The 50,997-nt window shown below is 46.6% G+C and overlaps 1 protein-coding gene across 1 annotated transcript; it reads left to right on the top strand.

Annotated features, from left to right (window-relative positions):
• Positions 1 to 10,031: 10,031 nt before the first annotated feature.
• Positions 10,032 to 23,989, top strand: LOC144153330 (scoloptoxin SSD976-like). Its single transcript, XM_077684981.1, has 6 exons — positions 10,032 to 10,305; positions 17,096 to 17,183; positions 19,033 to 19,178; positions 20,862 to 20,953; positions 22,783 to 22,892; positions 23,852 to 23,989. The coding sequence occupies exons 1-6, from the start codon at positions 10,108 to 10,110 to the stop codon at positions 23,938 to 23,940; spliced, it is 723 nt and encodes a 240-aa protein (XP_077541107.1). The 5' UTR covers positions 10,032 to 10,107; the 3' UTR covers positions 23,941 to 23,989.
• The last annotated feature ends 27,008 nt before the right edge of the window (positions 23,990 to 50,997 follow it).

Raw genomic sequence — 50,997 nt, 5'->3', positions numbered from 1 at the left:
ATGAACCTAGTGTGTCAGAGCTGACAACCCGGCCAAAAACTCCCGAAGAGGACGCTGAAAGATATCGAGCTTCTCGGAGTGAACATTATGCAGATGCTGCATCCTTTGAAGAGGAGAACGTGTGCTGAGAGCTCCAGCTGCTTTAAAAGGGTGGGCGAGCCTTGTAGCTTTTTGTGGAACGCGAAAACTGATTGATTCAAGTAGTTCCGGGCATAAAATAATACCATGAAGCAATTTGCACATGAAAAGAAGGTCTGAGTGGGTCCGCCGGGAACTTAGAGAAACAGTTATAGGGATAGGCTCCGAAGGAAAAAGATGCCTAAATATTGATGAAAATTTGGTTTGTACACGCTCTATACGTTGACAGTTGGAACTACAGGTTCCATTCCAAACGACAGAAGCATATTCTAGTTGCGGAATACAAAGCGTTCTGAATAGTTTTAGGAATGAAGCAGGAAACCGGAATTCTCGAGAAAACCTGCATACAGCCCCAAGAGAGCGTAGCGCCCGCCTAGTAAGTTGAGTGACATGAGGTGAGAACGTTAAGGCACTGTCGAAAAGCACGCCGAGGTCTCTGATCTCTTCAACTCTAGACAAGTAACCGCCGTTAATACTGTAGCAAAATAAAGTGCGGTTCGTTTTCCTGCTATAAGACATGACCTTTGTTTTTGTAGAGTTAAGATTTAATCTATTGTCTGAGCACCACTTGGAAAATGAGGATATATCTTGCTCCAGGGCAATGCAGTCCTTAATGGACTCAATCCGTCTGAATATTTTAATGTCGTCAGCGTAAAGAAGGAAAGAAGACATCTTGATTGCGGCTGACACATCATTAACAAAAATGGAGAACAAGAGAGGCCCCAACACGGAGCCTTGAGGCACACCGCTTGTTGATCTGTACAGAGCAGACGTCTGCCCGTTAACGCTAACGAAACTGAACCGGTTATCTAGATAACTACCCAACAATGCCACGAGTGGTGTATCAATTCCTACCTGTAAAAGCTTTTTAAGTAACAGCGTGTGGCAGACAACGTCAAATGCTTTGCTCAGATCACAGTAGACAACGTCGAGCTGGCCCCTCTCAGAAATGGCTGCCGAGGTCTGCTCCATAAAGCAGGAGAGATTAGTTGTTGTCGACCTTCCTGATATAAAGCCGTGCTGGTTGCTTACAAGAAAATTCTGTACAGAACTTGACAGTAATTTGTACAGCGCTGTCTCAAACAGCTTGGAACAAGCACAAAGGAGAGAAACTGCTCTGTAGTTTGTTGCATCCGATTTGGAGCCTGACTTGAAAATAGGACGGACTCGAGAAATTTTCCACGCGAGAGGGAACACGTTTGTTTTTAGACACTGGTTAAATATCACCGTCAAAACAGGTACAAAAATGCTGCCGTATGTTTTGAGAATAGCTGGAGGTATTCCGTCAGCTCCACACGACAATGACGGTTTCATGCGCTTTAGGCTCTCCAAAACCAACTGCTCGTCCAAAAGCACTAAGCTGGAGCCTTGTACGCGATTTAACAATATGTTCATGTCAGAGACGTCACGCTGGCCGCATGTAGCACTGAAGTGCTGAGCAAAGTGGTTGGCGACATTATGAACTTCTTCCCCAGAGGAATCTACAAGATTGATAAGATCATGTGAGTTGTTCTTACGGGACCGGATGTATCTCCAAAATGTTTCAGGCTGAGAATTCGCACTACTCTCTACAGAATCGAGATAGGAGCGCTGGTCCCGCTCATAAAGGTTTTTACATAATTTACGGTAAGAGCAGAAGTTCTGTTTCCATTCGTCACTCCCGGTTTTCTTATACTTTCTGTGACAGCGGTCTTTTAATTGAAGAGTCATACGAAGTTCTTTCGAAAACCAATGTGGGTGCTTGGAGTGGTTTGGTTTATACTTGGGAATAAATTGGTCCATACCGCTTTTGACAATTTCGGTGAACCGTTCGACCTGTGCATTGCAATCAGGAAGTTCTTGAATTTCCGACCAATCAAACGAAGAAAAAAAGCTATACAAGCCAATGTAATCCCCACGTGCATTACAGAAGGGAGAGAGTTCATTATACTTTAGTGAGGTACCACAATGCCGAATCGAAACGGGAGCCGAAACTGAAAATGGAGGATGAAGCTTGTCGGGTTTGACAAGAGAGATATCCACCATTGATACTCGCGCGTTCTGTATGTTTGAGAACCAGAGGTCTAAGATATTTTCGGAGCAGTTTTTGATGTTATTAAGTTGTGCCATGGATGTGAAATCTAGGAAGTCTAAAACAATGCGAGATTTTTGCTGTACGTAATAATTGTAATGCTGGTTAGTTAGACTGTCCCATTGTACACCAGGTGCATTGAAATCCCCTAGAATGATAAACTGGTGATTTTGGTGTGAAGCGCAAATTTCTTCTACAGAAGTAAGTAGCTCATTGAACGAAGAAATAGGAACATCGGGGGGAATATAAAACGCCCCTATTAAGAGCCTCTCGCCCCCAGTCAGTCGGATGTCCAGCAAGACACACTCATTGTCGCCCTCAAGGTCTTGACGCCTCTTACACTGAAGACCACAATCGACCGCAACTAATACGCCCCCTCCCTTTTGTTTAGCCCCAGTAAAATTCCTATCTTTGCGGAAAACTTGGTAATTTGGAGGGAAATAATCATTAGAGCTAATGTCGCTACAGAGCCAGGATTCAGAAATTACAATAATTGGAAAATTTGCGGAAAGTACATTAGCAAAAAATTCGGACGCTTTAGTGCGAAGGCCGCGCGCATTTTGATAGTAAATGTCCACCCTATTGTTAGTTTTTTTCATCGTGTGGGACATCAGTGGAACAGAACATTTCGGGATGCAGCTTTCCGCGGAAAGGTTTGAAAAGGCAGCCCTTCGGCCAGAACAAAGGATCGATCAAACGCTCGAAGGAGTCCTCATCGACCGTAACGCAGAAGGAAGAATATGAACTGTACTTGGTCTTCAGCCGCTGACAAGCCAGAGGTATGACATGTACCGTCGAACGATGCTCCGTCAGTTGGGTTGAAGTGGTGGACGGTGACAGTTTAGACACGAAGATGCGTCTCGGACGCTTAGATGGACGAACGACGGAGATGCTACACGCATCTGAAGCACCCACACACATTGCACTCCCTCTGCGTTTGTTTGACTGGGCCGAGTCGTTGGAAGGTGGCTTGCCGGATGCATCATTTAACAAAAGGCAAGCCTCGGAAGGGGCTGGGGTCAGCTGCTCGTTCGCTGAAAGCGTAGACGCTGCGTTTATCTTCGCCACAACAGTGGCAAAAGATGAAAGGTCCACTCGCTGCGTGGAAGGGGTCGCCATCGTCACGTTGAATAATAATAATAATAATAACAAATCAATCAACCAATCAATCATGTTTATTTACGAGCCCAGGAACAGCCGGAGGCCTGAGTGCTGGCGCACTGATAGTTACATGAAAACAAAATACAAGAAACATATTGCAAGAAAGAAACAAGCGACAAGACACACACAAATTGAAGTAGCGAAAATTACAGAAATAAAGCACAGGCGGAGCCTGGGTACAGGTAAAAAAGATAAAAGAAGATGCCTTTGTGGCTCAGCTTATTGTAATGAATACACAACAAGCCGAGAACAAAGTTTGACAGTAAGACGACAAAAACAATGACAAGAGTAAAGAGACAAATGATAAGACAAGCATGATAAGTAAACAGTTTCAATAATAATAATAATAATATTATTAATAATAATTTAAGCTCTTTTACATTGTAATATCAAACCCGTATAAGCCAGAGAGGCCTACCGCGGGGCTGGGCAGTCACGGCGAATACAAAGAGCCGAAATAGAAAAAACACGGTGAATGAAAACAATTATAAAAAAGAAGAAATAAAAAAGGCAAGCAATGAAAGAACATAAAAGCAAGGGATAAAACTAGCAAGAATAAAACACACTGCGTTGCAGGATGCCAGACCCCTATAAAAGCATAAATAATAAAATGTTTAGTAAATGTGGGGACGGCGGAAGGTCGCGGACGTTTCTGATAAGACATCATTTCATGATACTCTTTACTTAATGTGGCACCCCCACCATGCATTATGATGTGTATTGTTCAACGACGTTTAGATGTTTGGTTTCAATCGAAACTTTTCCAACACCCTGTCATCATCAACGTCAATACCAGCCGTATGGTGACGTTCAATACAGCCGACACACGTCGTAGTGGGACGAGCAATGGTGAAAATTAACAGGGAGCTCGCCCCTGCGTTTGGCGCCATTACCGAAATGTAACTTTGGATTGGAAAAGCTTTTATTCAAATTTAGGTTAAGTGCAGATCACCAAACACCACATCCATATCAGCTAGCCATGCTAATAATGTGATTAAAAGTTTAAACTTGCTCGTCATTGCCCGCACGCACGAAATCGCCTTCTTCTCTAGGTAACAAATATCGGTCATGCAACGCATTGGATTAGACATTGAAAACGAACTTGAATGAATGAATGATTGAATGAAAACGAGCTTGAATGAGAGAATGAATGAATGAATGAATGAATGAATGAATGAATGAATGAATGAATGAATGAATTTAGACGAGAGAGGTGCAATGCTTCTTTCGAGAGTTGGGAAACAAGGTAAAAAAATTGATGTGGCTTAGCTATTGTTAAGCCCAGTTGATAGCGGAAACTTTCCTGCGCTGGCTAGGCCCATTATCGATGTGTGGTCGAGGTGCGGTTTCGCCATAATATGCAGACATGTTTGCAACGAATACACTTTTTGTTCAAGATCGTTTTTCACCTCACGGCGTTATTTAGGCCTCGCCGCTGTACGAACGACCACATTTGGTAGTTCGTCTTCCTCCATCGCCCACGGTTCTGCGCCGCACGTGGCCTCCAGGCGTTCCTTCGTGGCACGCGCTAATCGCTGCGGTGGCGGCCTCCTCGGCCTCCTCTCGGGGCCCGCGCACGTCTCCATTCACTCCTCGCCTATCCCTGCCACCTATCTCGCCCCGCTATGGGGCTGCTGCTCCGTGCAGGGCGCTTGCGGCAGGGCGTGTTTTGACGACTAGCTCTCAAGGTCAAAACTGGTCACCTCGCGAAGACTGACCGAGGTAGCGTAGTGTAGCTTTCGCTACAAAAAAACAAAAAAAACGGTGGGCCGGCAGATCGGTTTGAATCTTTACGATTTTCAACCCAGCACAAGGACCACTTGGCTTCGGCCAACTTTCCTAGACCGGTGCCCACGGCGACTTTCCTCACAGTCAATAAATTTTTCCTGAACCACTCGTAGGGGACAGGGATGTGAATGTAGGGTTGTGGGTGGAGGGGACAGATTTATGTGAAACGGATGTAGGTGAAGGGATGTGATGTGATGAAGTAAACAGCTACGGGGTTCTTCGGAGAGTCCAGCGAAAACCCAGAGATGGCATGTAATGGCGGACACGCTGATGCACTGCCCTGTTTTCCCGTGTTATGTACAGCAGCGAATGGAGAACGCAGGACAGGGGAGCGGATCGTGCCTTCCGAAGTTTTCTTTTTAGAGTTTGTCGATGAGGGGCAATGGAAAGGATGAAGGCACTTAACCCGCTCATCGTTGAAAAGAGCGTGTCTTTATTCATTTTCCTGTCTTAACGAATGTCACATGCTTACGCGGGATCAATGCCTACATTGTAGAGCCCGTCCACTTTGTAGTAACCGTTCGAATGGGTAACGAGCTCCGTAGGGAACGTATTGCCAACACAATACATCACGCACTTGGACCACCTCATGTGCGTATGTAGTAATTTTGCTATCTAACGACAGATACTGTTCGACCCCATCCCTCCACACACGGACCCTCTACACCCTCCATTTCCCGACATTGATTTTCTGATAGCACTCGGCAAATATGACGTACGCGGTGGCCTTCCGGGGTGAGTGTCGTCCGGGTGCGACGACCCATCCGGAGAAGAGGATGTTGCAAGAAATGAGTTTTCACATCCAATCAATTCTCCGAGCACGTCACCATTCCTTCCCTTCTCATTCCCTAAAAGCTGTCTGAAAGCCTCCCTTTCCCTCCAATAAAGGCTTGCATCAATCAATAAATTAGGTGCCCGTGAAGAAAAAATCTGGAGCCAATACACTCTTTGAAGGTGGATGATCAGCGAACCTTAAGTCCTAACTGTACTTGGCGTACCAATTACGAAGGCCGATGAGGATGGCTATTCAAAATGGACAAAGTCAAGTTGTATGGACGACGAGACCGCCATTTCAAGCCGCCCTACCAAACTGGACACGCAAGCGCCTGGAACGCCGGCAGAGAGAGGGCGTTGCTAACGTAGCACAGCGGCAAACATCGGGGAACTTTTATTATCTACCTGAGGCTGTACGGATACAGAGGAGGCTGCGTGTTGACAACTCATCTGCTCAAAATGCATTAACATAGGCATGAGACGTATAGTCCCGAGCTATAATTGATTTTTGATGTTGAAAATGGTGAAAATTAATAATTATTCTACTTAAAATACACATCCAAGGTCCAAATCAATGTTTGAACGGCTTGCGAATTTGACGGGTGCCGTGCACAAACCGCAAACACACACACACACTCCGGAACGTTCGCTTTCCACCGCCTGACGCTTCAAAGAGGTGCTACTTTTTGTTTGCATGCATGAAAAATGCCTAATTCGCTACCCATATAAGCTTCGCATGAAACAGTGAAAATGAAAAAATAAACATTGGGACGATTTATACACCACGCCTGCTGTGTGCCGCACGTTGTGCTTTTTTATTTAGAGTTAGTTTCTTTTTTGTTTGTGTTTTTTGTTGCTTTGTTTTCACGGCATTGGCTTGCCTGCTTATGTTCTATTTTCTAGCACCCCCTACCCCCCCCCCCCCCCCTACCCCCACCATGGTAGTACTTTGAGCACACGCAGAGAATTTATTTAGTCATTTCTGAATGTAATCAGCCTTTTTTGTGTTCTCTCATCTGTTCCTGGTGTCTCCTCCTCAGGCTTCCACTGACTGCAGAATCCCTGAAAGCTGAATTAGCAAATATATCTCCAGTAATCGTGACACTAAAAGAGCTTGCCCGATAGTCAGTTGTATTACACCGTATTCAGCCCTTTATCAAGGTCACAATGACTTCGGCCTGTCGCTAATAAGCTATCCAGAAGCGGCTTTATCTGATGTGAATAAGGGACTTCTTTTCTACGTAGTACTTATTATCTCAAAAGAAGTTGGCGGCCACCTAATCTGGTTTACGATCCGTTTAAAAGGGCTTCCAGTTAGCCAGAATCTAATAATCTCTGCCTTGCAAAGCAGAACCAAGATAAAAACAAAGGATACGCCTTTGAGCTGAGACTGAATGATTTATCGTAACACATCCTTCCGAATTTCCAAACGATAATGAAGTTGAATGGTTAGACTGACGCATTTCCGTATCACTGGGAGTCCCGTCGAGAGATAAAACAACCTAGTAGTCACAGTAACTATCTGGAACATCGGTCTTTACACATCTAGGGCGTCGCCCGTTATTTAAACTCTGGGAACGAGCTCCATGGTCACATTCTCCCTTCACGACAAGTAAGCCGACAACATGTCCGCATCGTAAGTCAAATTTATTCGACGTAATAGATGGTTGTTCTCGCATTTTGAATATCGCGGTCTGGTTAGCCCGGGTTATTTATTTTTTCATTCCTTCGAGTGTTTTTGTGAAATACACCCAAATATAATGTTTCCCAGGTTTCAGAAAAATACCTCCTAGAAGCAGCACGTTTTTATCTTGCATGAGTAAAATTCTGCAGCGTTACAATCGTCCATTGCTGTCACAGGTACATACGTGCTTTTTGAGAACGGCGTCGTTGGCGCTATAGTGCGATTATTAAAACTGTACTGCTACCAAAAGGATAACATTCTCAAAATTAATGTGCCTATAGTACCCATCGCACGCAAGCACCAGCGGTTGTTCCTAAATAAGGTGTGAATGAAAGTCTTCAGACAAACTTTTATAGTTGGAGCATGTCACTGCATTAACAACAAATTTAACTCAGTCACTGGGTAGCAGAGGGTATTTTGCGAGTTCAGCTCTGCAACGGTGCTCTTTCAGTTTGGCGCCACCAGTGTGTTTGCTTAACATTGTACATTTAGTTGATAAGCAGCAGTTAAACATTCTCGAGAGGTTCAAAAAAGTACAGACCTTCACCCTGCCGCACCACATACCCCATGTGATGCTTGGGCCAGTTAAACAACCAAACATCCTTAAAAAGCAATCATTTATGAAAGACAGAATTCGCCGTCATTTAGGCCGCAACATAAAGCTACCTTTTTTTCCGAACCGCAGGTCAAGGGCGGTGAGTGCAGCGGTTATTGGGAAAAAATTACGAATGACATTCGTTGCGGTATAACTACGTTTGCTTCTTACACAAGGACTTCGTAAAGACACTTACTATGCAAACGCAGCTATGGAGCAAAACGAAAGCAAAATCACGATTCCGATCGCGGCCCCTAAACAAGCAATTCGCACATGGGGGCATTGGGTACAGAAAGGCGGGGTTTCCCTAATTGTTGTCATGGTAACTCGGGCTTACGCGAGTGCCCCATCAGGTTTCCGCTAACACAGTGTATTTCTTATTTACGGTCTTGGAGAGAGAAGAGTAGAAAATACTTCCGATGAAATACTTAAAGATGCATTTCCTAAACTTCCGATACCGCTAAACTTGTTCTACAACTCCCCTGGGAAATGTGTTCATATTTCAGTGTTTTCGTTATAAAGGGGCTTTAAAAACACAGTATAAGTTCGGTCCAATAAAACAAATTGGTTTATCCCGATGGCAACGTCACCAAATGTATCGCAATCTTCGAAAAAAATGAGTGAGCTATTAGGGAAAACATAGCAGTAGCGACTTCCCAGCCACTTATGGCGATTTGTCTATTACGTCACACGAACTTATTCATCTGTTTCGCGGCCACCGACCAAGGGCATCGCTAAGAAATATTTCTGGCGGATTTAGTGGGGCTTCCAGTTTAGTTTAGTGGTATTACTTGAACGGTAACGTGTTGTTAACACTCTGATGACTGTTTTAGTGCTAGCCCATATTTAATCACCCCTGGCCGCAATGAGTCGTTGCAGTGCGAAATTTGAGCATTAGCAATTGTTTCTTGCGATTTTTTTTTTTTGAAAAAGAGACGTCTTTCGTGGCGGAAATGGAGCTGCGTAGCGTACCAAGGGTTAGTTTTTTGGAATTAAAATTAAATTTTTCCGTTTGTTTCCCGCGAATATGCATGCCTAATCTGTCGGGTATGTAATAGGTTATACCCTGCTTCCGCGTTCTTCAAATGACAACGTTGAGGATTAGCAGTAAAATGTTTTGTCAAAAAAAATGTAGTGTTTGGCCCTTTTATCCAGAAGTAAGCCAAGGAGGTAAAATGAGGTGATCTGGTTACTAGGGGAGTGTCTGGAGAACGAAGCAAGTTGCTTGTTTTCTCCATGATTGCTCCCTTCCGTGTTTTTTTGTTTGATTGGTTTATAACGTATTGGCAAGCCACTCACTCACTCAATCACTCACTTACTGACTGACTGACTGACTGACGGACTCACTCACTCACTCACTTACTCACTCACTCACTCACTCACTTAGTCACTCACTCACTCACTCACTCACTCACTCACTCACTCACTCACTCACTCACTCACTCACTCACTCAGTCACTCACTCACTCACTCACTCACTCGCTCGCTCGCTCGCTCACTCGCTCACTCACTCACTCACTCACTCACTCACTCACTCACTCACTCACTCACTCACTCACTCACTCACTCACTCACTCACTCACTCACTCACTCACTCACTCACTCACTTGGACAAAACACTGAAGGAAACACAAAAGATGAAGATGGTCAACACAGCCATTGCGTTTGTACTATTTTCAGCCTGTTTAAAAACTGGGCCTCCATAATTTCTCTTCAGTGTTCAGGAACGCCTAAATATTGCTTCCTCCTCACCATCTGCGACCTTGCCGCAGCACCCGCGCGACGCCGTTCCTGGCCGCCGTCCTGCTTGCCGCATCCTACCTACAACTTGCCCGCGGCACGTTGTCGGAGCAGCCAAGCTCGCGGCAAGAGACGGCAACGAGCGCGGCAGCGACGATGCCTATCGTTTGGCCCAATCCACTCACCATAAACGTGGTACCGCCAGGTGACTACGGAAACTACAACGGCCCCGTTTGGCTTGGTGTCAGCCCGGCGGAAGCCAGGCACATCACCCTCATCCACAACCAGCTGCGACGCATCGTGGCCTCCGGCGCTTTGTCTAACTTGCCCCCGGCCGCCGATATGCTTCGACTGGTAAGTGCACTCACGTGTGCGAAAAGCGTGTTCTCGTAGTTGCCAGCAATGTAGAAAATATAGGTAACCGTATGGCTAATCTGGGCAAAAAATTCAACAGTATGCTATGTGTAAGTTTTTGGTAACTGAAGAGTAATTCAAGGATTGGACATCCACAGACACCCGCAGGGCCTCTTTTATTCATGATGCTTCTGGCGTACTCATGGTTTTTTTTTTTCATATTGTCACGAAGCCAAGGACGATGCAGTTGTGTTGAAGGAGAAACAAGTTTATTGGAGCGAACTTGTGCTCCCCTAACAACTCAAAAGAATACAGAGGCGGCGAAGCAGCGGTCAACAAAGTGACTTGCACAGGCGAGTGTCGTCGAATCGAATGCCCCGGCGTCCGCACTGCAGGCCTTTTATCTTTCGGCGCGCGTGGTTCTCGAAACGTCGATTCGCATCGAGAACATAGTAGATCCAAGAAGATCATTCTGGGCCGTTCACGTTAGATCGGAACGCTCTCCCCATCACAACAGATAACGCATGCGGCACAGAAAGAAAGAATGGAACACGCGCTTCCCTTGGCGCAGAGATAACGCAGACCGCCGCAGCCGGGCGGTAAAAGCAAAACACAAATAAGCAAACCCAATGTATGGTTCGCGGCATTACCCCCCCTCTAAGAGTGCATCGACCCGATGCTAACATAAGCGACAGTCCGAACAAATGAAAATAAAAGTTCGTCATTGTCCGTAGAAAGGTTTTAGGCGAACCACGTGGACGACTTCAGGCCGCCTGCGTTGTCGTGATGTGCCGGAGTCACCATCAGGGATCACTTCGTAGGTAAGTTGGCCAACACGTCGTAGAATCTGGTAGGGTCCGAAATACCGTCGCAGGAGCTTCTCACTGAGTCCGCGTCGTCGAATGGGAGTCCAAACCCACACACGATCCCCTGGTTGGTACTCGGCGTCTCGGCGTCGGAGGTTGTAGCGGCCCGCATCCACCAGCTGCTGGTCCGTTATACGAACTCGAGCGAGCTGGCGGGCCTCCTCCGCACGTTGAAGATATCCGTGGACGTCGGCGTTGAGGTCGTCGTCTTCTACGTGCGGAAGCATGGCGTCGAGCATCGTAGTCGGCCTTCTACCGTAGACAAGCTCGAACGGCGTCAGCTGCGTCGTCTCCTGGATAGCCGTGTTGTACGCAAACGTGACATACGGGAGTACTTCGTCCCAAGTCTTATGTTCAACGTCAACGTACATTGACAGCATATCTGCGATTGTCTTGTTCAGACGTTCTGTTAGTCCGTTCGTTTGGGGGTGGTACGCCGTCGTTCTTCGGTGATCCGTGTTGCTGTAGCGTAATACTCCTTGCATCAGCTCCGCAGTAAATGCCGTTCCGCGGTCTGTGATTAGGACTTCCGGGGCTCCATGTCGCAGCACAACTTGACTTATAAAGAACTTCGCCACTTCTTGTGCAGTCCCCCTCGGAAGAGCGGCGGTCTCTGCGTAGCGCGTCATGTAGTCTGTCGCTACGACAATCCACTTGTTCTGTGATCGTGACGTAGGGAACGGGCCTAAAAAGTCCATTCCAATCTGTTGAAATGGTCTCGATGGGACGGCGATCGGTTGCAGAAGTCCGGCGGGTCTTGTCGGCGGCGTTTTTCGTCGCTGGCAGTCACGGCAGCTCCGGACGTAGTGGGTGACGTCAGAGGTAAGGCCGGGCCAGTAGTACCTCGCCTTGATTTTTCCAATAGTGCGGGCTGTGCCGAGATGTCCGGAAGACGGGTCGTCGTGGCACGCTTCCAAAATTTCGTCACGAAGGTCCGCGGGGATGACGAGAAGGTAATTCGCTCTTGTTCCAGGGCTGAAATTCTTCTTCACGAGGACGGAGTTTCTCAGGCTGAATGCTGGTAAGCTGCGTTTGAAGGTCCTAGGAACGGCAACGTTGCATCCCTCGAGGTACTCGATTATGACACGTAAGTCGGGGTCGGCACGCTGCTGGGCGGCTAGGTCGCTCTCCGTCACGATCCCGAAGAACGCGCTGTCTTCATCAGAGTCTTCTGGTGGTGGGTCGACGGGGGCGCGGGACAGGCAGCCGGCGTCGGAGTGTTTCCTGCCGGATTTATAAACGACTGTAACGTCGAACTCCTGCAGGCGCAAGCTCCACCGCCCAAGACGGCCCGAGGGGTCCTTCAAATTGGCGAGCCAACACAGCGCATGGTGGTCTGTTACAACCTTGAATGGCCTTCCATACACGTATGGGCGAAATTTTGAAATCGCCCATATAATAGCCAGGCACTCTTTCTCAGAGGCAGAATAGTTTTTCTCCTCCTTCGACAGACCACGGCTGGCATAGGCGATTACCCTTTCGCAGCCGCTTTGCTTTTGGACAAGGACGGCACCCAAGCCTATATCACTGGCGTCCTTGTGCATTTCTGTTTCGGCATTTTCGTCGAAATGAGCGAGCACGGGCGGGCTTTGCAGGCGTTTTTGCAGCTCGGAGAATGCTTTTTCTTGGTCGTTTTCCCAGCTGAAAGGGGTGCTGTCTTTCGTCAAGCGCGTGAGTGGCTCTGCAATGCGTGCGAAGTTTGCGACGAAGCGCCGGTAGTATGCGCACAGCCCGAGAAATCTTCGCACGCCCTTCTTGTCTTTCGGCCTAGGGAAGTTCGCGATAGCTGAAGTTTTTGTCGGGTCAGGTAGGACTCCCGCGGCGTTGACGACGTGGCCCAAGAACTTGAGTTCCTCGTATGCGAAACGGCACTTTTCAGGCTTCAGCGTCAACCCCGACGTACGAATGGCCTCGAGTGCAGACTCCAACCTTGGAAGGTGTTCGTCGAAAGTCCGGGCGAATACCACTTCGTCGTCGAGGTATACGAGGCAGGTGTGCCACTTAAGGCCAGCTAGCACAGTGTCCATGACTCTTTGAAACGTCGCTGGTGCTGTGCACAGCCCAAACGGCATCACCTTGAACTCGTATAGCCCGTCTGGGGTTATAAATGCAGTCTTCTCTCGGTCTCTCTCGTCCACTTCAATTTGCCAGTAGCCGGTCTTCAGGTCCATCGATGAGAAGTACTTCGCGTGGCAGAGGTGGTCGAGGGCGTCGTCGATTCGGGGGAGGGGGTACACGTCCTTTTTCGTGATTTTGTTCAGTCGCCGGTAGTCAACACAAAACCTTAATGTGCCGTCTTTTTTCTTTACAAGTACGACGGGCGCAGCCCAGGGGCTTTTCGATGGCTGTATAATGTCATCGCTCAGCATGTCGTCGACTTGAGTCCGGATGGCTTCCCGTTCGTGTGAAGAGACGCGGTACGGTGACTGTCGGGTAGGTCGGGCTCCATCTTCGGTTATTATTCGGTGCTTCGCTAGAGGGGTCTGACGTAGTTTTGCGCTCGACGAAAAACATTCGCTATAGCGACGCAGCAAAGCCAATAATTTTTTCCGTTGTTCTTGCGGTAGCGCCGGATTCACGTCGAATGGCTGCGGGAGCTTGAATGTTTCTACGGGTGTGCGTTCAAAGTCGGCGACTGCGATCACATCACTTGCTTCTTGCGTTTCTTCGAGGAACGCAATTGCAGCTCCCTTGTTTAAATGCTGGTACTCTTCGGTGAAATTAGTGACCAAAACGTGAGATTGGCGTTGCTTAAAGTGCGCAATGCCTCTTGCGACGGAGACACCGCGGTCGAGAAGCAACCTTCGATCACTCTCTACGATAGCGTCGATGTCAGAAGCAGCATCCTCACAGTAGACGGCGATCATCAAGCTTGCGCGGGGTGGCAGGGTGATGTGATCGTCGGCGATCCTGACAGCAGCACGGTGATCGGGGTTCGGCTGCGGCGTCATGGAGTGATTGGAGGAAAATGTTATCGACTTGGTCTGCAGATCAATTATTGCGCCGTTGTCCGTCAAAAAGTCCATTCCGAGAATCACGTCGCGGGAGCAGTTAGCTAGAACGACGAACGCCGCAGGGTACGTTGTGCCGTCTATGGTGACGCGCGATGTGCACGTTCCACTTGGCGTCACGAGGTGGCCTCCTGCTGTGCGTATGTGCGGACCGTCCCATCTGGTCATAACTTTCTTCAGTTTAGACGCAAATGGTCCGCTCATTACCGAATAGTCAGCTCCCGTGTCTACGAGGGCGACTACGTCAAAGCCGTCCATGGACACCTTGACGTCAGATGCAGTCGTCCTCGAGTTCCGGGTTCGTCGGGGCGTCGTATCTCTGCTTGTACGTGTTGATGGTCGGGCACTGTGCATCGTCGTTGTCGTCGTCTTCTCAACGGACGTCTCGGTCAGGTCGGGTATGCGTCGCGCCGTGTAGCTGTCGTCGTGTTCGGGAGTCTCGTCAGGGTTAGGTCGGGTCGTCGGGATGAGGCCATGTCGTGAATCACTGTCTTCAGCGCGTCCTTGCGTCGTTGGAGGGTTTCTAGTTTTTCGCCGTAGAGCAACTTCACCTCCAGAAGTTGCCGCCTTTAGTTTCCCCCGCGTGGGCTGGGGGACCTTCCACGGGCGAAGTCAGCGTTGCTACGGCGGTTCGGCGATTGGTAGGGATAGGGCGACGGCGAACGGTTGAAACGCGCTGGGCCACGGCTGGTTTCAGATAGATACTCGTCGATCTCACGTGGTCGTTGGCCAGGGAGAGGGCGAGGTGCGTCGACGGAGAAACCACGCAGTCCGAGTCTCTTGTATGGGCAGCGACGGTAAATGTGGTCGGCCTCTCCGCAGTGGTAGCACAGAGGACGGTTATCGGGAGTTCGCCATACGTCCGTCTTCCTCGGCGTCTGGTTTCGGGCTACCGGGGGTCGGGCGGGTGACAGTGGGCGGCGGTACGGCGGGGCCTCTTGACGGCGTGTTGGAGCAGGGCGGGGTCGACGAACAGCCGCGGAGTATGTCATAGCTTGTGGCTCTCGGGGTACCTCGGATGGCGTAGAAGTTCCCAACGCTTGTTGCACTTCTTCTCTAATCACGTCGGTGAGGGAAGCGACTTGGGGCTGCGGCGGCGTTGGGAGAAGTTTCCGCAGCTCCTCTCTCACTATTGCGCGGATAGTCTCGCGTAGGCTGTCGGCCGGGATCCGCGTGCTGCCAAAGTCGTTCGCATTGGCCGCGCCAACAAAGTTGCGGTCATACTGCTTAGCACGCATTTCGAGGGCTTTCTCAATGGTGCTGGCTTCGGTCACGAATTCGGCGACGGTTTTGGGCGGATTTCGGACAAGTCCAGCAAACAGTTCCTCCTTCACTCCGCGCATTAAAAAGCGCAACTTCTTTTCTTCCGTCATTTCGGGGTCCGCGCGGCGAAATAGCTGCTTCATCTCCTCAACGAAGATCACGACACCTTCGTTGGGGTGTTGCGTGCGCGTTTCCAACAAAAGGGCGGCTCTTTCTTTCCGCACGACGGTAGTGAAGGTCTTAGTAAACTCGCTTTTGAACTGAGCCCAGTTTGTCAAGGAGCTCTCGTGGTTCTCGAACCAAGTGCGAGCCGAATCTTCCAAGTAAAAGAAAACGTGCCGGAACGTTTCTGCGTCGTCCCACCTGTTGAATTTCCGGACGCGCTCCAGTTTCTCCAACCATTCTTCTGGGTCTTCTGCGGGGGCTCCTCGGAACGATGGCGGTTCCCGGGGCTGCTGCAGGACGATTGGCGACGTTGTTTCTTGCACCATGGTGTTGGTTGCAGCGTTCCTTTTCTTGGGCCCTTCTGGCATCAAACCGAACTCGGGCGGTAAATCTTGCAGGCGGGGGCTGGCTCTTGTTGGACTGGCTTGGCGGCTTTTCGAGGTTGTAGTGGGCATGAAGGGTGCGTACCCAGCACCTCCACCAGATGTCACGAAGCCAAGGACGATGCAGTTGTGTTGAAGGAGAAACAAGTTTATTGGAGCGAACTTGTGCTCCCCTAACAACTCAAAAGAATACAGAGGCGGCGAAGCAGCGGTCAACAAAGTGACTTGCACAGGCGAGTGTCGTCGAATCGAATGCCCCGGCGTCCGCACTGCAGGCCTTTTATCTTTCGGCGCGCGTGGTTCTCGAAACGTCGATTCGCATCGAGAACATAGTAGATCCAAGAAGATCATTCTGGGCAGTTCACGTTAGATCGGAACGCTCTCCCCATCACAACAGATAACGCATGCGGCACAGAAAGAAAGAATGGAACACGCGCTTCCCTTGGCGCAGAGATAACGCAGACCGCCGCAGCCGGGCGGTAAAAGCAAAACACAAATAAGCAAACCCAATGTATGGTTCGCGGCAATATATATATTTTTCTCCCAATGACTTATATGCCCATCGTCCTGTCAGCCACTACTGTTGGTCATTAAACCGATCATCAAAAATTTCTGAACGCGTCGTAAAAGCACCATAAGCTTGTTCAATGTTGGGTTGGGGCATGTCAAATAAAAATTCAGTGCCCTTGCACTTTATGCAGAAGGATGTCCAGTGAAGCTGAGCGCAGTGCAAGGAGTGCTTGAAACAAAACACGTTTGCTTGTAATTTACGATGGAGCATACCTCCCTGCAGATTAGCTGAGCGAAACTTGGAACACCCGAACTTTTGTTCTATGGGACAAACATCGGAACGTCCGTGTCCCTCCCGCGTATTCGATATCTTATTGCCCGTGTAACCCACCAGCCGAAACTGCACCGTCGCGGAAGACGGCAGTCGGATCGCGCCGGGACGTAAGACGTCCACGTTGAAATTTTCCATCACCACAACGTGCGTACCATTGGTGAACACGTGAAGCCTGGCTTTTCTACGTTGTGTGATTATCATGTGTATCGTTTTGAGTTGTGCGATTACTTACCGAACTGAACCACATTTATTTTTCAGAATTACGATATCGGATTGGCGTGGCGTGCACAGGTCCACTCTCAAAACTGCCAATTTGAACACGGCTGCATCGGATGCGGCAACGTCGGTAAGTTGTTTGTTCACCTCTTTTTAAAAAAAATTCGGGTGCATTGAAGAGTTTGGAAAAGGACGCCTACGGTTGATCGACAGTCTAAGATTTCAGCCTCAAGCCAAGGGGTATATAGTAGAAATATGCGTAACACCAATTTCTTAACGGTTAGCCTGTTTGCCCCGTGCGCTTCTATTTCCGAGGGACACACTACACGGGTAAAGTTTAGGAAGTAGAAAAAATGCCGTACCGTGCTGTTGGTGTGTTTGTTATCTGTGTAGCCGGGTATATCTCTCACCTCTAAAATAGCTGCTCTTGCTCTTGAGCTAAACTGAAAAGATAATGAGTAAACTGCCATCGTATAGAGAAGAAGCAGACATGATTATATTTTGTTTTCTTCGGCAAACCAATACAAGGATGCGTTTTTAGGCAACACTAAAGCAGTATTCTTTTCCAAAGCTTAATCACGTTTTTTTTTCTACAGGATTCTGGTTGCAAAACTCTACCGCACTCGCTAAAAAAAGAAATCTGTTCGGTTACCGGTTGTGCAAAGCTCCAAAAGCCGGCAAAATCAGTAATGTAGTGGGTTGAGCCGTAAGTTAGAAAAACAATAGGCATTCATATTTTCGCAGTAATGATTATCTCAAATACATATTTACACACAACCTAAAATGTTTGGTGTCGCTGAAATTCTTCAACTCTCCCTTCTGCTGTTTGGAAGAACTAAGATATAAAATTTTCGGTAAGTGCAGGATGTCATCGCTATTGCTTTCCACTTACATTCTCAAATTTTTGATAAATGTAATACACTTTTAAAGTACTTGCAACGACGTTATGAATAAAAACTCCGTTTAGGCTGCAGATTAGGAATTGAGAGCCAAACCCAAGGCATTTAAATTTTCCCGATGAAGCTATATTTACGTTGCGGACTGAGAGCATGCGAATGACAAATGGACCACGATGTTTCAGCTCTAACAAACACAAAACAAGTTCTATGTTTTGTACGGTGTCCTCATGGACGTTAGCAATGCACAGGCGTATCACCACGGCTGCTACTAATGCATAAGGAGGCCGTAAGTGGTCGTTTTCTTGTTTACACTATTGACTAGATCAACCCAGCGGCTTTTCGTAGCCAATTCAATTTGGAATTCAGTCGAGCAAAGCATTTGAAGCCTGCTGTATTTGTATCAAAAGAGTAATAAGCTTCTAAGCCTACTATAGTCGCCACTGTTGCGCCATAAATTTTTCCATGTAACAAAATATTCTAGGTGTATACATTCTGCCAGGACCATTGTAGGTATGCACGTTAAGTACAAAAGTAACTCAGTGGAATTTGTTACTGCTGAAGGCAGCAAAAAATAACATTTGGCAATGCTCACGACGTTTGCTATAACACAATGATACGAACTATGCTACCAAAGTGTTTGGCTGCAATAAACCTTACTGGGTTATGACAACTGCACGACCAGTGAATGTCCAAGAGGCAATAATATACTTTTGTAAAACAAAACACCAAACTAACACCAAGAAAACAGGTAGCAAAGAAATTCCCACCAGGAGCCTTACAAAATCAACTGCTAATAAACTACCAACACTAGCTGTATCCCTAGACCCGTAGATCAATCTAGGTGCAGCCAGTGGGCGGCGTGTTCCCCGTTCTGCTGAAATGCCGGTTACATTTTGCTAATGCTTTTCTGACCTTCTAAATCTATCCACTCGTACCGTATGTCGACTAGGACGCCAGTGGGTTTAAGTAGGAAGCCCGAGAAAAGCAAATGGGCGATGTTCTGCCAAGAGTGCATACTCTTGACATCCGCGACATCTACAGTACGCTGTTTTCTCGATGCAATTTTTCTGCATCCCACAGAAAACTTCATGGGCCAGAATCTTTTCTTGGAGCCTGGAGCCGAATGGGATAACACCATGATGACCTGGTTTAACGAATTTGAGCAGGCTGGTGGCGATATTGTGAGCAACTACAACTTTTCACCGGACAACGGACACTTCACCCAGGTAAGTCATGTGGCGCGCGTAGGGGTTCTTGTTAGTCTTTATAAAAACTATTGGTGCGGACTCCCCAATTATGTTGCCTCACGCTATGCTGGTAAATTTATACCTGTTGAGCGGTTTCCAAGGGATCCCGATCTTAAGTAAATTGAATCCTACCAGATAAAGAGTTTTAAGTCAGTTTAAGATATCCATTAATTTATTCATAGATTATGCAATCTGACACAAGAATGCATTCTTTATTGTCCTAAGCGATGCGCCTGTCAGCAACTCGGCTTCGCTGAAATATTTACTGAATTTTCACAGCACGAGAGCCTGTATTACAGTTAACAAGACTTAGGTGACACTCTTCAGTTTCTTTACTGGATTTGCGAGCTTTGCGGCCGCTTTTCTTACGCAGTATGAAAATTAACACAACCACACCGGCAGATCGATTTCTAGGGCATTCTGTTGCTGAGCACTACGACGAATGTCGGATTGAAGATAGGGCGTCTGTCTTTCTGCTGGAGGCGAGAACTGTCGGTGTTTTGCTGTCTCCGTGAAAGTTAAAGGTGCCAGGTGGTCGAAATTAAACTGTGCGCATCCGCTACAACGAGTTTCGTAGTCAAGTTGTATCTTCGGCATGCAAAGCTGAAATTTCAACATCGTTGACAGGCCCACATTGTACAAACCGTGTGCGGCACATTGCGGATTAACCTGTTCCAGTTCATACCGATGCTGTTTACACAAGTGCACATGATAACTCCAGTGCTTCCTTGGCGTGTAAAAAGAACGTTTTTTTGGAAAAGGGTTGCGAAATGCGGATCGGTACGATGCTGGGATATGCTTGGGATTGACGTCATACACGCGCTACTCTGTCAGGTGTAGTGAACCTCATAACACAGCATATTGCGTGACCCGAAAGTTGCAGCAAACGTTGAGCGGATTTACAGTTTGGAGACAGCAATAGCTTTTCCTGGCAGGTGGTAACCAATCCGTTTATACTGTGAGCTCGTCATTACACCATCAGTTTTTTTTTTCATCAAAGCTTTTTTCTGAAATTTATCGCATAATACTGAACATCACATTTATCGTGCTCTTCGTACACCTCTGATAAGTGGTGAAACGTACCATGCTGTAAGCACGACCAAGTTTACTTTAAAGTTGGTCGTGGCTGTAAATAGGTTTTTCAAGAGGTGAATTCGGGATGTTATCCTTATTTTACCGCTGAAATGTGCAAGGGGCGCAGGTAAATTACTTTTTTTACGCAGCTATGAATATTTAATGCGTTTCCTGCACCGCCTCAACCTTCTCTTCGTTGCCTCGTCCAGGCCTTTCAAATTTACTTCGACATAATTATTTTATTATTTCAATGTTCTAGGGCTTTTAGAAAGGAAGAAATTTTCTCCTACGTGTATGGGAAACCACTATCACAATCCACAAGTACATGCCGAATAGGCTTTGTTTGTTTTCTACCGATTCAGAATGTTCTCTAATTTACGTTTTACTTTTTGATGAGAGGTTTCTGTACAAAAAAAAACTTTTGGTTCCTGAATTACTGCAACCTTGCTGTCAAAGTTACCTGTATCCTTTCCGTTATCACACTTTGCTGCCAACTTCATTGGCTCTACTACCCCGTGTAATCTATTTCTTTGTATGAGCTCCAATTTTCTGCACCCATAATAACACATCACTTCGCTATATGTGCAGATGGTGTGGTCCCGTAACGCCAAGATAGGCTGCGGTGTCACGGAGTGCCCGAACCTTGGCGGACGGTACATGGTCTGCAACTACGCTCCCGGGTAAGGTCACGGTCTTACTCTTTGCCCGGTGTTTACAAAGCTACAGTGAAAGAACGATCAATAGACGGAAACCATTTGTTGATATTTACGGTAAATTCTTAATGTGCTCCATCAGTTTGAGCTGAAGAGTTTCAGGAAACTACGTGTTTCTAAGAAGGGGAGTGTGAACTTTAATTGGCAGCTCTTTCTTCCTGAAGTAAATCGTCTGCGGATTAATCATTTATTTACCACGAAAACCAGCTAGAGAAGGCAAGCTTTATTGAAAGCAGAAGTAGTCCTTTTGGGATGCTAATCTTTGCCCTCCCACTGGGTCAAGGGTACAAGAGACACGAATAGAAAAACAGGGATGATTACAGAAGACGTGAGAGACTACAGGGAAAACATTCCTCACAAACCAAGTGGTGAGAAGAGTCTGGGTTTATCGGAGCATTAAAATACATATAAGTTTTAAAACTACCTGTCAAGCGACTCGTGTCCACGCGTGAGTGTGGAGGCGGAGAGGATCTCTAGTAGTTCATGGTATAGCTACAGCACAAAAGACAAGGTACAAAGGAAGGGAACGCAGGACGAATGCTGTATTTTGAATCTTGTCTTTCTTGTGGTAGCCATACCATGAACCCGTACCAACCTCCGCAACTAGCCACTTTACTGCCATTGTTTAACAAGAGCGTCGAGGTCCGGCCTCCATAGCTGTTGGCTTGGTTCTTCAGAAGGTTGGAGAAAATGGAATAAGGGTAAAGGGGTAAAAAGTAAAAAAAAAAAAAATTACGCCCACCTCTCCTAGCGGGAACCCTGGTGTGATGCGACACTGAAGGGGGTTCCGTTGGGTGTTTCCGCTGGGTCGATTAGTCGAATTGCGTGAAACACGTAGTCAACGTGAATTGCGTTTCAATCACATCGTTGGGTTCCCCGCGAGGGGATGCGGCGCAAGCGCAAGCGCGGGCGACTGAGAGACCGTCCGGAGGGCGGCACTCCGCTTATATGTGCAGCGCTCCCGAAGGAGAGGAGACCGCGGAGAGAGAGAGTACTGTACATGCGCACAGCGCGCAGCGCCGCCTACCGGCGGAGTGAGACTGCTCCGCGCCACGCGCCCGCAGATGTTGGGCGAGAGTGTTCGCTATCGGAGAGAGGAGAGGGGGTGAACGGAGGAGAGATGCAGCTGTGCGGACGCGGACAACGACGACGCAAGAAGGACAGGGCCGCCGGCAAGAGATGCTCCTCTCAGCGTCGCATCTAAAACTCCTCGTCGGGCATGCACACCTACACGTACACACGCGCACGTACACAAAACGTAAAAAAAATATAGCCTGTAGCCTGGAGTTTTTTAAATCATCCACAACAGCTTTGAAACTTTCCGCCACTCTTTATGCAGTTCAAAGGTTTGAAACGTCTTTTATGCTAATTTTAGTAAAGGAAAATCCGATCTTCAAGGTTTATTGGCACCGGTCAAGAGCGACGATAAGTGAGCACGATGGTACAAGTGTAACGTTCTGAACTCGTGCGCTTGCCTGCCACAATCCCCATGTGTACCAACGCGCCACTTCATGGTCGGACACTGTATCATCATCACTAGTATTCATGTAGGCGGCAATATCGTTTGGTTACTTTATCAATGACGAATGCGTTAGCAGGTCTGATGGCATATAGTGGACTCCTCAGTCTTCGTTATACGCCGTTATGGAAAGTAGGTATTGCATTTTCAAACCAAAGATTACGTGCATGCCACTTACATCATCGCCATGCAGTGCGTAAGTTTGCTGTTGGTAGTGAACAAAACGGCCTGCCTTTTAACGTGCTTCTCAATCTTTCTGCTCCCCTTCCGTCGCTAGAGGCAACATGGTCGGTCAGCCGGTGTACCTGCAAGGAGACTCCTGCTCGCAGTGCCCAGAAGGTATTCCATGCGAACCGCAGGATGGCGAAACTACACCGCGCCTGTGTGGTAAGTGTACACGGTTAATGGTTGGGAATTGTCCCTGCTTCCAGGCGTTTGCATTTATTCGTACTCGTGCATCAAACTGTGGCTAAATTTGCCTAATTTTTAGCGTTCGTCTATATTGCCGTGAACAATACGTTGTGATATGTTTGTCTGTGTTTGGCTGCCGTTGCCTCGCTACGCACAGGCTATCTAATTATATTTAGGCTCAAAGTGGAACATTGTCTTGTTATTTCTGGCGTTAGATCAAGCCCCATTATCTTATTTATTACAAAATGTTCGGAAACCTTTTGGCTTCTCGGTAGGTTGTTCTGGTTTCATACATAATCTTTTCGACTTTATCGGATGTTTAAACAACTATACCTGCTCCACGACCAAGACGCGCCGAACAAACGCCGCGGCAGAATATTCCTCTGGCATCTGCTCTGCAGGTCCTTCCATGCGACGGGTTATTTTACGTTAATTGAAGGTCGCTCTAGTAAACGTATTCCGTACGAGAACCATGAAAAATTTCTGCCTTCATCGCTATATGCACAGGTCCGGGCCTACAATTCATAAAACCGGCGAACGGGGACGCGAAATTCGCCTAATAAACCCAAAAACAAGTCTCTAAACGGCGATATATTTACAGCTATTTGAGTGGGGCAATTTTGTAAGCATCATTGCCCGTGGACAAAAGGACAAGATAATAAGTTGTTACAGCTGTCAGAAGAGTAAGGTTGCACGAATTCACCAAGTCTACTTTCAAACAGAGGACGCGTTAATGTTTTAGAAAAAGGTTTCACAAAAGAAAAGCAGCAAAAAGGTTCCTTTTTCCTTGATTATTTTCCTTATATCACCGCAGTCAACGACGTTCTGTCTCGAGTCGTAACGCTTACTGGAAAATAACTACTTTGCAATTTCGGCTGTAGTGACTTCTGTATATTGTTGATACCTTTTCTCACGGCTTTCCCAAACCTTCCCAGGCACGGGGCAGGGCTTCTTTCCTTGGGGCGACGGCAAGCCGAATCGCCTGGTGCAGAAGTCCAATGAAACAACGGCGAAACCGGAGTGAATACATTCAGAAGAACATTTTGTAAATACGTCACACCACATAATAAAAGCATCGTATGGACTGGATGAGTTCGTTGTCTTTGGCTCTTTACTCCTGCCGGTCGGGTTTTACTGCCATTACTGCAACTGTCACGGAGCAGGTGAGTTATTGCATGCTGTTTTTTTTTGGTGCGAAAATTGTAATTGAACTGCCGTGTAAACATCAGTCGAATTAGAATTGCACCTGGAAAGTTTGGTTTTTATAGCGTCAGTTGTAAATAGACCATACATAAGGAAACGTTGGCATAAGGGGCGTCAAAATGCGCCATGTGTGGGTAATTTCGTGACGCCGGCATTTGGAGCCGGACCGGTGTCAAGCCGAGTTGGCATCGATGGTTATTGTTCAGGACTAGTTTTCAAACACCTATTCTTTCTTAGGATCATCAGCACCCGCATATCTACGCCCACTACAGGGCAAAGGCATCTCCCATTAATCTCTAACTATCCCGGTCCTGTGCTAACTGCGACCAATTTATCCCTGCAAACTTCTTGATCTCAGCTGCCCATGACCCTTAATATCCCTTAAACACATATATATGGTCTGTCTATCTGTCTGTCTGTCTGTCTGTCTGTCTGTCTGTTTGTCTGTCTGTCTGTCTGTCTGTCTGTCCGTCTGTCTGTCTGTCTGTCTGTCTGTCCGTCTGTCTGTCTGTCTGTCTGTCTGTCCGTCTGTCTGTCTGTCTGTCTGTAGATTCAGCTTTCCGGCCAAAGGTTAACAGCATACTTGAATTAGAGGTTTATAAACGCATAAGATTTTCAAACCACTAAATCTGGATACACACTTCACACTTGCCCATATTGCTGAGGAAAAATAAAACATTAGGCATATTTGAGGAATAACATCAGCACACGAATGGTATTCGCAGTATTCTCCTAACTGAAAATAAATGTGTCAAGAGAGAGGCAAAAGATTCTATTGTTAACAGAATGTTTATCACATGGTTAGGATATACAGAAGGAGGTCCCAAAGTCACAGAGTGTAATGGAACCTCTTATAAAATAGATACACGTTTTCACAAAAATGCAGCGAGAAGGAAATTCGAATAAACCGCATTTTTTAGCATAAATACTCATACAATTACGTTTTTAGTTGCAAAATTGTAGATGCTCTGTTCCATAAAATGCGAGTGAACATAAATATAAATGTCATAAAAACACTCAGATCCAAAAATCTAGAAAAGTGAACAACAAAACAACGAGTATCAATTAATACTGCTATATGTAAAACCTAGACAGAGTACAAATATAAATTTCGATTTGTAAATAAGCAGAAAGCGGAAGCTGTAATTGCAATTACTTTTCGTACTGTCACTCCTGTTTGTAGCCCTGTCAATGCAATCAATGCTACGAAAAGTTTGAAATTCCTTTTGATAAGATGCGATTTTATAACAATTATGAAAGAATGAAGTGTTTTCAGGTTCCTAATTTTCTTCGGAAGTGTATTCCAAATAGGAAATGCACAGAAATTGGCCATTTACTCACCTGTCGTTGCAGAACCCGCGATATTTGCATTCATTTTTTTCCTAAGCAGGATTGGATTTGGGCTTTTGACTTAGACTTTGGACTTAGGCTGTTTTGTGGGATTTGGGACAGTGGACTTTTTATTTTAACTTTGACTCAAGCTTCATCCGGAAAAGCTTCGCGTTTTACCCGTTTTTCTCTAAAGAAACTTAAGTGTCTTATTTTTTACATTCTCAGCCCAGTCATGGCGTGGACGGAAACCTTTCGCTACCATCGAGTTTACGCGCGTGCTAAAGAACACCACGCGGTATGACACGCTTTAAAGAGAAGAGGAATATTAGTCGTTTTGCTACTACAGACACCAAGGCCGACGTCACCGTCGTAAGGCGAAAGCCTCAAGTGCCCCATTCTGCGACCAACCGGCGTTGTTGTCCGGTGCTGAAAATGGGAGTGGAGTAAAGACGAATAAAAAAAGTGTGGCAGCTTTGCAGTTCTGCCGCGAAGACTAGGCACACAGGGAAGCTGGGGGCCTCGAATGCACGCTTTTTTTCGGTAACGCGAGCTCGTAACTCCGCATCTTCTGCAACTAGCTGACGTTTCGCCGCCGCTTCAACGGCGCGACATCCGGGATTGGACCGAAGTGTTCGCATCCTCGTTTGGCGACTGGAAGACCATCCGAACTTACGGTATTAAAAGAGTACAGCGGTACGATAGTTACACGCTTCAACGCACTTAACGCGATCCAAGTGGGATTTCCCTTTGCGCCGTTGCTCTTTCTCATGGGAGTGACGCTCTTCTTCTGTCCCAACCTCTCTCTCTCTTCGCTGGCGGCCTGGCTGTTCTGTTATTTTGTGGAGGGGGGGCTGGTGGGGTGCGATCTTAAGGTGGGGTGGACGGAGGTAGTGGGGTGGTAGGTGGTGTTGAGTTGGAGGAGTTCAGAGAGACCGGAGGCTTCGCCGCAGCGACGAAGCGGGGCTGCTTTTATGTTAATATCCCGCGGTGATATCCTCTTATATCCCGTGGTGACGTCACGGCTTCGCTCCGCATCTGCGCAGGCGCGGCCTCCCTACGGCGTGGGGAGGCAAAGCTCGCTGAAGCGGTGCCGGTAGAGTGTACTAGAAGTATCCCAGGGGGACGAACGGAGCGCTCCACATGAAGCGGCGCTTGTAGATTCAATAGAGGAAGCAGCGGGCGGAGCGGTCTCTTGCCGACTACGCTCGGCAAAGTGCGCGGCATCGTGGGGCCCGCGCTTTTTCGCGTTTCGCCAAATATTTATGCCAACTGGAACGCCAAAGCGACAGCGGGGTAGAAAACAACATGTCAGAATAAATTAAGGGGACTTTTAAAGGCTTTGCGGTAAAAGCGTGCCCTGTTTTTTTCTTTCTGCTTTTTTCAACAAAGTGCTTACAACGCAAACAACAACAAAACAAGAACGACAACCGAATGGAGATAACAGGGACAAGTGTTGGAATACCAGCTTTGACTTTTTTTTAGTGCTCCCTCTCTTATATCCAGGAGTAAAATGCAGTGAATAGAAGGAAAATGGACAGTGCTGCTTTAACTTTTGCGGCGTCTGTTTTGACACCGGGCCATATCAGTGCCGCGCCCATGAAGCCAATCGAGGAATCTGGCTACATTTTCATTTGACACTAACTTTCCGGCACGTTCTCTTGGAAACAATGACTTTTAAAATGTTGTATTCGTAACCGTTAGATCGAAGTCTATATAGTGCTCAATTGTGTATGCTAGCTATAGTTATTCAGAAGTAAATGCCGCATCAGTTTGTCACTTTTTATTAAACCTATCCCCAGTTGCAGCCTCTACTTTAAGTGTACGACCCCATGAACGATGCGCAGCTGTTCGCATACTCGCCGAAACTTTAATCAAATTTTTGATTGATTGATTTATTGATCGATTGATTGTGTGGTTTAGCGCGCCGAACTGCATAGGTTATGTGGCGCGCCATAGAGGAAGTCTCCGGATTAATTTTGACCACCTGAGGATCCTTAACATGTGCCGAAATCTCGATTACACGGGCGTTTTTACTTTCCGCCTAGATCAGAAAAGTGGCCGCCGCGCCGGGAATCGAACCGGTGTCCTTGCGCTCAGCAGCAGAACGCCTTATTGGCCACTGAGCCCCCGCGGCAGGTTAGTCACAATTTTTATCCTATTTGACTATGCATATGCTCCTCCCAGAACACCGCGAATAGATGCGCTTAAATACAGATATACTGAGAATATGCCGTACTGACAAGTCCTGATATGTTATTACTGCAGTTAACGCAATTATTCGGGCTTTGAATGAACATGAAGCTTCTGTCTAGCGTACATAATTATAATTGGGAGTAGAGATGCAACGAATGATTCGGAAGACGGCTTTGGCGGAATTCTGCTTCAGCGAGATGGCTAACAAATGTACCCGTCCAGATTCGAGAAACGCAAGCCCTTTACTTAAACATTGGCACTAGACCGAGCTTACCAGCTTTTTGATCAGTAACAGCAGGATACCGTGATACACAAGAACAGCCGCGTCAGCAGAACAAGCAGCAGCTGGTCAAAATATTTCTTTATGGCAATTTAATGCCATGCCACTTGGAAAGCATTGCGATCTGTCATGACTCCTGCGAGTGGTTCATCCTCGCTCAAATACTTCTACGTCCGGCAAACCACCGGGCACACCACGGGTGAATCCCGCTTCTTTGCCATGAGTAACGTGAGTGCAGTCACGCTGTATGTAGCGGTACTCGAAGTGCAGCTTGCACACCACGCAGATTTGTTACTTACATTAATCTTCAAGCTTCATCTCTGGGAACTCTTTAACGCTTTGACACCTGCGTCGTCGGCGCGGCATCTCGGCGCGTAAAATGGCGGAGGAGGCATGTCGAGGACGTTGAAATTAAACACTGAAGGCTCATCACATCACGGCACTGAATAATAAGAGATAAACAGCAGCAGCGGTCCCTCACTGTTAAAAAAAAAATTAGAAGCCGTTCCACTCAATGTGAAAGCTGTCGGAAATGCAGAGCAGTGATTCGCCATAGTGGCCTGTACCGCCGTTATCCGCTTACTGCTACCACCCCATGCAATTCAAATTTCACGCCTTCGCAGTGCTCGCGCGCCCCCTGCCTGAAACTGCGCCAGCGGGAGTTCTGTTCTCTTTGTTCTTTTCTTCCCGCACGTGCCGGCGTTGCACTGCCATCGTAATTGGGCCCATGTCCCCGTGGGGGGACTCGAGTAAATGCGTCGCATAGGGGGTGGGTGTATTGCGTTAACGTTTAGTGTTTGGGGAGTTGGTGGCAGTGAATGCGTTGTATCAGCAGCTTCTTGACGTAGTTTGAATGAGTCAAGGATATAAGGCGCGTTCGTAGGCTCCCATTCTGTGTCGGCTTTGTGGCGGAGTGGGTAGAGCGCCATGTACATTGCGTTCCGCCCGCAGGGTCGAGGGATCGAAACCAGGCGCCGGATAGTATTTTTGAAGTGCGAATGCACTTTATAAGCGACCCCAAACCATCCACCGCCGGCGGCGGCGGCGGCGTCGGCGTCCGCAGTGCTCCTCTATATTTAAAAAAGAAACAGCATCCGGCGCCAGGTTTCGATCCGAGGACTTTGCGGCCGCAGCGCGACGCTCTACCGACCAAGCCACGGACACGACGCTGATCTAAGTGTTAGTGACGCGCCTTATATCTTTAACGCATTCAAACTACGTCGTCAGCGGCGTGCGTTGGCGACTCAGCGGCGTTATAGCGGCTTGATAACTGCGTGGTGTACACGTGATACTACAAACCCGATGGAAGAGATGGAAGAGAAGGCGGCGAGGCGGTGGGCTGCGGGGGCCGAGCGCAAGCGCCGCAAGCGGGCCGACAACCGTGCATTCGCACTTTCACATTCTCCCCCTCGGGGAAATGCGGGGGAATTTTTCATATATAGTGTAGGGGGAGGGGTGCGAGCTACGACTACGGACGTCAACGCGGGTGACATCGTGAGTTACTGAAATGCTCTGCATTTGAAAAAGGACTGAATGCGACCTCGGGACGCCCGATTTGTTGCCAACCTATGCCGGCGCTTGCAGTTCTCGCTGGCGCAACCCAATCTAGTGCGACAGCAACGCCGCCACGCCCACTTTCCACAAACTGATCTTCGCGACGAAGCCGGCGCGGAGCTGCCGGCTCGTACCACTCAAATTCTTCTAGTACACTCTAGTACACGACATCATCGCTCGGCGAGGTTTTGCGCCAGTTCCCCGACCTAACAACCTGCCTAAACATCAGCGCTGTTAAAAAAAAATGGCTGCGGCTTATTGGATATGCAAAGCAAAAGCTTGGCTTAGCCTGGTTGAGTCTTGCTTTCGCTTGGTTGATCTTCGATTTAGCTGCATTGCCGACCACGTCCCAAAGCCGTTCTGTTCCCTTCAACGCTCACAGGAGGAGGCCGGGTGAACACGGCGTTCATGTATGGCGAACGCACCGTTCCTCTTCGCCCAGCGCGATACGAGTCACGTTGCCGGAAACGACCCGGCGCCGCATACATGGGAGGCTGCGGGGGTGGTGACCGCTGTCTGCGCCCGGAGGCGCCTACAGCGGGCCTGGGGAATCACGCGATGCGCATCGAGGGGTGTGTCGCCGTGGGTGTGTCTCCGGTCAAATGGTCATTTGCTCATCCTCCACGAAATGGCTGGACGAAAGTAGTAAACCGTTGCTTGAAAAATCAATTCAGTTCGTATGAAGTGTAACAACCTCGGGTATCCCGGTAAGGAGCCGAGTGCATTACCAACACGTGAAGCCCGCAGGTAGGCAGCGGTTGGGCAAAGGCTAGACTGTCTGTGCTTCGTGGGACGTGAACGTGATGGCACGTGGCTGGAACAAGGGCACTCCAGCCTCGCATAACACTGCTTCTGGGGAAGCTGCGGCCCGTGTTACAAGACTGCTCCGTGAATAATTTCGTGCCAAAATACGGAGAAACGAAGCGATTTAAGTAGCGCAAATCCGACGTAGCAGCAGAGGAGCCTGGCGAAGTAATTCGCGCCAAAAGAAGACGAAGCGAAAGAGAAGAAAGAGGCAGGTATACACTGTAGGAGTAAAACCAACCAACCAAATCAATTTTTGGTAAGGTTCAACAGGGCTTTGCCGTCTGAACAGGTGAGCATAATTAGGTGCCCTGACATTGGATTGGATTGGAGAAATGTTTATTGTGCCTGCAGTGAAGCGCGGACGCGCGCTTCGGACGTGGCCTACGTCGTCGTCTTGGCGGGTGCTGTGCGAGGATCCTCGCTCGACGTAGCCGGTTCTCTAGGTCGCTGCCTAGCCAGCGCCTCGATGACCGGCTGGACGGCCTCGATTTGCGTATCTTGGTGGTCACTCCGCGATCTATCCTCAAGCTGCGGCGGTATACGTCCTGAGTTAGCTTCGCTTGGATGTTGGGAGCAGTCCCATAGCATGTTCTCGAATGTGGCCGTCTCCCTGTTGCACACTCTGCACTTGTCGTCGGGGTGGGATTCCGGGTACATCCGGTGCAGTAGCGCCGGGCTCGGAAGCGTCCTCGTTTGTAACTGCCTGAACAGCACGGCCTGTGCCCTGTTCAGCCCTTTGCAGGGCGGCGGGAGAAGTCTGCGGGCCAGCCGAAGGGCCTTGGTCAATTCGTTGTAGCTGGTCATTCTGTCTTTGGCGCTGAACCTCAGCGGGCGGCCGTTACCTTGGGCGTGGTCGGTTAGTCCTCGCACTCAGGCGGGTGCAGTTTTCGCTGATTGGACCATATATTACTTTCACACTTAAACAAGGGTCTCGAACAGAGAACCGTGACCGAACGTAATATCGGAAACGAACCTGAATTTGCACCCGGAAACGGATCCGAACCGAATTAGTATTTCTTCTGTCGTTTTGAAATTGAACCCGAGCGCTGCTGAGCACGAGGTCGCGGGTTCGATTCCCGGCCGCGGCGGCCGCTTTTCTGATGGAGGCGGAAAGCAAAAAACGCCCGTGTGTACGAGATTTCGGCGCACGTTAAAGATCCCCAGGTGGTCAAAATTAATCCGGAGCCCTCCACTACGGCGCGCCTCATCGCCTGCGTTGCGTCGGCGCGTTAAACCCCCACAATCAATAGAAATTGAACCCGAACCGGAACAAGTCGAAGGAACCATTCCGAACCGGTTCCGGGGATGATAACTTCAACGGCTCTTGGAACAGTTAAAGTAAACCAAAAAAACATCCGTTCGGTCGGACCAACCGCGATATTTTTGGAGTCCTTGGCATTTGCAAATTTTGCGGCGCTCTCCCTCTCAATCAATCAGTAAATGTAGTTGCGCACAAAAACATCCGGAAAGTTGTTGGGCGACAACGACCGAAATGCTTAAATTGTCCTTCTTTATGCACGTAATGCGTAGTTGTGCTGTTTATAGCATGAGATTAGAGAGTTTTAGCACTCCGTATGCTCCGTCAGTTCCGTGGCGACCGGACCCCACTGCGCCTGCGCGCGCAGTGAAGGCGAGGAGTGCTTACCCTGTTGTGCCTGAGCGCCTGGCTTAAATGCGTTGCACGAGGCGACGCGCCGACAGCGAGGCTGAGTCACGCCTCGTCCAGACCGGATCAAACCGCCAAGGCGAATCTCCCTTTGGTCGCGGCGGCGCGCCCGAATCTGAGAACGACCAAATAAGGGCATGTCGCTACGCCTGGAGGCGAGGTCACGGAGACGGCGGGGGCATCGTCCAGTCGCCAGTCGCAACAGTCGCAACAGTGGCAGTCGCAACAGTGGCCAGTCGCAGCAGTGGCAACAGTGGAGGCGGCGGTGAGAGGGCCCAGTCCCCATAGCGGAGCAGCGGTGGGATGGTCAATCCCAACCCCCCCCTTCCCCTCGGCATTGAATGCGCGGGCATTGCTAGGAGAGGCCGGGGAACTAATCCCCCCTATCGAAACGAGTGCGCAAGTGCCAAGACGGGTCCCGGTCTACACGGTAACCACGGAACAGACTGAGGATACGGAGTGCTACAACTCTGCATTGATGTCTCGTAGTTAAGTTAGCAAATAGCTGCTAAAGCATATTTTGTATTCATCTAAGGGTTTCCGAAACAAGTATTTATTTTAGGTAAGACTTTAGGAAGCAGCTAAACTAAAAAAAAAAGCGCGATAAACTGGTTCCATGAGAAGGAAATCTCATAGCGTCCTTTAATACCTTCTTCCGCTTTGCGTTTCCGTTCTGCGGCCTTGGAGAGCAAGCGACCACTACCGCTGCTTGTGAATTCCCTAGGCTGCCATCTTTACTAGAACTCAATCGCTGTCTCCTGTAGCTGAACTGTCATTAGCAAGTCTGTAAGTGTTGCAGGGGCCAGCGACGCTGCAAAGTCGAACACGTGGGAAGCGGCGGTTCCCTGAAGGCGCATGAAGGACTTTATGGCAGTGAGCCTGTCAACAGCAGGCGGCCTTTGGATCATGCCGCCTGCGTGGAGACGAATTGTATTGAGACTCGGCTGGGCTGTGCGTTGTTTTTTTATAGCAGGTTGCAAAGCACAGTACGAGCGTGGGAAAGCGTGCGTCGGATGCTCGATGCGCTTTCCGTGGACGTGGCGGCGGTTGCTTCGGGGGTGGCCTGCGCGCGCGCTTAGAAAGAGGGACGGTTATAAAACCAAGTGGACCTTCTGATAACGGGGTAGTACGGGGCTGTCAACTGTGCTTGGACAGTGGCCGATTTAGGGTGGTGGTTCTGCCTTTGTTGGCCCGAGCGCACAGTAAGCAAGTGCGAAGATGTTTCGTTGCGAATGCGACGCCACGGAGTCCACGCGTCCCATAAGGTTTCTGCCGAGGATCGCCTGTCAATGTCGCGGAACCTCGAGGGCGCGCTGTGTTCATTAAGACGAACGGATACGGGTGACCCCGGGTTCGTGGTGGCGAGCCAACTTTGGACAAGGTGTTGTACGTGTTAAGTGCGGGCGTGGGAACGGGCGACGCAGGCCGCGTGCGAAAAGCTTGCCCCGGGCGCTTGCACGTGTTTTTGCGGGGTTCTCAATGTGTCAGGGTGGCGAGTTGGGCGAGTTGGTGTACTTGCATCTTGGGGAACAGCGCGAACTAACAGGGACACAAAAAGAAAGAAGTGGACAGGACTAGCGCTGGTCCTGTCCACTTCTTTCTTTTTGTGTCCCTGTTAGTTCGCGCTGTTCCCCAAGATTCTCAATGTGTGTTGTATTCACTTTGATCACCTTTGATCTCCTTTTCTTTTGTCTTTAGGGAGAGAGTGGCTAGCGGTTCAGTGTTACAGGGGGGGGGGGGGGGGGCGTTGCCAGCCGCAGTTGATGCCCGGATTTGGCAATACGACCAAGCAGACCGCCTGGAGATGCTGATTGGCCTGTGTATCGGGGGTGGAGACTAAGCTACCAATTACAACCCGGAGACACGAGGTCTCGGAATTCGAATCCTCAAGGTTTAATGTTCTATGCACGGCCGGCGTATTGCCGGGCTAGCCAGGTTCGGTTAGGGAGGTAGTAGATGACTAAGTTGTAGCTCTAGCTGACTACGTTTTAGCTGACTGAGACTCTCACTTTAATTCTTACTTCATTAATTCTACCTTCAGAGTGTGTAAATAGTCTGTATATTTCTTTCGCTTAAACATACAGTTGTAAAAACCCTCCCCAACCATCGTCGTCGTGTCATTAGTGCCGCAACCATCAGGCACCAATACAGATCATCATCAACAAGAACAACGAACCAACATTCACTAAGTTGTTATCGCCTGTGTTTTCCTTATAGTTTGTGAGTAATTATAGCCGTTCCTTCCGTCTGGCCCGTCTGCTCGCAGGTGGAAGGTGGGTAAAATGAAATCCCTCTAAATGCCCCGTACCCGCTAGACAGGTGGAATTTGACGCCGACGACGCACAGTTTTCTACTTCTAGCACTGGTAATGCTCCAGCGTTAACGAAAAATAGTCGTTGAAACTGTGGCACATAAAAATCGTAGCATTCCAACCAATTTTCTTTTCACTGCGAAAGCATTACTTTTTTCATTGAGCGAAATACGGTGCGTGCGCGTCTGCTCTCTCTCTCTCTCTCTCTCTCTCTCTCTCTCTCTCTCTCTCTCTCTGTGTCTGGGTGTGTCTGCGTGTATGCATACGCGGGCGTGCGTGCGTATGTGCGCGTGTGCGTGGCGATAATGCATGGTACCTGAAAAGATGGCGGACCGGCAGGCTCTGTGTAGTCCAGAAACGTTGCCTGCCCGCCAAGGAAGCTGCCATGGATGCATTATTTGGAGGAGAAGCGCGGACCGTCCCTGGTCGGCGATGGGAGTGGAGCACAAGGCGGCATCATGGCAGCTACGTGAAACTATTGTCGTTGTTCCGCTTAAAAAAAGCAGCTGCCGTCTATGATACTGCGGGTTTGTGAGCCAAGAATAAAATTTAACTTAGTTGTATGAATGAAATTAAATAAATTTATGGATACAATCTTGCGGACATTAATATAAACTTGCGGCCATTACACTCACACACGTAAGCAGTCCTAAATGTTCCAACAAACCTTTTATTTCAAATCAGTTAGTGTTGCAATCGTTGGCCCCCCATGGAAAATATTTTGTAGTGGATTGTGTAGTCAAGTTGGCCAAGTCAATATTTACAAAAAAACTTACATTATGAATCTGTTTTCAAACCGAGTTGACAGAGAAAGGAAGACGCGAAAACGTAGCACTAAAAAAGTAAGAAAAAAACACTCCTCCTTTTTTTTCCGAACCAGTTTGAACTCGTTTGAACTAGTTCGACCCGCTTCGCACCAGAACGAAATGGTTTTCGGTAAACGAACACCGAACCGAACACGAAAGGTTTGAACCCGAATCGAAACCAACAAAAAATTCCGGTTCGGCACCCTGATTAAAACTGCAACCGCCGGAAACAACATGTTTGACGCAACACAAGTCTATCGCATATTACGCCCGGTCCGCAAAATCGGGGTTGCTAAATTTAAACACTAAGAAAACAAAGACCGAAAACAAAGTCACTACGTAAATTTTCAATCTCTCACAGAAGCAGCCTGCAGGGTATATCGAACAAATTTCGTATCTTAAAATAGAATTTAGGGTTCCTCTGCGTTCCATACAACTGCGAAAATATCTCACATGCGCAGCTGCTAAACCGTTGAAATTGTTGAGTTCACTTTGAGATAATATTCAGTCTCAAATACAGGTGAATTTATTCGGTTGTTACATTTGCTGATTAGCACTGAAGAAAAAGCAGCTAATTATTTAGTAGTCATACAATTAAAAAAAAAATGGGCCCATCTCCCCGCGAGGGGGACTCGAGTAAATGCGTCGCATAGGGGGTTGGTGTATTGCGTTAACGTTTAGTGTTTGGGGGGTTGGTGCTATCACGTGTACACCACGCAGCTATCACGCCGCTAGCACGCCGCTGAGTCGCCAACGCACGCCGCTGACGACGTAGTTTGAATGAGTCAAAGATATAAGGCGCGTTCGTAGCCTTTGATTCTGTGTCGGTTTTGTGGCGCAGAGGGAAGAGCACCATGTACCTCGCGTTCCGCCCACAGGTAGTGAATGCGTTGTATCAGCAGCTTCTTGACGTAGTTTGAATGAGTCAAGGATATAAGGCGCGTTCGTAGCCTTTCATTCTGTGTCGGCTTTATGGCGCAGTGGGTAGAGCACCATGTACCTTGCGTGCCGCCCGCAGGGTAGTGGGATCGAAACCAGGCGCCGGTAACTGTTATTTCTTTTTATAGCGTAGGGGGGCGGGGGTGGGGGGCTGGCTGCTGCGGACGCCGACGCACGGGTGACATCGTGAGTTATACAAATGCTCGACATTTAAAACAACCGCAGACACGAGGCGAATGGAAATTGATGCACAGCATCTTATTTATGTTATTAGAGAAAGTTACCGGAGAGTTTTTCACCTCTACGTCCCTGTGTATTATAGGCGGTAAGACCTTGTACCGCTTTAACCGCACGAATGGGACGACCTATAAATTTCAAAATAGTCCAGAACTGGGCCAGTTGTTGAAACAGCGCGGATAAAGCCGGACAAAGAGGGAAGACAAAAACACGAGCTCTGGTCGTGTTGCTGTCTTCTTCGTTACACCTGGTTTATTAGCACCGTGTCGCAACAATGGAGCTATAGAATATCCTCCCCCAGCGCTTGAGAGAAATTTCCGCGGTGAGTGGGGTGGGGGGCTGCGTGGGAGCTTCTCGAACAGATAGCTATGAGACTGCAAGCCCCACGCGGCTGTGTAAAGTGCACTGGCAGGGTTATGCCTGCTAAATATCTTGCTTGTCACTCCTTCACGCATTTACATTTTGTGTGTTTTACCATTCGCAAAGTGAGTGCAGAATCTGGTGTTTTTTCTTGTATATCCTGCTCAGAGTATCGTAAATGCAAATTTAATTCATTGGCGCGGGTAACGGGTATATGGTACAAAGCCGTGCCGTCGTTGCAACTGGTGTAAGTTGGGCACCGGTATTGTCATCGCTGTGGTACGTATTAGCAGCCGATGAGCGAATTCTCAAAAGCATTTCAAATGAAATGGTTGTTCAAAGCCCTGTATTACGCTACGGTGCTAGGTGCACCGGGACTCCGGACGGTTACCAATCGGTCTACACCTCCTGGAACGTCGAATGTAAGAAATTTTAATATAGCTGCGCTTTTTTGTTGCTTTACCCTTAACAAAAAAAAAATTAGCAGTGGCTTAACTCGGCTATGCCAGGGTATACGTAGCGTAAGCTAAGGTTCAGAGGGTTATTATTATTTTCCTTGGTTGTCTAGGAGAACCTTGATTATCATGCTTACAGCTGCTTCAATACCACACTCAGGTATACGCATTATGTGACATATGTATATTTATTAAGCGGCTCCGGCGGAGCGTCACCAATCGCCCCAAAGCTTAAGCCGTTCAACAGGCGTACGCCGGTGCTGCTGCGACGCATGAGCCATCGGTTCCACATCGGGTAACCCATCGCATGATCATCAAGTGAACCGGGCCGCCACGTGCGGAACGGAGGTCGGCGAGGACGCTCGGCGCATCGGGTGTATGAGAGACGCCGGGCAGCGAGCGACGTTCTGTGGGCCGCGTGACGTCCCTGCTCCTCTCGCAAGCGCAGTACTTCTCTCCAGGAGCCACGCGAAACTGCTCAACCTCGGCGAGTGTAGCTCACACTAAAAAAAGAGAAACAGAGGGCCCTTATGAAAATGAACTTTTCCTTTCTGTTTACTTTGTGTCTCCTGCATGTTGACTGTGTGGCCTTTCTTTTGACTTTTCCTTTGTGTTACCTTTAGGACATAAGCAGGCTGTGTACTTTTTATAGACTGCCGGATAAACAGCCATGATGTTTTACCTTTATATGTACTATGGTAAAGACAAAGTTTAAATTTGTATACGAGATTTTATTTCGGATGAGAAGTATAAAACTTTAAAACTGACTTGCTTTCTTCTCTTTCTGAGTTCCGCAATGCTATTGCCCATGTGTGTACTCAAGGCAAAATGAAGTCAAAAGACTTTGGCCTGTTTCCCCTGTGTTGCCTCTAGGACAAAGGGTGGAAGATATATTTGCTGTCTTAATTCTTTTTCTGTGTGCCGTAATGCTGTTGCTTATGTATGTACTGAAGGCAAAATGAAGTCAAAAGACTGACTTATGTCTTTTGTGTTGCCTCTAGGACATTGGGTAGAAGTATAACTATTTGTTGCCTTACATTCTTTTTCTGAAGAGCCGCAAACTAAACAATCGTGCTGTGCTTCCTCAAGTAAACATAAAGTCGAGCATGTAAGCCTTAATTAAACTCGAAAGGTTAAGTTTTTTGGCTTGGCTAGAGATGGTAAGAAACAACGCCGATGGTTTAAAATTCTGCAGCACTGTATACGTTATTTCGTGCTAGTGATGTCTGAATAATTCGCAGAATTAATATTACGAACTGGTACGTTTGTATGAAACAGTGGCGTAAGAAGGATACATATTGAACGAGGCTGTTCGAAGTGCCTCGTCCCTCCCATTACGAAAAAAAAGTGGGAGGGAGAAGAATATACAGACCAGAAAAAGTAAAAAGAAAACAAAAGGCCGAATAGAAAACAAAGCAATGAAAACAAAAACAACCTAAAAAGTGGCTTCCGATTGTCCTAGTCTGTGTTTTCCTTCAGGGTCGTTGTAAAATGGCTTATCCTTGCAACTAAATGCTGAAGCGGTATACTGTTTATTGGGGTAGAGCTTGCGGTAGAAATATATTGCGACAGAAAAAAAGGGGGACACCGCCAGACGAGAGCAACAAGAGCAACAACAATGTCAAAATATAACCTAAGGCAGAAAAACTTCAATTAAGACACGGTAAAAAAAAAAAAGATTACTGTGCTGGTTTCGAACCACCGACGTTTGAGTCAGTTGGTGAGTACTTAACCTCCAAGCCACCGATACAGAATGCGGTGGGTTGTTAAACGTAGGTCTAAATATTTGAGCATACATAGTCTTGCTAAGCCTTTATTTGAGTGAATTGTTTGCCTGCGTGGATTTGACGCACGGTGCTTTTGTGAGCGTGCGTGCGTGTGCGTGCGTGCGTGTGCGCGCGCGCACGTGTGTGTGTGTGCCTGTGTGTGTGTGTGTGTGTGTGTGTGTGTGTGTGTGTGTGTGTGTGTGTGTGTGTGTGTGTGTGTGTGTGTGTGTGTGTGTGTGTGTGTGTGTGTGTGTGTGTGTGTGTGTGTGTGTGTGTGTGTGTGTGTGTGTGTGTGTGTGTGTGTGTGTGTGTGTGTGTGTGTGTATGCGTATGCGTGTGCGCGTGTGTTTGCGTATGTCTGCGAGAATAATTTTTTATCCGGCCGTTCTGTTTGTGAAAAGCCCACAAACAGTGAATGCTTGGACGCTGAACAAAACACAAAACAGTCAATCTAGATGTAGATGACGATGATAATAACTTCGTTTGTTAATCCATTTTTATTTGCTTTTGAGTTGCAACAACTTACGACAACAAAAGACGTTGCTCGCATCAAGAAAATATACTGCCATTATACATATGTTTGCTATTATCAACTTTAACAAAATACTATAATGGCGTCTGCCTAGTTTGCTTCAGGGGTAATCATGAAGTAACCAAGTACCTGCTAAAACTCTATGACTGCTAGATAGCCAACTGTAGTAATAAGTCTAGTCTAGGCTAGCATATATGCAGTCATTGTTATAGGTGGGCAAGAAAAGACGTGTATGGTTCGTTGTGCAAGGTTTTGGTGGTTTGTTTTCGATTTGCTGCTGTTACGTGAATTACTACGTGCTCCTCCTGCCGTAATATTACGTGTTAGTGCTCTTGTGCCACCTGAAACATCGTGTGTGCTGGCAAAGCGCCTGTGTCGTCGCTGTACTGCGCTGCTGTGGCAAACGCACATCGAGGTCGCCATTTGACAAAACACCTGACAAGTTGTGCGTGCCTACGTGAATCAAGAGTCTCTACTGCAAGTTCCAGTCTGTCGACGCGAAGTGTGAAAAATGCTGCGTGTTCTGCCGTAAGTGATTGTTTATCGTGGTGCATGTTAAAATTTTCTTACGCGTTGCCGCAGCGCCGTTTCGTTAAACGTGTTGAGTATTTTCCTTGGTGTTCGGCTCCCCGCGCTTCTTTTATTGTAAATTACCGGCTGCGTCGGCGCGGTCACATGAATGGGCTTCCAGGAGCGGCGGCCAGTATGCTGTGTGAGTGATCCTTGCCATTGCCGGCAACGAAAGTGTTATCATGCTGACGGGCCAGCGGCCGCCGCTTGGCTTGGGTGGATTCGACCGCTAAAGCTTGTTGCATGAAAAAAAAAGAAAAAGAAAACTGCGTTAATGGTTGTAAAACAAAACGCGCACTCCCCGATTTTTTTTTTAGGAGGCAGCTTTTTTAGGAGAAGCTGTTTAAATAATCTGCCCCTGTATCATCACCCCTGTGACACATAGGCGAACTACAACTGTGAATGCCTCTTAAATGATATGTACCGGCATGTTTGTCATGTAGGTTACTTGTTCGTTTCTGTTGACCGTTTTCTTAAGATTGCCTGCAAATAATAATTCTGCTGTGTTCTTGCTTTTCATTTTTTTGCAGCTTTTACGTGCTCGGAGTTTGGTGTCAGCGAGAAAGAAATTGCCGGATCGCTTTCTTCAATGCTTTCTCGCGGCCAGGTGGCCAAATAATGATGGCCATAATTTTCAGTACACTGCATTTAATTATTCACAATGTTACTCAAATAAACATTGTAAAGGCAGAAAAATGCGTCGCTGTTTTACTGCGTGGTTGGCAGCAATTCTAAGCGCCACAAAGTATTATATAAACACGCTTGCCATTCGAAGGATGTTCAGTGCATGAGGAATAGAGAACTTGATTATTTGCAGCCATTCATCAACCGCAGGAAAACTGAAAGGAGAAAGGTGGACGGATACTTCCAGGCCGCACAGAGGAAACGTGAAATGCAAAGGACGCATAGAGGACACAGAAAGTCTGTGGCCAATTTTAGGGCACTCAAAGGACGCACACAGTCTATTGCCTTCTGGAAACATACTAGACAAATGGAGGACGCATGCTGTCTATTGCCTTTGGGAAATATACTGTACACATGGAGGACGGAAACACAAAGGACACTTGGAGGACACAAAAAGTAAGTGGCCAAATTCCAATACAGGGGACACACAGAGGACATACATGGTCTATTGCCTCCGGGAAATAGACTGTCTTTTGACTGGACGTAAAAATTTTTATAAGGGGGCGCTAGAGGTAGAGTAGTCCCCGTGCCATGGTATCACCGTAACAATACCGAAGCCATTGAAAAATAAAGGCGACGTATTTGGATCATCCACTTTCCAGTAAGACACCGTGTGCAAAGAAGCAATTGTAACTTATAACCGGAGTAGCCTCTATTGTTATATAAACGCCGGAAAAAGGCAGCTATATTTTTCAGTTCTCCGGCTGTCATACCAAACAACGAAAACATAAAAAAGTATTCGTCTTACGCGTGCGTGTTCACAATAAATTATCAATGAAAAGATAAAGAAATACTGAGAGCCTGTTTCGAAAGTATTGGACTAAGTATGGAAGTAAGTTTCGATAGAATACTTTTCTTAATGATTCGATAAGATGCACGCTGCTTTCGCATTCTCTCTCTTTGCCAGGACGCACCACGTGGGTATTTTTTCTTGGTATTTTCTTCTTCATGTGCAAAATTGCAGCAGCTTCCAATTCGGATGTTCATCAAAATTCCTTTAGGATTGCGTAAAAAGATTTCTTTAATGTTTCACAGTTGGGTCTAATTCTTTTTGGCCTGTCTAATACATCTAAAATATTGCAAGGGAATAACGGCGATACCTTATTAGTGCATAGAAATGAAACCAGCCATTGCTCAGAACCAGAATTTCGACATTTCATTGTTTTGAATGTGTAACCAGAAACGACTAAGCGAAATTAATGTATTTCCAGAAAAAAAAAAAAACAGGCGTCGCATTACATAAAGGTTACGCAAGAAAATCTAGAAAACCATTAATTTGGTGGAGAGCAGTTACGAAATAACACCATACGAACGTGCTCGCATTGACGACACTGGCGGTACATTTAATAATAATAATAATAATCAATCAATCAATCCATCATTTATTTAACGTGCCCAGGAACAACCGAGAGGTCTTGATGCTGGCGCACGCAAAAAAGAAACAAAAAAAAACTAAGAATAACACAATAAAACAAGATGACTGTTCAGAAGAAAACTATGAGACACAATGCGTACAGAAATATTAGGACGACAGGACAAAAGTAGATTAACACAGTATGAGAAATAGCTAACGATAATGACGAAAATTCAGATAATATACATACATGCATACATACATACATACATACATACATACATACATACATACATACATACATACATACATACATACATACATACATACATACATACATGCATACATACAGTGAGCAGTTGAACTTTTGAAGATGGTAGAGAACACAAGAAAAGAAAACTTTAAACAAGGTAAAAGCACGATTGTTGCACGATTGTGGCAACAATCGTGCTTTTACCTTGTTCAAAGTTTTCTTACATACATACACACACACATACATACATAAATACATACATACATACATATATACATACATACATATACATACATACAACAATGTGCCGGATAAACTAAAAGAGAAAGATAGAACAAATTGCACATGTAGTGTTATCTTATAACGGTACAAACCTTGGAGGAACCCGATAACTGTGACCCATCAAAAACATCGAGGTCAAGAAAATAAAACAATATAAAGACTTTGTATCCTGTTGAGGGTTGAGTGCTGAGAGAGGCGGGCAGTTACAAGAAACGGCCTGCTCTCTCTTGTTTGCTTCCGCGGAATCCGAAAATTAATACTTTTGAGCAGTATAGGACAGGATATAGTACCGTGAACGAGCTTGAAAAGAAAGAAGAGATCAGCGCGATTTCGCCGGCAGCGAAGTGAAGGCAGTGAGAATAGTTCAACGGTGTTAGAACACGAGCCAGAGTCATTTTGAGCGAAGCGATGGTTGTAAACGCTTAGAAATTTATCTGGACACGCTCAATTACGTTACCTAAGGAATTAGAAATGCCATTCCAGATCACAGATGCATACTCAAATTGAGGAAGACATATTGCGGTGTACAATTTGCGGAGTGGCATAGGAGAATTGAATTCTCTCGATATTCTACAAACACAGCCGAGAGAATGAAGACCCCGCATAGCAACACGCTTAGTATGTGCTGAAAAATGCAAGGTGCTATCAAAGAGAACGCCGAGATGATTGATCTCACAAACCCTACATAAAGACACAGAATTGACAGAGTATAAAAAAGATACGCTAGATGATTTGCGAGTGAAACTCATGACTTTTGTATTTGAAATATTGAGAGAAAGGTTATTGTTATTACACCAATCTGAAAAAGAACACAAATCAGACTGCAACAAGCGACAGTCGTTAAACGAATGAATTTCCCTAAATATCTTTATATCATCTGCATACAAAAGGAAAGAAGAATTGCGAATGGCAGAAGAAACGTCGTTAACATACATTAACAAGAGGCGTGGGCCTAATACCGAACCCAGAGGTACACCACTGGTCACTTTGTAAAAGGAGGACGTTTGGCCATTGGCGGCAACATAACATGATCTGTCACGAAGGTAGATATGCAATAGATTCACAACAGCGGTGTCAACATCAAAATGAGCAAGTTTAACCATAAGCGTTGAGTGACTGACTACATCAAACGCTTTGCTGAGGTCAGAGTAAATGGTGTCGACGTGTCCTCTCTGGAATACAGGTGTAGATATTTGCGTCATGAAACTGGCAAGATTAGTGACGGCTGAGCGGCCAGGTACAAATCCATGTTGATTATTATGCAATGAGTTTTTCACATTAAAAGACAGTATGTGGTGAATGACCAGCTCAAAAATCTTTGACATGGCACCGAGAAGAGCAATCGGTCGATAATTGGAGACATAAGTTTTAGAGCCAGAATTATATAATAAAAAAACACGAGCAATTTTCCACATGCTAGGAAATGTGGAAGTAATCAGACAGTAATTAAATATGCTAGTCAGTACTGGGACCAATATACTGCTATAAGCTTTTAGTATGGCTGAGGGGATACCATCTGGACCACATGATAAGGATGGTTTCAAGCGCCTAGTGCATTCGCTGATGAGATTTTCATAATCAATCAATCAATCAATCAATCAATCAATCAATCAATCAATCAATCAATCAATCAATCAATCAATCAATCAATCAACCTTTATTTTTGGCCCATGAATAACCCTAGGGTCTTGGTACTGGTACACCATATACAAGCATTCATAAAAACAAACTAAAATCAAGACAACACAACACATAAAACCATATATATGAAAGAAACAATGAAGTAAAAATAGTTACAGAGATCCCAGAAAGCAAAACAGCAAAAAAAAAGGAAGCCTAGTGTAAGAAGCCACGACACCCGGCCAGCAAAACGTTGAGGGCACGTGAAAAATTGAAAATACACAAGCAAATACTCAATGAACATGACGGAGATAGATTATACACATAAAACAAAGGTTTCGTAACAAGATCTTAGGAAGTTTCAAAATGGAAAAACTAAGTTCAGCGTTACAAGCACTGACACTTAAACCGACAGAAATTCAAGCAAGACAAAATCAGGAAAAGTGAAAAACAAACAAGCAAGATGATGATTTGCATAGAATAAATACGGAACAGAAATACGCCACATAAATGACATAAAGGCACTTAAGCTACAACAGTTTTCAATTCATTAGAGAACAAAGACAAAGAGCTCTGGAATATATCAAGACGATCGGAATATTCATTATATGCACATTGTATTCTGCAGATGCACGAGCGTCGCCTACTTGAAGCATCTGTTCTGAACGTTCGATATCTTCGGAAAAGTTTGTTCGGCAAGTTGACATTGATAAGTGCAACCAAGTCATCACACAAAATATCACCATGAAGAAGTTTATAAAGAAAGATAATGTCAGCTCTCATTCGTCGACACCAAAGGGAAGGAATACTTTTGAGACAAGACATGCTGCCATTTGCGTCTTCTTGTACATGACGGAAACGGTGCCTAAAGATAGAAAGGAACTTATTTTGGACCCTTTCGATGCGGTCACTATTGGACTTGCAAGTTCCATTCCAAACAACAGAACCGTATTCGAGAAGAGGTAAGCAGAGAGCTGAATACAACTTTAAGAAAGGAAGAGGACTTTTAAACTCTCTAGAATACCTGCAAACAGCACCCAGACATCGAAGAGAGCGTCCGGTAATTTGTGTAACGTGGGAAGGGAAAGTCAGAGAAGAATCAAATAGTACTCCCAAGTCCCGAATTTCGGTCACCCTCGGCAGTGCAGTGCTTGCTATTTTATAGGAGTATTGCAGTTGTTGAGTTTTCCTACTATAGGAAACAACTTTAGTTTTTGAGGGGTTCAAAATTAAGTCATTTTTGGTGCACCAACGATGGAATGACACGATATCAGCCTGAAGAGAATTACAGTCCTGAACATTACACACTTCTCTGAAGATTTTCATATCATCAGCATACAACAAAAAAGATGAATTTTGAATGGCAGAAGCAACATCGTTAATGAAAATGGAATAAAGAAGGGGGCCCAGAACGGAGCCCTGGGGTACGTCACTTGTTGCTTTGTATCTAAATGATGTTTGACCGTTAACACTTACATAGCAATATCGCTCCTGGAGATAGCAACGTATAAGACCCACTAAAGAAGCGTGAACATCTAACAGAATGAGCTTGGCAAGCAATAACGAGTGGTTGACTAAATCAAAGGCCTTGCGCATGTCACAGTAGACCGCATCAAGCTGGCTTCTACCAACGACTGCTGGGACAGCCTGCTCCATGAAGCATGCGAGGTTTGTGGAAGTTGAGCGACCACGCATGAAGCCATGTTGATTAGGAATGAGGACGTGTTTAAGTGAGAACGACAAGACCGCATGAAGAGATAACTCGAATATTTTAGAGGCAGAACAAAGGAGCGACACTGGCCTATAGTTCATGGGGTCAGTTTTTGGGCCTGACTTGAAAACAGGGAATACACGAGAAATTTTCCATGAGCGAGGGTACGTGCCAGACCGGAGACAGTTATTAAATATTGAGGTGAACACAGGAACGAATATATTTGCATACGTTTTTAGAATTGCAGCAGGAATACCATCTGGCCCAGAAGACAACGAGGGCTTTAGCCGCTTGATGCTGGTCCGCACGATGTTCTCATCCAATTGGAAACAAGCGGAGTTACCGTCCTGGTGACAAGAGACGCTGCCGTCATCACTACCACCGCTAAGCCCAAACAAAGAAGAAAACTGACGAGCAAAGCAGTCGGCCGCATCTGCAACCTCATCGCCGTTGGAATCCAGAAGACGAATAGATTCTTTCGTTGTACTAGATCTAGAATGAATGTATTTCCAGAAGGCACCCGGCTGATGAGTTGCTTTAGCTTCAACTGACGCCAGGTACAAAGCATGATCACGCTTGTGCAATATTTTGCATAGGGCACGTAGGCGCCGGAACTCCTGAGCGAACTGATTCGCACCAGAGCGCTTCATCTTTCTGTGCGCACGTTCTTTGAGTTTCAGGGCATCCCGCAATTCAGAATAAAACCAGTGTGGGAACTTGAACTTCTTTGGTAAATATTGCGGGATGTATTTCTTCATACCCAAAAGCACAATCTCAGTAAAACGGTCAACTTGTTCATTGACATCAGAGAGGTCAATGACTGTTGACCAAGGGGCAGCAGAAAAGTAGCCATACAGCCCAACGTAATTTCCCCGGGCGAAAGCGTAGCGAGGTTGCGCATTGCTTGAAATTACAGAACGGTGGAGTATTGTAGGAAGGCAACAGGAAATAGAAAGAGGAGGCTAATATTTGTCGGGTATTACTACAGCACAATCTGAACGCGACACACTAACACCATCGAAGTTTGAAAAGCACAGGTCCAGAATGTTTCCACTGCAGTTTTTTATGTGATTACGCTGTGCCATGGAAGTGAAAGACGAAAAATCTAGTAACCTATTACCCTTCTGTTGAAAGTGGTGGTTGTAGTGGGAACAGGTGAGGTGGCTCCACTGAACGCCAGGAGCGTTAAAATCTCCAAGGAGGAGGACCTTTAGGTCGCAATGAGTAGTGAGCACCTGTTCAATGGAGGAGACTAACTTATTGAACGCGTCAGGAACTACATCAGGAGGAACGTAAAAAACACCAACTAGAAGTTTTTCAGTTTTAGAGATATGCATTTCGACCCATAAAGACTCACCTGCGTTTTCAATATCGCTACGTAGCACACACGGGAGAGATTTGTTAACTGCGAGAAGTACCCCGCCCCCCTTTTGTTTGCATCTCGTTAAGGCACGATCATTACGATAAACATGGTAATTTTGAGGAAAATAATCACTGGATAGAATATCAGGGCACAACCAAGTTTCAGATATAGGTATTAGCGGAAAGCAAGAAGCCAGAACATTACCAAAAAATTCAGTCGCCTTAGTTCGAAGACCTCGCACATTCTGATAAAAAACATCTAAACTAGTCATTATTCTTTTTCTGATGTGTTGCGCTCAGAGCTGTGAAGCATGCCTTCGCGAAACATGCCTCGAAACTCCTTAAAGAGGCAGTCTTTCGGCCAAACAGCGGGGTCATTCAAGCGCTCGAAAAACTCTTCACTGACGGAAATATAAAAGGATGCGTACGTGTCATATTTAGTCTTCAGTCGTCGGCAGTTCAAGGGCGAGACACCTAAGGTTGTCAGATGGGCATTAAGACTAGCAGAGGTCGTGGACAATAATAATAATCAATCAATCAATCAATCAATCATGTATATTTATTGTGCCCAGGAACAGCCGTGAGGCCTTAGTGCTGGTACAAAGATGGATACAGGTACAAAAAAAGGAAAACAAAAATTGAAAGGAAAGAACACTTTGACAGCGTATAAAATAAAAGAGTAGAAAAAAAATAACTTTTAGAATGTATATTACAAAGTATACCGTACAAATCACTACAAAAACGTAGGTAGCGTATACACTACATGCAATGAACACAAACAAAAACTGACAGGATATAACAGAGTTGGTAATTACATCGTACTGATGAAACAGAACATCTGCACACTACAGATATCGTGTAACCTTGTAACAGCAATCCATAAAATGGAAAACAACAAAAGAGTCATATAAACAGCATACTCTCTATACAGTAAGGGAAGCAGGTAAAAAGAAGTTACTATAACTAGAACAAGATCCATTCAGTATGACTCAGCAAAGAAATATTCCATATAGTTCCATGTAAGAGAATAAGAGGGAGCATATTAGCGAATGAGAATTCTGGAAGTGTCTGAACTGAACTGATTGAGGGAGCTGTTAAAAATATCTACGTCTGCAGAGTAGAAGTTACACGTGCTCTGCAGCCTGAACAGCGGGAAATGTCGGTTACAGGAGCTGAGAGTACGAAAAGGATGACATTTTCTTATGATTTTAAGAGGCACTGTTAGTTGGAGCTCAGAAAGAAGTTCCGCGCTGCTAATTTGTCCATGTATGAGCTTAAAAAGAAATAAGAGGTCAGCTGTATCGCGCCTAGCCTTTAGCTCAGGCAGCACTTGCAAGTACCGTGGTCCAGAGTCAAGATGGTGATACTCGTGAGGGAAGCGATGTCTAAGTATGGACAGCAGCTTATTCTGCACTTTATCAATGGCCCTGCTGTTAGATTTGCATGTACCATTCCAGACAACCGAGGCATATTCCAGCACGGGACGACAGACAGTGGAGTACAGTTTCAGGAAGGACTTTGCACTACGGAATTCTTTAGACATCCGGCAGACCATGCCCAAGCGGCGGAGAGCTCGCTGTTTGATGAATCGAACGTGCGGTGTAAAAGTCAGTTGGTTATCAAAGAGCACGCCAAGATCAGTTGTCGTCGAGATTCGAGGCAAAGTAACATCGTGAACTGAGTAGTGATAACGCAGGCAGTCTGTTTTACGCGTGTATGACAACACTTTGGTTTTCGCGGCGTTCACTATCAGTTCGTTCTCTTTATACCAGAGTGTAAATGCATCCCCGTCTCTTTGCAAATGCCCGCAGTCGCTAAGAGACGAAACTTCCCTAAAAATCTTGATGTCATCAGCATAAAGTAAAAAAGAAGAATGCCTTATAGCAGCTGAAACATCATTGACAAATAAAGAAAACAAAAGAGGGCCTAGAACAGACCCTTGTGGCACACCACTTGAAACGCAGTAACGATAGGATTGCTGGCCGTTAACATTTACGTAGCAGGTCCGCCCACGCAAGTAACTAATTAGGAGGTCAAGAATCGAATTATCTATGTTCAGGCGTGACAGTTTAAAAATTAACAATGGGTGACTGACCACATCAAAAGATTTGCTCAGGTCAAAGTACACAGTATCAAGCTGCCTCCTATGATGAACCGCTTCGGACGCTCGCTGCATGAAAGAAACGAGGTTAGTGGTTGTGGAACGTCCGGACATAAACCCGTGCTGTTCGGATATAAGTATTCCCTTAACACTGGAAGTTAAAACATCGTGCAACACAGTCTCAAAAAGCTTAGACGCCGCACAGAGTAGCGAAATAGGCCGATAGTTTCTAGCACTATCTTTAGCACCAGTTTTGAAGACAGGGACCAAGCGTGCTACCTTCCAGGCTGCTGGAAAAGTAGCAGATTGAATTGAATTATTAAATATAGCGGTTAGTATGGGAATCAGAAGCCCCCCATAGGTTTTTAATATTGCGGGAGGAATGCCGTCAGGGCCACAGGAAAATGACGGTTTGAGGCGCTTCAGGGCTTTCCGAACGTCGCCCTCACTTATTCTGGGAACGCAGAAATTAGACGACGCAGAGGAAGAGTTGGACAAAATGTTAACTTCACCCTTTGGAAATACTGAGCTGAAATGATCCGCAAAGGCATTAGCAACGTCTCCAATCGGGTTTCCATTGTCGTCTAGAAGGTTAACGATTTCGGCAACCTTGCCAGCAGATCGAGAGCGAACATACTGCCAGAAACTTTTCTGGTCGCGTGTAGCGCTGATTTCTACATTGGCTATGTAGTCTGACCGATCGCGATCATACAGCTCTTTACACAGGGCTCTTAAATACTTAAACTCTTTTTTCCAAGCTTCGGATTGTAGCCCGCGAATTTTCTTGTGAGCACGGGCTTTACATTTTAAAGCCTTTCGCAGTTCCGCAGAAAACCACTTCGAAAATTTAGATTTCTTTCCGGACGTTCTTGGTATAAACATTTGCATTCCTTGCTGAATAATTGTAGAAAGTTTCTCGACTTGGTCATCAACAGAGGGAAGTTTGACAAGGAGAGACCAGTCAGTGTTACATAAGTAGTTATAAAAAGCAACGTAATCTCCAGCAGCATAATTGTACGTCGGATGTGCAGAATGGCCGGAGCATCTCGATTGCCCCGACACATACGGCAGTGAGATATGAAGGACAGGATGAAATTTGTCGGGACGGACCAGCAAGGTATCCGACAGAGAAATGGTAAGGTCCGCCTGGTTGGAAATGCAAAGGTCTAAAACATTACCACAAATGTTTTTACACCTATTGCTTTGTTCCAGACCAGTGAAAGAAATAAAGTCTAACAGACAGTAGCCCTTCTGGGAAATGTAATGATGATCGTGTCTGACAGTGCGATCATCCCAGTCTACACCGGGAACGTTGAAATCCCCGCATATAAGAAATTTAGTGTCCGGGTAGGCATTAACAACATCCTCTATTGATGTGACACAGCGCTGAAATTCGGCGTAGTTTATGCATGGAGGTATATAAAAGGTGGAAATTAGGATATTATTTTTTCTACCGCCGAGAACCTCCACCCACACTGATTCTGCGGCAGTTTCGAGGTCTGACCGACGACGGCAGTTCAACGACTTGTCCACCGCAATGAGCACTCCACCACCGCAATTTTTAGAAGTGGGGCCAGTACGGTCACTTCGGAAAACAACATAATTATCAGTAAAATAATCGCTAGACGGAATTTCGGAGGATAGCGAAGTTTCGGTAAGGGCGATTACATTATGTGAGGACGAAGCTATAGAGAAAAAGAACT

This window comes from Haemaphysalis longicornis, unplaced genomic scaffold (genome assembly GCF_048455015.1).
Source record: "Haemaphysalis longicornis isolate Haplotype H1 unplaced genomic scaffold, Haemaphysalis longicornis Haplotype H1 scaffold_9, whole genome shotgun sequence".
NCBI lineage: Eukaryota > Metazoa > Arthropoda > Arachnida > Ixodida > Ixodidae > Haemaphysalis > Haemaphysalis longicornis.
Note: the sequence above shows the minus strand (reverse complement) of the source record. Positions and strands in the feature narration are given on the sequence as shown.

Coding starts and splice junctions, on each gene's coding strand:
- LOC144153330 (XM_077684981.1), top strand. CDS start 10,108: ATGCCTATCGTTTGGCCCAATCCACTCACCATAAACGTGGTACCGCCA. Junction 17,184..19,032: donor CATCGGATGCGGCAACGTCG/GTAAGTTGTTTG, acceptor TGCATCCCACAG/AAAACTTCATGGGCCAGAAT. Junction 22,893..23,851: donor AACTACACCGCGCCTGTGTG/GTAAGTGTACAC, acceptor AAACCTTCCCAG/GCACGGGGCAGGGCTTCTTT.